This window comes from Narcine bancroftii, chromosome 5 (assembly GCF_036971445.1).
Source record: "Narcine bancroftii isolate sNarBan1 chromosome 5, sNarBan1.hap1, whole genome shotgun sequence".
NCBI classification, from domain to species: Eukaryota; Metazoa; Chordata; class Chondrichthyes; order Torpediniformes; family Narcinidae; genus Narcine; species Narcine bancroftii.
In genome coordinates, this window is record NC_091473.1 from 182,277,724 (window position 1) to 182,349,812 (window position 72,089).

The window sequence follows — 72,089 nt, forward strand, 5'->3', positions numbered from 1 at the left end:
CTGTATCAGACCCCACACTGATCCCACTACCCCGTTCTCTCCCCACAGCTCTGCGTCAGTCCCCACACGGATCCCACAGCCTAGTATCAGTCCCCACACTGATCCCACAGCCTTGTATCAGTCCCCACACTGATCCCACAGCCCTGTATCAGTCCCCACACTGATCCCACTACCCCGCTCTCTCCGCACAGCCCTGCATCAGTCCCCACACTGACCCCACAGCCCTCTATCAGTCCCCCCACTGATCCCACTGCCCAGCTCTCTCCCCACAGCCTAGTATCAGTCCCCTCACAGATCCCACAGCCCTGTATCAGTCCCCACACTGATCCCACTGCCCAGCTCTCTCCCCACAGCCTTGTATCAGTCCGCTCACTGATCCAGCAGCCCTGTATCAGTCCCCACAATGATCCCACTGCCCAGCTCTTTCCCCACAGCCTGGTATCAGTCCCCCCATTGATTCCACTGCGCCGCTCTCTCCCTACAGCCTTGTATCAGTCCCCACACTGATCCCACAGCCCTGTATCAGTCCCCACACTGATCCCACAGCCCTGTATCAGTCCCCACAGTGATCCTACAGCCCTGTATCAGTCCCCACACTGATCCCACAGCCCTGTATCAGTTCCCACACTGATCCCACAGCCCTGTATCAGTACCCACAATGATCCCACTGCCCCGCTCTCTCACCACATCCCTGTATCAGTCCCCACACTGATCCCACAGCCATGTATCAGTCCCCACACTGATCCCACAGCCCTGTATCAGTCCCCACACTGATCCCACTGCCCTGTATCAGTCCCCACACTGATTCCACCACCATGTATCAGTCCCCACACTGATCCCACAGCCATGCATTAATCCCCACACTGATCCCACAGCCCTGTACCAGTCCCCACACTGATCCCACTGCCCTGCTCTTTCCCCACACTGATTCCACCTCCCTGTATCAGTCCTCACACTGATCCAACAGCCCCGCTCTCTCCCCACAGCCCTGTATCAGTCCCCACACTGATCTCACAGCCCTATATCAGTCCCCACACTGATCCCACAGCCCTGTATCAGTCCTCACACTGATCCCACAGCCCAGCTCTCTCCCCACAGCCTTGTATCAGTCCGCACACTGATCCCACAGCCCTGTAACAGTCCCCACAATGATCCCACAGCCTTGTATCAATCCCCACATAAATCCCACAGCCCTGTATCAGTCCCCACACTGATCCCACTACCCCGCTCTCTCCGCACAGCCCTGCATCGGTCCCCACACTGACCCCACAGCCCTCTATCAGTCCCCCCACTGATCCCACTGCCCAGCTCTCTCCCCTCAGCCTAGTATCAGTCCCCACACTGATCCCACAGCCCTGTATCAGTCCCCACACTGATCCCACTGCCCAGCTCTCTCCCCACAGCCTTGTATCAGTACCCACACTGATCCCACACGCCTCTATCAGTCCCCCGACTGATCCCACTGCCCCGCTCTCTCCCCACAGCCTTGTATCAGTCCGCTCACTGATCTCGCAGCCCTGTATCAGTCCCCACACTGATCCCACTACCCAGCTCTCTCCCTACAGCCCTGTATCAGTCCCCACACTGATCCCACAGCCCTGTATCAGTCCCCACAGTGATCCCACAGCCCTGTATCAGTCCCCACACTGATCCCACAGCCCTGTATCAGTTCCCACACTGATCCCACAGCCCTGTATCAGTACCCACAATGATCCCACTGCCCCACTCTCTCACCACATCCCTGTATCAGTCCCCACACTGATCCCACAGCCCTGTATCAGTCCCCACACTGATCCCACAGCCCTGTATCAGTCCCCACACTGATCCCACTGCCCTGCTCTCTCCCGACAGCCTTTTTTCAGTCCCCACACTGATCCCACAGCCTTGTATCAGTCCCCACACTGATCCCACAGCCCTATATCAGTCCCCACAATGATCCCACTGCCCCGCTCCCTCCCCGCAGCATTGTATCAGTCCCCACACTGGTCCCGCAGCCCTGTATCAGTCCCCACAGTGATCCCAAAGCCCTGTATCAGTCCCCACACTGATCCCACTGCCCATCTCTCTCCACACAGCACTGTATCAGTCCCAACACTGATCCCACAGCCCTGTATCAGTACCCAAAATGATCACACTGCCGCGCTCTCTCACCACAGCCCTGTATCAGTCCCCACACTGATGCCACAGCCCTGTATCAGTCCCCACACTGATCCCACAGCCCTGTATTAGTCCCCACACTGTTCCCACAGCCCCGCTCTCTCCCTACAGCCCTGTATCAATCCCCACACTGATCCCACCGCCCTGCTCTCTCCCCACACTGATTCCACCTCCCTGTATCAGTCCTCACACTGATCCCACAGCCCCGCTCTCTCACCACATCCCGGTATCAGTCCCCACACTGATCCCACTACCCTGTATGAGTCCCCACACTAACCCCACAGCCCTGTATCAGTCCCCCCACTGATCTCACTGCGCCGCTCTCTCCCTACAGCCTTGTATCAGTCCCCACACTGATCCCACAGCCCTGTATCAGTCCCCACACTGATCCCACTGCCCAGCTCTCTATCCACAGCCCTGCATCAGTCGCCACACTGATCCCACAGCCCTGTATCAGTTCCCACACAGATCCCACAGCCCTGTATCAGTCCCCAAACTAATCCCACAGCCCCGCTCTCTCCCCACTGCCCTGTATCAGTCCCCACACTGATCCCACAGCCCTGTATCAGTTCCCGCACTGATCCCACAGCCCTGTATCAGACACCACACTGATCCCACTACCCCGCTCTCTCCCCACAGCTCTGCGTCAATCCCCACACGGATCCCACAGCCTAGTATCAGTCCCCACACTGATCCCACAGCCTTGTATCTATCCCCACACTGATCCCACAGCCCTGTATCAGTCCCCACACTGATCCCACTACCCCGCTCTCTCCGCACAGCCCTGCATCAGTCCCCACACTGACCCCACAGCCCTCTATCAGTCCCCCCACTGATCCCACTGCCCAGCTCTCTCCCCACAGCCAAGTATCAGTCCCCACACTGATCCCACAGCCTTGTATCAGTCCCCACACTGATCCCACAGCCCTGTATCAGTCCCCACACTGATCCCACTGCCCAGCTCTCTCCCCACAGCCTTGTATCAGTACCCACACTGATCCCACAGCCCTCTATCAGTCCCCCGACTGATCCCACTGCCCCGCTCTCTCCCCACAGCCTTGTATCAGTCCGCTCACTGATCTCGCAGCCCTGTATCAGTCCCCACACTGATCCCACAGCCCTGTATCAGTACCCACAATGACCCCACTGCCCCGCTCTCTCACCACATCCCTGTATCAGTCCCCACACTGATCCCACAGCCCTGTATCAGTCCCCACACTGATCCCACAGCCCTGTATCAGTCCCCACACTGATCCCACTGCCCCGCTCTCTCCCGACAGCCTTTTATCAGTCCCCACACTGATCCCACAGCCCTGTATCAGTCCCCACACTGATCCCACAGCCCTGTATCAGTCCCCACAATGATCCCACTGCCCCGCTCCCTCCCCACAGCATTGTATCAGTCCCCACACTGGTCCCGCAGCCCTGTATCAGTCCCCACAGTGATCCCAAAGCCCTGTATCAGTCCCCACACTGATCCCACTGCCCATCTCTCTCCACACAGCACTGTATCAGTCCCAACACTGATCCCACAGCCCTGTATCAGTACGCAAAATGATCACACTGCCGCGCTCTCTCACCACAGCCCTGTATCAGTCCCCACACTGATGCCACAGCCCTGTATCAGTCCCCACACTGATCCCACAGCCCTGTATTAGTCCCCACACTGTTCCCACAGCCCCGCTCTCTCCCTACAGCCCTGTATCAATCCCCACACTGATCCCACCGCCCTGCTCTCTCCCCACACTGATTCCACCTCCCTGTATCAGTCCTCACACTGATCCCACAGCCCCGCTCTCTCACCTCATCCCTGTATCAGTCGCCACACTGATCCCACTACCCTGTATGAGTCCCCACACTAATCCCACAGCCCTGTCTCAGTCCCCACACTGATCCCACTGCCCAGCTCTCTATCCACAGCCCTGCATCAGTCACCACACTGATCCCACAGCCCTGTATCAGTTCCCACACAGATCCCACAGTCCTGTATCAGTCCCCAAACTAATCCCACAGCCCCGCTCTCTCCCCACTGCCCTGTATCAGTCCCCACACTGATCCCACCAACCTGTATCAGTCCCCACACTGATCCCACAGCCCTGCATTAGTCCCCACACTGATCCCACAGCCCTGTATCAGTCCCCACACTGATCCCACTGCCCTGCTCTCTCCCCACACTGATTCCACCTCCCTGTATCAGTTCTCACACTGATCCCACAGCCCTGCTCTCTCCCCACATCCCTGTATCAGTCCCCACACTGATCCCACAGCCCTGTATCAGTCCCCACACTGATCCCACAGCCCTGTATCAGTCCCCACAGTGATCCCACTGCCCTGCTCTCTCCCCACACTGATTCCACCTCCCTGTATCAGTTCTCACACTGATCCCACAGCCCTGCTCTCTCCCCACATCCCTGTATCAGTCCCCACACTGATTCCACAGCCCTGTATCAGTCCCCACACTGATCCCACAGCCCTGTATCAGTCCTCACACTGATCCCACTGCCCAGCTCTCTCCCCACAGCCTTTGATCAGTCCGCACACTGATCCCACAGCCCTGTATCAGTCCCCACAATGATCCCACTACCCCGCACTCTCACCACAGCCCTGTATCAGTCCCCACACTGATCCCACAGTCCTGTATCAGTCCCCACAATGATCCCACTACACCGCTCTCTCCCCACAGCCCTGTATCAGTCCCCACACTGATCCCACAGCCCTGTATCAGTCCCCCCACTGATCCCACTGCGCCGCTCTCTCCCTACAGCCTTGTATCAGTCCCCACACTGATCCCACAGCCCTGTATCAGTCCCCACACTGAACCTACAGCCCTGTATCAATCCCCACACTGATCCCACTACCCTGTATCAGTCCCCACACTGATCCCACAGCCCCGCTCTCTCCCCTCAGCCCTGTATTAGTCCCCACACTGATCCCACCTCCCTGTATCAGTCCCCACACTGATCCCCCAGCCGCGCTCTCTCCCTACAGCCCTGTATCAGTCCCCACACTGATCCCACAGCCCTGTATCAGTCCCCACACTGATCCCACAGCCCTGTATCAGTCCCCACAATGATTCCACTACCTCGCTCTCTCCCCACAGCCCTGTATCAGTCCCCATACTGATCCCACAGCCCTGTATCAGTCCCCCCACTGATCCCACGGCGCCGCTCTCTCCCTACAGACTTGTATCAGTCCCCACACTGATCCCACAGCCCTGTATCAGTCCCCACACTGATCCCACTGCCCAGCTCTCTCCCCACAGCCCTGCATCAGTCCCCACACTGATCCCACAGCCCTGTATCCGTTCCCACACTGATCCCACAGCCCTGTTTCAGTCCCCACACTGATCCCACCGCCCCGCTCTCACCCCAGAGCCCTATATCGGTCCCCACACTGATTCCACAGCCCTGTATCAGTCCCCACACTGATCCCACTACCCTGTATCAGTCCCCACACTGATCCCACAGCCCCGCTCTCTCCCCACAGCCCTGTATTAGTCCCCACACTTATCCCACTCCCTGTATCAGTCCCCACAGTGATCCCACAGCCCCGCTCTCTCCCTACAGCCCTGTATCAGTCCCCACACTGATCCTACAGCCCTGTATCAGTCCCCACAATGATCCCACTTCCCCGCTCTCTCACCACAGCCTTGTATCAGTCCGCACACTGATCCCACAGCCCTGTATCAGTCCCCCCACTGATCCCACTGCGCCGCTCTCTCCCTACAGCCTTGTATCAGGCCACACACTGATCCCACAGCCCTGTATCAGTCCCCACAATGATCCCACTACCCCGCTCTCTCACCACAGCCCTGTATCAGTCCCCACACTGATCCCACAGCCCTGTATCCGTTCCCACACTGATCCCACAGCCCTGTTTCAGTCCCCACACTGATCCCACCGTCCCGCTCTCAGCCCACAGCCCTGTATCAGTCCCCACACTGATTTCTCAGCCCTGTATCAGTCCCCACACTGATCCCACTACCCTGTATCAGTCCCCACACTGATCCCACAGCCCCGCTCTCTCCCGACAGCCCTGTATTTGTCCCCACACTGATCCCACCTCCCTGTATCAGTCCCCACACTGATCCCACAGCCCCGTTCTCTCCCTACAGCCCTGTATCAGTCCCCACACTGATCCCACAGCCCTGTTTCAGTCCCCACACTGATCCCACCGTCCCGCTCTCAGCCCACAGCCCTGTATCAGTCCCCACACTGATTTCTCAGCCCTGTATCAGTCCCCACACTGATCCAACTACCCTGTATCAGTCCCCACACTGATCCCACAGCCCCGCTCTCTCCCGACAGCCCTGTATTAGTCCCCACACTGATCCCACCTCCCTGTATCAGTCCTCACACTGATCCCACAGCCCCGCTCTCTCCCTATAGCCCTGTATCAGTCCCCACACTGATCCCACAGCCCTGTATCAGTCCCCACACTGATCCCACAGCCCTGTATCAGTCCCCACACTGATCCCACAGTCCCGTTCTCTCCCTACAGCCATGTATCAGTCCCCACACTGATCCCACTGCCCTGTATCAGTCCCCACACTGATCCCACAGCCCCGTTCTCTCCCTACAGCCATGTATCAGTCCCCACACTGATCCCACAGCCATGTATCAGTCCCCACACTGATCCCACAGCCCCATTCTCTCCCTACAGCCATGTATCAGTCCCCACACTGATCCCACTTCCCTTTATCAGTCCCCACACTGATCCCACAGCCCTGTATCAGTCCCCACACTGATCCCACTGCCCCGCTCTCTCCCCACACTGATCCCACAGCCCTGTATCAGTCCCCACACTGATCCCACAGCCCTGTATCAGTCCCCACACTGATCCCACTTCCCTGTATCAGTCCCCACACTGATCCCACTGCCTCTCTTTCTCCACACAGCACTGTATCAGTCCCCACACTGATCCCACTTCCCTGTATCAGTCCCCACACTGATCCCACAGCCCTGTATCAGTCCCCACACTGATCCCACTTCCCTGTATCAGTCCCCACACTGATCCCACTGCCCTGCTCTCTCCCCAGTACTCTATATCAATCTTAGATTTTTATCGCATAGTTCAGGATCTTCTGCCCACCATATTGTGTTTGCCCAACCTCACAGCATCCTTTTTTTTAAATAACTGTCCCAATTTTACCAACTTCACCACCATCCTTGGTAACACATTCCAGGCACACCTACCACTCTGTGGAAAGAAAAGCTACCTTTGACATCTTCCCTAACGTTTCTCCACTCGCTTCAAACAGCTGGTGATTGTCACCAAATTTCAGGCTATTTTATCAGTCCCAAGGTAATCTCACTGCCCGTCGCTCTCCACTTTCAAATTGACATGGTAAATTGGAACAGCAAGTTTGCAGATGACACTAAGATTGGAGGCGTTGTTGTCGACGAGGAAGGTTTTGAAAGATTGCAGAGAGATCTAGACCAGATGGAAAAATGGGCTGAAAAACGGCCAATGGAGTTTAATGCAGACAAGTGGGAGGTGTTGCATTTTGGACAAACCAATAAAGGATGTACATGGTGAACGGTCGGTCACTGAGGAGTGTGGTAGAACAGAGGGATCTGGGAATACAGTCTCAGAATTCCCTGAAAGTGGTGTCATAGGTGGACAGGGTTGTAACGAGAGCTTTTGGCACATTGTCCTTCATAAATCAAAGTATTGAGTCCAGGAGATGGGATATTCTGGTGAAGTTGTATAAGACATTGGTGAAGTCAAATTTGGAGAATTGTGTGGAGTTTTGGTCACTGAACTACAGGAAAGATCTCAATACGATAGAAAGAGGGTAGAGAAGATTTACTGGGATGTTGCCCAGACTTCTGGAACTGAGTTACAGGGAAAGGTTAAATGGGTCAGGACTTTATTCTCTGGAGCGGAGAAGAATGATGGGAGATTTGATCGAGGTGTTTAAAATGATGAGGGAGAGAGACAGAGTAAATGTAGGTCGGCTTTTTCCACTGAGGATGGGTGAGATACAAACCAGAGGATATGGGTTAAGGGTGAAAGGGGAGAAGTTTAAAGGGAACTTCTTCACACAGAGAGAGGTGGGAATGTGGAACGAGCTGAAGCAGTGAATCCGGGTTTGATTTTAACATTTAAGTGGAAATTTGAAAGGCACGTGGATGGGAGGGATATGGACTGGGTGCAGGTCAGTGGAACTGGGTAGAAAAATAGTTTGGCACAGACTAGAAGGGCCAAAGGGGCTTGTTTCATGCGGGTTCTATCTCCCTTCTACAGTTGATAATGTTGTGGATGCCAGCCCACACTGTAATAGAATAAACAGCAGAACTGATTAAGTGTACAACAGTTTCTTCGTTCGGCCTTGGTAACGCTAGTAGGAGTGAGGGGCACAAAGAAAGGAGTTCAGTAACTCGTTCTCTACACTGAGCCCCAGTCAAAGCATACAGAGTGTTATACACCTTCAAGTTTCACCCGAGTTTTGCACTGCTGGATATTCCTGTTTGTACAATGCCTTGTTTGCACAATGCCTTTGCAGGAAAGCTGGCAAAAAACAAGATTCACTGACTTCTCCTTTTATTTAGTCTTGCTACATTCTTAGTGGAGATAGTACTATCTCACAACAGCACAGGGAAGGTCATGTTTAGAAGGCAGCCACATTCACACCCATGATACACGGTGTAGCACAATACCAGTAACCACAGAGACTAGGCTGATGGAATGATAGGCTTTAATATACAGAAGAACCTTGCTGGCCCAGATCCAGGTATAGGAATGGAGGGAAGGGAGAGATGGCTCGCCCAGGTCCACAGGGGAGGAGTCATAGGGTATGTCATCAGCGGGCAGGCCAGCAGTCAACAATAACTATGTACAATGGAGGAAACATATCACAACACAGCAACTATATTCTCACCCAATTCATTAACCCTTCATGGAACTTGTTCTTTCCCAATGTAACTGAAGTTAAGAACTGTTTTGTGGAAATAAAGGATTGATGTGGTGTCGAGAGTTTTTCCCCCAGGATATAAATAATTGTTTTAAGCAATTTTATACAAAATTATATAAATCAGGGTTTATGCAGGATGATAATAAAATTGATCGATTTTTCACTCAAGTCTGGAAGAACAGAAAATGTTAGAAACTTCTTTTACTGTTGGAGAGGTCGCAAGAGTCGTGGCTTCTTTCCAAAATAATAAATCCCCTGGTGAAGATGGACTTACATCAGAATTTTATAAAGAATTTAAAGTTGCGCTGATTCCTGTATTTATGAAAGTTTTAACCCGACTGAAAGAAACTGGAAATTCACCTGATTTTTAAAGACAGTAATTATAATGGTAATTTCAAAAAAGGGTAAAGATCCATTAATGCCATCGTCTTATAGACCAATATCTTTATTGAATGTGGATTACAAGATAGTGGCTAAATTATTGGCAAATAGGCTGGAATTTTTTTTAACCAAAACTAATTAACAAGGACCAAGTAGGATTTATATAAAAAAAAGAAAATGTAACTAGGTCGATTAGTTTAATTCACCTGGTTCAAAAGAAAGAAAGGCAGGGGCTTTAGATGCAGAAAGGAGATAGAGTAGAGTGGGACTTTTTAAGACATTTGCTAAATTTGGTTTAAGAGAGTTTTACGGTACAGAGGCTTTGAGTGGGTGGTGGGTGGTGGGGCAGAGTGATGTGACCAGAACTGGGGCGATGTCCTCCTTGGTGAATTTTAACATTTTAGACTTACAGCACAGTAACAGGCCCACAAGCCCATGACGCCCAATTGCACCCAACTGACCCGGTACATTTTGAAAGGTGGGAGGAAACCCAGATCTCCTGGAGGAAACCCAGGCAGACACAAGGAGAACATGCAAACACCTTACAGAGAGCGCGGGACTTGAACCCGGGTTGCTGGCACCGAAACACTAATCACTGTGCCACCCTAAATGCCCCGAATGCCTAGCCTGGCTTTGATGGAGTACGGCTGGCGGCCGGAGGCTGAGGGATGGGGATGAGGGGAATGGGGACCTGCTGAGTTGAGTGACATGTCAGATGAGCCTTCATCCCTCCACCACTTCCCTCCCCCACCATCTCTGCCTGTCTGTGGCTATCAGGCCGCCCGCCTCCCATGGGAGCGGGTAAAGCAGGAAAGTCTGTGGACACTGTGATGGTACTTTAGTGCACAAAGATAATGGAGGAACTCAGCAGGTCTCGCAGCATCCACAGGAGAACGACGTTTCGGGCCTGAGCCCTTCATCGAGATGCGAGCAAAAGGAAGGCGGGCACCTGAATAAAAAGGCCAGGGGAGGAGGGAATAAGGGGCCGGGGGATGAGAACAGAGCAAGGGGCTGCAGGTGGGCATGGATGGGATGACAGGAGAGGAAAGGTGAGGATTGATCGGGGAGATGGGGTTGGCTCTGTGAATGTGGAGATGGAGGAAGGAGACAGAGAGAAAGGGAATGGGAAAGAGAGAGAATTGGCTAGTGGAAAGGACACCTGGGGTAAGGGAGGAGGGGAGGGGAGACAGGAGAGGGGAAATGGAAGATGAGAGAAGGAAGATGAGATAGGAGAGAGGGGAGGGGACAGGAGGTGAGATGGGAGATGAGAGGGGGAGATGGGAGAGGGGACTTGAATAAGACAACTGCAAGGGATCAAGTGGAGGGTTTCTTTAGGGCAGTGAGTCACCTGTAGGAGGAGCCGGTGAGGGGGATGGGGAGCTGTGATACAACGAGTCACCTGTAGGGGGAGGAAGAGAGGGGGGATGGGGAGCAGTTATACAGTGAGTCCCCTGTAGGGGGAAGCAGAGAGCAGTGTAACTGCGGGGATTCTGACACTCCCTCTTTAGTCTCTCCCCTCTCCCCTTCCCTCCCCTCTCCTCCCTCTCTCCCATCCCTTCCCTCCCTCACCTCCTCACTCCTTTCCCATCCCTCCCCCTTCCCTCTCTTCTCTCCTCCTGCTCTGCCCCCTCTCCTCTCCACTCTCTCCCTTTCTCCCCCCTCCTCTCCCCTCATCTTTCCTCTCCCCTCTCCCCTCCACTTTCCCACCCTTCCTTCCCCTCTCCTCCCTCCCCTTCCCTTTTCCTCACTCCCTTTCCTCCTTTCCCTCTTTTTCTCTGTCCCCTCTCTCCCCCCTTCTCCCCCTTCCCTCCCTTCCCCTCTCTTCCCTTCCCTTGCTCCCCTTTCTCTCTGTCCCCTCTCTCCCCTTTATCTCTGTCCCCTCTCTCCCCTTCTCCTCCCCTTCCCCTCTCTCCCCTCTGTCTGTCCCCTCTCTCCCCTTCCCTCTATCCTCCCTTTTCCCCTCCCCTTCCTTCTGCTCTTTCCCTTTCCTCACCCCTCCCTCCCCTCTCCCTTCTGCCTCTTTTCCATTCCCTCCCCTACATTCCCCTCCTCTCCTCTCCCTTTCTCCTCTCTACCCTCTCTTCTCACCTCTCTCCTCTCTACCCTCATCTTTCCTCTCCCCTCTCCTCTCTTCCCCCTTTCCCCACTCTCCTCCTCCTTTCCCCTCTTCCTTCCCCTCTCTCCCCTCTCCTCCCTCCCCTTCCCTCACTCACTCCCTTACCCTCTTCCCTCCCTCCACCTCTCTCCTCTCCCCACCCCTCTTTCCCTCTCTCCTTCCCCTCTCCCCTTTCTCCCCTTCCCCTTGCCCCTCTCTCCCCATCCCCTCTCTACACTTCCCCTCTCCCCTCTTACCCTTCCCCCTCCCATCCTTCTCCTCCCCTTTCTCTGTTCGGTGATGGTTCCTGTTGGTTTGGTTGTGAAGACCTGGGCCAGTGGAGAGTGGGCCCAGGTCAGAGCCAGTCCTCTCCCGCCTCACACTGGTATCAGGTCTGTGCCATGGTTCTCCCCCCCTCCCGCTACCTCTGTCCCTCCTCTTGTTCCCTCACCACTCTTCTCACCCTCTCTCTATCTTCCCTCTTCTGTCCTGTAATCCCTTCATCTTCCCCTTCTCCTCTCATACCCTTCTTCCCTTTCTTTCCCTCTCACTTTCTCTCTCCCTTTCTTTCACTCTCTTCCTTACCCTCGCTTTCTCACTCTGCCTTTTTACCTCTCAACTTTTCTTTTTCTCTCTCACTCTCTTTCTTTTTCTATCTCTCTCTTTTCCTTTCTCTCTCTCTCTCTCTCTCTGCCTCTTTCTCCCTCAAAAGAATATCTCAGATTTACATGGAATGTAGAAATGCCAGTAGAACTGGAAATGAATCATTGTTTAAAATATACTTGACGTCATCAGAACTATTTGTCACGTTTCACCAAAGCCACACACCTTTTAGTTGATGGATCGAATGAACAGGAAGTCTGTGCAGCTGCAGGAGCACTGGAGGCGGATCCATGGACCCTCAGGATCTCTGGGATGACGACGACGACGACGATTCTCTTTTGCTTCTCCTTTTCCTATTGTTAGGGGCGTCGGGCAATTCTCATGGTGTCTCTTATAACAGGAAAAAGAATTACATTTGTAAATTCAATTTTGTTTTAATGTAGACATACAGTGCAGTAACAGGCCCTTTCGACCCATGGGACTGTGCCACCCAATTATGCCCAATTGATCTTCAACCCCCCATTACGTTCTGGTGGGTGGGAGGAAACTGGAGCCCCCAGAGAAAACCCTTACAGACACAGGGAGAATATACAAACTCCTCACAGACAGCGTGGGATTTGAACCCCAGTCCCAATCGCTGGCACTGCGAACACCCATATGTAATGTACTGTTATGGAGTCCAGAGAACCCCAAAACCCAGCAGCAATAGATATGCACCACAACACAGGGTTACTTAAACAAAAGTAGTTTTTAATTATAATTGAACAAGAAAACAGAATTAAACTTTAACTTATTACTTAACCTACCTAACTACTTAATACTAAGTGCAGGTGTGTGTAATGTATATTTAAGATTAGAAAAGTTCTTTGGATCACAGTCCAATCTCACTGGTTGCAAGCAATTCTTGTACTGTGCACAGAAGTTAGCATTAACAAAGTTCACCAGGCTTTGGTGCTTAACAGGCAAATGGTTACCACTCATAGGAACATAGGAAGTAGGAACAGGAGTAGGCCAAAAATGGCCCATCGAGCCTGCTCCGCCATTCAATTCGATCATGGCTGATCTAATTTATGACCTAACTCCACCTACCTGCCTTCTCCCCATATCCCCTAATTCCTCTATCATGTAAAAATTTATCTAACTGAATTTTAAATATGTTTAATGAGGCAGCCTCAACCACTTCCCTGGTTAGAGAATTCCAAACATTCACTACTCTCTGGGAAAAACTATTTTTCCTCATCTCTGTCCTAAATCTACTCCCCCGAATCTTGAGACTGTGTCCTCTCGTTTTAGTTTCCCCGGCCAGCTCAAAAAACCTTCCTACATCTATCCTATCCATACCCTTCATAATCCTATATGTTTCTATAAGATCTCCTCTCATTCTTCTGAACTCGAGCGAATACAATCCTAGACGATTTAATCTTTCATCATAAGTCAACCCCTTCATCCCAGGGATCAACCTAGTAAACTCCTCTGGACCGTCTCCAAAGCCAGTATATCCTTCCTCAAATATGGAGACCAGAACTGGACACAGTACTCCAGGTGCAGTCTCACCAGTACCTTATACAGTTGTAACATCACCTCCCTACCCCTGAATTCAATTCCTCTAGCGATGAAGGCCAACATTCCATTTGCCTTCTTAATAACCTGCTGCACCTGCAACCTAACTTTTTGCGATTCTGCACCTGCAACCTAACTTTTTGCGATTCAGGAGGGTTCTTGCTGGTTTTCAGAAAGAAATTCCTTTTCCAGAACATCCACAACTGATTCCTTCTCAATCAGTCTTGCTGACAAAACTTTTCCCCTTCAGGGTTCTCCAGATGATCCTCTTTCTTTCAGGTCACCTTTCACAATGCCAGCCTTCTCCTTTGACCAGGCAGCCTTCCAAAGTTTGCCAGCTTTGGAATGGATTTCTGTCTCTCTCCTCTCTGTTTCACACCCTCCCTCTCTGAGACCAAAACTGTTTCCCTCTGCCTGCAAAGATCACATGCTCTCCCAGGCAAGCTGCTGTCAATACTTTGTTGCCTCCCGCAAAAAGCATTCTGCATAAGTCCTGCAAATATTCTGTGTTTTAAAATGTGTGTGTGCAAGCTGCTCTAACAGTTCCTCCCAGACCACCTCTAAATACTCTGTCATAGAACAATGACGTGAAAATAAAAAGGAACCTTTGGAAACCTCTGGGCTGTGTGCTCGGCCTGCTCCTGTTCACGTTACTGACCCTTATGGTATCATCAGATCCAGCTCCAACAGGGCCATCAACTTTCCAGATAACCCGACAGTGATGAGTCGCCTTGCAAAGAGGGGGAAAATCTCATGAACTGGTGCAAGAGGAACAATCTGAATCTCAACATGGACGTCCGGAGGAGCAGGAATGACCACCTTCCGCTACACATCAACATCTCTGGGGTGGAGAGAGTGGAGACACCAAGTTCCCTGGAGTTCACTTGATGAGCGACCTACGAGACTCACATTCATGAAACCATTTATTTGTGTCGAGGAAACACTTGTCCTGAATGTGTATTGTGTGTCTGTATGTGTGTTGTGTCTGATTGTGTGTCTCTGCATGTTTTGGACCGAGGACTGGAGAATGCTGTTTCGTTGAGTTGGACATGTGCAATCAGATGACAATAAACTTGATTTGGTTTTGCTGAAACACTGTCCACTTGCATTGTGAGGGCAACTTCCAAGAGGTCAACCCCCCCCCCCCCCCCCCCCAACTTAAGGGGAAGGAGGTGGAGACGGTTTACATCTGGGAGTCCACATATCGGAGGATCTCTCCTGAAGCCAGCACATCGAGATAACCGTGAAAAAGGCACACCACCATGCTTTCTCGAATTCGATGGTTCAAATCCCGCACTGTCTGGAAGGAGTTTCTACACTCCATATGACCATATAACAATGACAGTTCGGAAACAGGCCTTCTCGGCCCCTCTAGTCTGCACTGATTGAAATGATCTCCTCTAGTCACATCTACCCGCTCCCTGCCCATAACCCTCCAACCCCCTCACATCCATGCACTCATCCAACCTTCTCTTAAAGGACAAAATTGACCCTGTTACAACCACCTCTTCTGGAAGGTCATTCCACTCAGCCACCGCTCTCTGAGTGAAGTTTCCCCTCGTGTTACTTCTAAAGATTTGCCCCCTAACCTTTAACATATGACCCCTCGTTCCAATCTCCCCTACCCTCAAGGGGAAGAGCCTATTCACATCTATTCTGTCTATTCCTCTCATAATTTTAAACACCTCTATCAAATCCCCCCTCAACTTTCTACGCTCCAATGAATAAAGACCCAGTCTACTCAATCTTTCTCCGTACTGCAATCCAGGCAACATTTTAGTAAATCTTCTCTGCATCCTCTCTACCCTATTGATATCCTTCCTATAATTTGGGGCCCAGAACGGCACACAGGATTCCAAACTTGGCCTTACCAATGCCTTGAACAGTCTCAACAATGTTCTCCCCATGTCTGCGTGGATCAGACCCCTCTGGTTTTTCCTTCCTGAAGTCAACAATCAGCTCCTTGGTTTTGGTGACATTGAATGCAAGGGCTCTCATACCTTGATGAATGGCTCAATCCCAAAATGTCAGTTCTGTATTTTGATCTTTTCAATATAAGGGACACTGTTTGACCAGCTGAGTTTCTCCAGCTTTGTTTTTACTTCAAACACAATGTTCTGCAGATTTTTGTGTTTTACTTCTTACCTTTGAGTGCGAGGTTGTTGTTGGTGACACTGTTCAGCCAAGTTTTCAATCTCCCTCCTGTACGGTGACCCATCCCCTTCCTTTATACAGCCCACTGCTGTGCGATCCTTGGCAAATTTGTAGATGCTGTTATTGTCGTACCGAGCCCCATGGTCGCAGGTGTACAGTGAGTAGAGCAGGGGGCTAAGGACACAGCCCTGTGGTGCTCCAGAACTGAAGGATATTGGGGAGGAGAAGTTCTTCACTGATTGTGGTCCGGAGGTGAGGAAATCAAGGATCCAGTTACAAAGAGGGGTGTTGAGTCCCAAGTCTTAGAGTTTACTGATCAGTTTTGAGGGGATGACGGGGTTAAATACTGAACTGTAGTCGATAAAGAACATCCTGACGACTGCATCTTTGCTGTTCCAGGGCTTTGTGTAGAGCCAGGGAGATCTGTTACGTCTTAGGTGAACTGGAATGGATCCCTGTCACTGCTCAGACAGGAGCTGATAAGCTTAATTACCAGCCATATGTATCTCTATTTACATTTCTGTCTTGTGCATATATACCTTTTATCTTGATTACAGATAAAGTTTCAAGATTCTTATTATCATGTATAAAACAAGTGTAATATTACATGAAACTGTCTTTAGTTTACCTTAACGCTATGATTCACCATCTGCAGGAATTTCCCGGCACCCTTTCCAGTCAGAGAAAGAGAAGCAAAAGAGGGTCCCTTCAGAATCACTGAGTGTCCAGGGATTCACCTCCAGTGCTCCTGCAGCCTCTTCAGCCGGTCTCTAGCAGTCCACAGCCACTCCCTTGACCGCAGCCTGTGTGGGTTAGTGGCAGAGCCCCATCGCTGGTCCGCCACTGTAGCCACCGACCCGTGGGCCGTCTCCTCTCAAACGGGGAAGTCTTCTGGTACCCTGCGCTGGTCTGGTGTTCCTCTGGAGCCTGCGACCCTTCGAGGCCTTGTGCCCACAGAGTCTGCGACCCCTCGAGGCCTCAGGCCCAGTTACCGACAACTAGAAATTCTGCCTGGGCAGCAGGTAAAAGAATCTCAGGGTTGTATGTGATGCCATGTATATTCTCTGGAAATAAATTTGAACTGGTTCTGGTAGCTCAATGGTTGGAGCACTGGTCTTGTAAACCAGGGGTCGAGAGTTCATTTCTTGCTGGGCCCTCATTTCTGTGAGGGGCGCGGGACAATGTGGTGACTCTCTGTTTGGCTTACAGTAGACAAGGTTAAAGAATTTCTTGCATGTTACCTGCTAAATGTAGGTTTACATGAGAATAATGGAAACACTACCTTTTGAACATCTGTGACTATGGAGTCTCCCTCCTTCCCCTCTCCCATCAATGTGATCTGGGATCGTTGTCTGAAGAGGGTGCGCAAAATCATCGAGGACCCCCTTCCACCCCACACATGGCGCCTTTCAACTGCTCCCATTGGGGAAGAGATCAAGGAGGATTGGAGCCAGCACCACCAGGCTGAGGAACAGCTTCTTCCTCAGTGAGAACACTGAACGCTCAAAGGAACAGCTCACGCTGACCCTCTAAGATTCTCCTATTCCCGATACAACATTTATTTGTGTAGATGAAATACTTGTCCGGCATGTGTATTGTTGGTCCCGCGGCGCGGGCTACACACTCTACTGGTCTGGCAAGCCTTCGGATGAACGACGCCTATCTGGTGTAGGCTTCATGGTCAAGAGCTTCATTGCCTCCAAACTCGAAAACCTTCCGACAGGCCTCTCGGACCGAATCATGTCCATGCGACTCCCACTTCAAAACAAGCGTCACATCACCCTCATCAGTGTCTATGCTCCAACCCTCCAGGCGGAACCAGCAGAAAAGAACAAGTTCTACACCGACCTGCGCAACCTCATCCAACGTACCCCTACAGCCGACAAGGTTGTCATCCTGGGCGACTTCAACGCTCGTGTCGGCAAAGACTCAGAAACCTGGCCAGGAATCCTGGGCAAGCATGGCGTCGGCAAGTGCAACGACAATGGGCGCCTCCTGTTGGAGCTCTGCGCAGAACAGCGGCTTGTCATTACAAACACCCTTTTTCAGCAGAGGGACAGCCTTAAGACCACCTGGATGCATCCCCGATCCAAACACTGGCACCTCCTGGACTACATCCTGGTGCGAGAAAGTGACAAACAAGATGTGCTCCACACCAGGGTCATGCCTAGCGCGGAATGCCACACTGACCACCGGCTGGTTCGCTGCAAGCTCAACCTTCACTTCAAGCCAAAGCCCAGGAACAATAAAGCCCCCAGAAAGAGGTTCAATGTTGGAAAACTGCAGTCAGACGAAGCGAGAGGAAACTTCCAGGCAAACCTCAAAGCAAAGCTCGACGTTGCAACCCGCCTCACGGACCCGTCCCCTGAAACCCTCTGGGATCAGTTGAAGGCTACCATACTGCAATCCACTGAAGAGGTACTGGGCTTCTCCTCCAGGAAAAACAAGGACTGGTTTGACGAAAACAGCCAGGAAATCCAGGAGCTGCTGGCAAAGAAGCGAGCTGCCCACCAGGCTCACCTTACAAAGCCGTCCTGTCCAGAGAAGAAACAAGCCTTCCGTCGCGCATGCAGCCATCTTCAGCGCAAACTCCGGGAGATCCAAAATGAGTGGTGGACTAGCCTCGCCAAACGAACACAGCTCAGCGCGGACATTGGCGACTTCAGGGGTTTCTACGAGGCTCTAAAGGCTGTGTACGGCCCCTCACCCCAAGTCCAAAGCCCGCTGCGCAGCTCAGACGGCAAAGTCCTCCTCAGCGACAAGATCTCCATCCTCAACCGATGGTCAGAACACTTCCAATCTCTTTTCAGTACCAACCGCTCAGTCCAAGATTCCGCCCTGCTCCAGCTCCCTCAACAGCCCCTAAGGCTAGAGCTGGATGAGGTTCCCACCCTGGATGAGACATATAAGGCAATCGAACAACTGAAAAGTGGCAAAGCAGCAGGTAAGGATGGAATCCCCCCAGAAGTCTGGAAGGCTGGCGGCAAAACTCTGCATGCCAAACTGCATGAGTTTTTCAAGCTTTGTTGGGACCAAGGTAAACTGCCTCAGGATCTTCGTGATGCCACCATCATCACCCTGTACAAAAACAAAGGCGAGAAATCAGACTGCTCAAACTACAGGGGAATCACGTTGCTCTCCATTGCAGGCAAAATCTTCGCTAGGATTCTACTAAATAGAATAATACCTAGTGTCGCTGAGAATATTCTCCCAGAATCACAGTGCGGCTTTCGCGCAAACAGAGGAACTACTGACATGGTCTTTGCCCTCAGACAGCTCCAAGAAAAGTGCAGAGAACAAAACAAAGGACTCTACATCACCTTTGTTGACCTCACCAAAGCCTTCGACACCGTGAGCAGGAAAGGGCTTTGGCAAATACTAGAGCGCATCGGATGTCCCCCAAAGTTCCTCAACATGATTATCCAACTGCACGAAAACCAACAAGGTCGGGTCAGATACAGCAATGAGCTCTCTGAACCCTTCTCCATTAACAATGGCGTGAAGCAAGGCTGTGTTCTCGCACCAACCCTCTTTTCAATCTTCTTCAGCATGATGCTGAACCAAGCCATGAAAGACCCCAACAATGAAGACGCTGTTTACATCCGGTACCACACGGATGGCAGTCTCTTCAATCTGAGGCGCCTGCAAGCTCACACCAAGACACAAGAGAAACTTGTCCGTGAACTACTCTTTGCAGATGATGCCGCTTTAGTTGCCCATTCAGAGCCAGCTCTTCAGCGCTTGACGTCCTGCTTTGCGGAAACTGCCAAAATGTTTGGCCTGGAAGTCAGCCTGAAGAAAACTGAGGTCCTCCATCAGCCAGCTCCCCACCATGACTACCAGCCCCCCCACATCTCCATCGGGCACACAAAACTCAAAACGGTCAACCAGTTTACCTATCTCGGCTGCACCATTTCATCAGATGCAAGGATCGACAATGAGATAGACAACAGACTCGCCAAGGCAAATAGCGCCTTTGGAAGACTACACAAAAGAGTCTGGAAAAACAACCAACTGAAAAACCTCACAAAGATAAGCGTATACAGAGCCGTTGTCATACCCACACTCCTGTTCGGCTCCGAATCATGGGTCCTCTACCGGCACCACCTACGGCTCCTAGAACGCTTCCACCAGCGTTGTCTCCGCTCCATCCTCAACATCCATTGGAGCGCTCACACCCCTAACGTCGAGGTACTCGAGATGGCAGAGGTCGACAGCATCGAGTCCACGCTGCTGAAGATCCAGCTGCGCTGGATGGGTCACGTCTCCAGAATGGAGGACCATCGCCTTCCCAAGATCGTATTATATGGCGAGCTCTCCACTGGCCACCGTGACAGAGGTGCACCAAAGAAAAGGTACAAGGACTGCCTAAAGAAATCTCTTGGTGCCTGCCACATTGACCACCGCCAGTGGGCTGATAACGCCTCAAACCGTGCATCTTGGCGCCTCACAGTTTGGCGGGCAGCAGCCTCCTTTGAAGAAGACCGCAGAGCCCACCTCACTGACAAAAGGCAAAGGAGGAAAAACCCAACACCCAACCCCAACCAACCAATTTTCCCTTGCAACCGCTGCAATCGTGTCTGCCTGTCCCGCATCGGACTGGTCAGCCACAAACGAGCCTGCAGCTGACGTGGACTTTTTTACCCCCTCCATAAATCTTCGTCCGCGAAGCCAAGCCAAAGAAAGAAAAAAATGTATGTTATGTCTGGTTGTGTGTCTGCGTGTTTTGCACCGAGGACCGGAGAACGCTGTTTTGTTGGGTTGGACAATCAGATGGCGATAAACTTGATGGGAGAGCAGGCCAAGAAGATTGGTTCTTTTCCGGATCCTTTTTCCAGAGGGTTATTCCTAAGAAGGATAGGGACCCATTAAAAGTGGGAATTATAATAGGTAATAATTACGATCATTTATATGAATTGAATTATTTACCTTTATTGACTATTTAAATATGATTTAAATCAGTGGAAAGATTTACCAGTAACGTTAATAGGACGAGTTAATTGCGTAAAAAATGAATGTCATTCCCCACATTCAGTACTTTTTTCAGTCTATTCCATGCAGAATTCCCCAAATATTTTTCAAAGATTTGAATGCTTTGGTGAGGACATTCTTATGGAAAGGTAAAATGGCGAGGGTGTCGCTGCAGGAAAGGACTTGGAAATGTGCTTTAGGAGGATTACAACGTCCTCATTTTCAGCGCAACTGAAATTTATTAATAGAAAGTTTGAAGTGGATCAACCTTTGGTTTGGGCCAAGATTGAACTGTCTCAGATTGACGAGAAGAGGATGGTTCAGTTTATTTATAAATGGAATTCTCAGCTTTTACAGAGCTATAACTTACCAGCGTTGAAACATTTAATGGAGTTATAGATAAGGAAGAATGGAATGAAATCTCGGCTAAAACCCCTTTCTTTCATAATAAGCTTTTTTTCTTTTTCATTAAATAACCGGCTTTTGAAAATGTGGGAACAGAAAGGAATTAAGTTGGTGGAGGATTGTTTTGAAGCTGGGCATTTTATTTCGTTTCAGAGAAATGTGAAATTTCTTCAAATACCCTCTTATCATCAGGTCAGAGCCTTAATGTTGGATAATTTTGGGCGTATGCTGCCATTGCCTGGGCGGTCTAAATTTGAAAGTTTATTTACTGAAGGGATTTATATCTGAGATGTACGCTTTATTACAGAATGAAATGACTAAGATGGAGATTCATAAATCTAAATTAAAATGGGAACAAGATTTGTCTATAACTATTTGTCAAGATGATTGGATGACTGTATGTGAGGACAGTATGACTAAAATTGTAAATGTGGTTCATTATAACTTTATTCACAAGTTAAATATAACTCCTGAGAAGTTAAGGAAATATGTTTATTTCTTTGGAATTATGTTTTAGGTGCCATAAGAAAGTTAGCTTTTTCCTCCACTCTACTTGGTTATGTGAGACCTTTTTGGAATAGAATTAAGAAAGTTTTATTTAAATTTAAAATTTCACTTGATCCTTTGGTATTTTTATTGGGTTATATTAAGAAATTAAAGTTTGGAATTAAAATTAAACCGCGTTCAGGTGCTCGGACACAGATAATGCATCGGCAGATGCGGCTGGGGGGGTGCAGCTGGGATGTTCAGCTGGCCGCAGAGAAGATGCCTTTCTGTCACCTGAACATGCTGGCTGAAGGAGAGCCACATCCGAGCGAACGCAGCTCCTGTGGACTGTAGTCCCACTTCTGCTTTCAGGTGCAACGGGGGTGGGGTGGGGGGGGGGAAATTCTCTGAGCCGGAGAATATACCTACAGGAGGAGGGTGAGGTAAGTGGTCCTCCTGGCCAGGTTCTCCACCCGACAGCCACATTGGGGTAGAATAGGTGGCTTTACAGTCGGGTATTCTGGCCACCTGAAAGCGGCTTTAGATAAGGTCTCACATTGCTTTTCTGAGATTGGCTTTAGCTGTGGCAAGAAAATGTTTGGCAATTACTTGGACTGATTTGAGTATTCAACGGTGGCCCTCGGAAATGAGGTCTTGTATTCCATTGGAAAAGATAAGATAATGTACAATTTATGTAATAATTATCCTTTTTTTGTAAAAGTTTGGAGCCCGGGTATGAGATATATGAGTTTGAAATTGTACTCATTTATTTGTCCCACGGCATTAGGGTGGCACCAAACCATGGCCATGGTTGATGGTTATGATGTAAGTTGATCTATCTTCTATCCTTTTTCCTTTCTTTTCGAGTAGATTAGAGGCGATTGGGGGATGATATGGGAAAAATATTATGTATTCACTTGTATTTTGATTGTATGGCTTATTTTGATTAATAAATAAAATGTAAAAAAAACTTGATGGGAGTCCATTGAAGTGTTTGAGTGTCTTTGTCTCTCTCTCTCTCTCTCTCTCTCTCTATCATCCCCTTTCCCTCCCTCCCCCCTTCACCTTGTTCTCCGTCATCTCTCTTCTCTCTCTCTCTCTCCTTCCATCTTGGCTTTTTAGCACCAGTCCTGATTCTTTCCCTCTTTTCCTTCCCTTCCCACCCCCCCCCCCCCACATATGTCTCCACTGTTCCCAAACCAGGGATAACCTCTCTAGCTTGCAGAGGGCGGATTTTGTCCCGTTGGAGTGGGAACCACATTAATGTAAACAGCATCACCCATTGGGAACACTGCCAAAAGCTGCGGGGCTATGGGTGTAGCTAACTTGTATAAAATCTGGTTGACAGGTGGACAGAGCCTAGAAAATACTGTAGAAACGAGAGAGGGTGACGGAGAAACACAGGGATGCAGTGGTTTGCTGGGATTTTCACTGTTTGTTCTCTCTTTGCTGAAGGTGAGGCTTTGGTTCAATCACCCAACCCTGGCTTAGGTCATGCAGAATGTCAGGAAATCTCAATATCTGACTGGTAAGCTATCTGACACTTGCCGGAGATTTGAGTGTCGAGGCTGTGTCGGGTAGGTTGATGGAGAAGGAAGGGCAAAGGTTTAGAGGGAACCTCTTTATACCAAGAATGGTGGGAGTGTGGAATGTGGTGAAAGTGGGCTCAATTTTAACATTTAAGAAGAATCTGGATGGGTACATGGATGGGAGGGGTATGGAGGGCTATGGACTGGGTGCAGGTTACTGGGACCAGTCAGAAAGAATTGTTCGGCCCTGTTTCTGTGATGTAGTGTTCTATAAAGGATGGGAGGGGAGGAGTTGAGTGGACCCACTTGAATTGCCTGCTGTCTATGTGTGGAGAAGGGGGTCGGGGGAGGTGAGGGAGTTCTGGGGATCGTAGGCCGGTGATGGTGGAGGAATGCGGGCAGATTTTCCAGCTAAGGGGGTGATGGAGGGGAACCTGAAGTTGGTGGTGCTTTCCCTACCCAGCCTCCACTCCCCCCACCGCCCCCCCCCCCATGATGGTTCAGGAGGGGGTTGCTTCATCCTGGGACGTGAGCTCTTCGCTCACTGTGGAAGAATGTTCTGTTGCAATCCTTGCTCGTGCCTTCTGGATGGGATTGGGGTGGGGGAATGTGGTGGATGCAGAGCGCATGTACTAACTCCACCCAGGGGAATAGGGAATGTTCCCCACACTCTGAGCCCTTGCCTTGTCAATGGGGTGTGGGAGGGGAAATGTGGTGGATGTAGCGCATGGACTAACTCCAGCCAGAGACATGGAGAGGGTCCATCACTCTCCTGACACGTGCTGCATTGATGGGGGAGGGCGTGATGTGGTGAATGCAGAGTGCATTTTACTAACTTTATCCAGTGTGGTGGGAAGTGTTTCTTCACATTTCTGACCCCATGCCTTGTCAATACGGAGGGAAATGAGTTGGAAGTAGAGAGCATGGACTATATTAAATACTATATTTAATGGCATATAACACCCACGCACTTACAACCCCCCCCCCCCCCCCAATTTCAGCAAGAATGTATAAAACTTTAGTGTACATGTTTTAGTATATTTACGGGTAAGCAGGTCTCGTGAGACCTGGCCTTGGTGGCTACCATGTTGTATTTGACATTGATTCATTGAGAGCGAATGCTTGGATGAACGGGTATGTGTTCCTTATATGTCCAGGTTAGCGGCTGCATCAGCAGCGGCATTCGGCAGGGGTTGGTGATGTTAGGGTTAGGGGCAGTGGTGCTTGGTGGGGGGCCTTCAAGTGGTGCCCTGGGTCCTAGGTTCCCTTCCTCCCTGATACCAGGCCCTGGCGGCAATACCGTGCTCTCCAAAATGTCACCTTTGCATATAAGTCCCAAGGGTGGGGGGGGGGGGGTTTAGAGAGATTTGTTTAGAAAAAAAGGGCGGGGAGGTCTTATGTGCCTTCAAATACAGTAACTCCACCCAGGGGATCAGGGAGGGTTCCTTCCCCCTCCTGTCTGTGCTTTGTCGATGGGGTAAGGAATGAGGCAGATGAAGAGTCCATGGACTAATTCCACCCAGGGGAGTGTCTTGGAGATGGGGAGAGGTGGACTTATGGAACCAGGAATGGATTTGTGCCCCTGTCCCTCCCAAAAAGATCCCCATCTTCTGAAGTCAGAATCAGAATTTATTGTCATGAACAAGTCACGAAATATGTTGTTTGGCGGCAACATTACAGGGCAAACATTCATATAAACCACCTTGCAACAATCAATACATATAGTATATGAAAAGTGAGACTGTGTCTCTGGTTCATTGTCCATTTAGGAATCTGATGGCGGAGCGGAAGAAGCCATCCTTGTGCTGCTGGGCAGTCATCCTCAGGCTCCTGTATCACCTTCTCGATGGTAGCAGAGTGAAGAGGGCATGGCCTGGGTGGTGGGGGCCCTTGAGGATAGAGGCTGCTTTTTTAAGACTGCCTCATGTAGATATCCTCGATGGAGTGAAGTCTGGTGCCTGTAATGTTGCAGGCTGAATTAACAACCCTCTGGAGATTTTTCTTGCCCTGAGCTTTGGCACCTCCATACCAGGCAGTGATGCAACCAGCCAGGACGCTCTCCATGGTCCACCTGGAGAAGTTTTCGAGAGTCATTGGTGACGAACCGAATCTCCTCAAACACCTCACGAAGTCTAGCCGCTGGCGAGCCTTCTTCGTGATTCCAGCAACATGGAGGGTCCAGGACAGATCCTCGGAGATGTTGACCCCCTGAAATTTGAAGTTCTTGACCCTCTCTGCTGCTGGCCCCTCGATGAGGACTGGGTCGTGTTCTCCCGACTTCTTCCTGAAGTCTACAATCATCTCCTTGGTGGTGTCATCGGGAAATTTGTGGATAGCATTAGAATTGTGCCTGGCCACAGTTGGCTAAGCACCATCCTTGGGGTGCGCCTGTGTTGATCATCAGTGAGGAGTCATTGGGTCAGTGGGGCGTGAAGTCTTTGAACGACCAATTCCATTTAGATGTAGGTCAGGTCCTGGCATTGAACATTGCTTTGATCCAGATGTTGCTAAAATCTTTGTTCTGCTTGCTATCCAGGCAGGTCAATCGATAAACATCACAACGAGGAATAAAACGGGGATAAAAACTGGAATTCAGGACGAAGTGTTTGAGAGAACTTAGTTCAATGGTGCAAGAGGATCAACTTTTAACATGTGAAGGTTGTGTTCAGAATCTGATTAGAAAATAAATTATCCTTGAATCTGAGGTGGCTGTCCTTGAAGTAAAAACACGACACTGGAGAAACTCAGCAGGTCAAACAGTTTCCATTATGTAGCAAAGATAAAGATATAGAATTGACGTTTCGGGTTTGAGCCCTTCATTGAGGTGTGGAAAAATGTTGGCAAGCGTCCGAGCAAAAGAGTAGTGGGGGAAAAGCGAGGTTGCAAAGGCAGGAGGTGATAGGTGGAGAAGAGAGGAGGGGACAGTAGAGATCAAGGGGAGGAGGGATGGCTGGGTGAATAGAGAGGGAGGAGAACTGGAAGGGGGAAGGGGAGAGTAGAACTGGAAGGGAAGAGAGAGTGGGAGAGGAGAACTGGAAGGGGGAAGGGGGAGGAAGGGGGGAGGAGAGGAAAGCAGGTTGGCAGAAACTGGAAAAGTTGACAATAATGCCACATTGCTGGAGAGCGCACAGATGGAAAATCAGGTGTTGTTCCTCCAACCCTCTTTGACGGCTGTATTTGTGGTGAGGTAGTGAAAACTAGATTCAATATTGGCTATGTGGGAGAAGCCAGAGAGTGGTGGTGGATGATTGCTTCTCAGACTGGAGGCCTGTGACTAATGGTGGACCTCAGGGAATCGGTGCTGGGACCATCATTATTTGTAATTTTTTACCTAGGTGGCACAGTTAGAACGGCGTTTAGCATAACGCCTTTACAGCGCCAGCAATCAGGACTAGGGCTCAAATCCTGTGCTGACTGTACAATCTCCTGGGGGCTGCATGGGTTTCCCCAGGGGCTCTGGTTTCCTCTGACCCTTCAAAACATACCAGGGGTGTAAATTTGGCTCCACGGACTCATGGGCTGAAAGGGTCTGTTACCGTGCTGTATGTCTAAATTTAAAAAAATAATAATTTAATTTTAATGTAATGTGATAAACTGGATCAGCAATTTGCAGATGACACGGAGGGGTTGTGGATGGCGAGGTAGTTTTTCAAAGCTTGCAGAGGGGTCTGGACCGGCTGGGAAAATGGGCTGGAAAATGGCCGATGGAGTTTAAAGCAGTCAAGTGTGAGGTGTTGCAGTTTGGAAGGACAAACCAAGAAAGGACGTACACGGTGAACGGTCGGGCACTGAGGAGTGCGGTAGAACAGATGGATCTGGGAACACAGATACAGAATTCCCTGAAAGTGGCATCACAGGTGAACAGGGTTGTAACGAGTTTTTGGCACATTGGCCTTCATAAATCAGAGTATTGAGTCCAGGAGTTGGGATGTGATGGTAAAGTTGTACAAGACATTGGTGAAGCCAGTTTTGGAGAATTGTGTGGGTTAAAAATTTTTTTTAGTCATTCAGCCCACCAGTCGGTGTCACCCAAATACACCCAATTAACCTACAGCTGGTACATTTCAAACGGTGGGAGGAAACTGGAGCCTCTGGGAAAAACCCACAGAGACATGGGGAGAACATACAAACATTTTAGAGACAGCGTGGATTTGAACCCTTGTCCCGAGGCTGGCTCTGTAACAGTGATGCATTGACATTACGATAACCGAGCCGTCCTTTTGGTTACCAAATGACAGGAAAGATATTAGATAGAAAGAGGGCAGAGAAGATTTACTGGGATGTTGCCCGGACTTCAGGAACTGAGTTACAGGGAAAGGTTAAACAGGTTTGCACTTTATTCCCTGGAGTGGAGAAGAACGAGGGGAGATTTGATATTTAAAATGATGAGGAGGGGGTGAGACAGAGTAAATGTAGGTCGGTTTTTCCCACTGAGGGTGGGTGAGATACAAACCAGGGGACGTGGGTTCAAGGTGAAAGGGGAGAAGTTCAGGGATGGTGGACCTGCTGCTCCACCGGGTCCAACTTCCCAGTTCTGATGTCGCCGGCTCCGTAGAGGGCCGTTGACAAAGCAGACGGTGTTTATAAGTAAAACCTGGCTACAGTGGAGGTCTGTTCCCAAGATGGCAGCGCCTGGGCTGGGCAGCTGACCACAAGGGATTGCAGACTCTGGGGGAGCAGTGGACCGGTGCAGGGCACCAGAAACAGGGAGAGCACCTAGCTCCCAGCTCCCAGTTGAGAAGGAGAAGCAAAGGAGGTGACCCCACAGGGATGGTAACTGGGGCGGTGGACCAGCGAGGGGCTCAGAGGCCAAGGGACCCACACAGGCTGCGGGTGACCTGCGGATGGGGGATCCTCATGGTTCATGGGAACCAGGTATCGGATCTGGGATTCGAGAGGGAGCTGAGGGCAAGAAGGGGCTCCCGAAGCTGGCCTTGGGGGCCAAATCGTGTCAGAGGTTCAGATCCAGAGCTCGGGCTGCCGATGGGGTGATCTGATTGGCTGCAGAGGCTATGGGAGGCGAATTCACGGACACGGTGACTCTGAAGGAACTCTCTGTTACTTTTTTTTCTCCTGTACTGTAAGAGGCGGCGGGCAACACTAACAGTGACTCTTCGTCTGCCTTTCAGCGAGTGGAAGGCGATTTTGTGTAATATTACACGTTACGTGACAATAAAGGAATCTTAAATCTTGAATTTACCTGATGGAACCATCAAATCAGCCATCACCTGCATTTGCTTCCATTTCCTGTGCATTTGCCCTGGCTCCCTCCACCCCCACGCACAACAAGAACAGGATTCCCATTGTCCCCACCCACCACCCCACCAGCCTCCACATCCAACGTATTATCCTTCACCACTTCTGCACCTACTGTGTGAACCCACCACCAGGCACAACATTCCCCTCTCCGCATTTTCCCTCCCTCCGCACCAATCGCATCCCCCCCTCCTCGGCACCTTCCTCTGTGGCCGCGGGAGAGGGTCCATGTACCCACAACTCCATTCGGGGCCCCGAACAGGCCTTCCGAGTGAAGCAACACTTCACTTGTGAATCTGCAGGGGTCATCTACAGCATCCAGTGCTCCCGCTGCGGACTCCTCTATGTCGGAGAGAATGTACTGGGAGATTGCTTCGCCGAGCACCTTCTCTCTGTCCGTCACCCATTTCAATTACCCTGCCCCATTTCCTTTCCAACATGTCTGTCCATGGTCTCGTGCTGAAACCACTCGCAAATTGGAGGAACAACACCTCATCTTCCGCCTGGGCGCCCTCCAACTGGATGGCATTAACAGTGACTTCTCTGGCTTCTGCTTGCCCAGTCCCCATTCTTCCTTGCCTTTCCCCCTGTGCCTTCTTTCCTTCAGCTCTCCACTCCCTTCCCTCTCTATTCACAGAGCCACCCCTCTCCCCTGTTTGCTACTGACCCTCCCTCTATACTCCACCTACTGCCTGTAGGACCATGCACCTCCCCCTGCCCCTCCTGTTCACCATTTTGTTTGGGCACCTGCCCTCAATTTGTTCGTACCTTGATGAAGGGCTCAAGCTGGAAATGTCGGTGCTGTATCTTTATCTTTGCTGTATAAAGGACACTGACCTGCTGAGCTTCTCCAGTGTCGAGTTATTAAATCAACCACAGGGTCTGCAGATTTTCGTGTCGAAAACCCGGACCTCTTTTACCCCCCCCCCCACCCCCTCCATTAAATGAGACGGCATTGAATTGGGCCAATGGGGTACCCTTGCTTCATATCCCACCACAGACACTAGGCCCCTTTCAAACTGCTGTGTAAAATGGGGTCAACCGGGCAATTTGCCTGGTTAGTGCCCCAGTTATGCGGCAGTTAGAAAGGGTCCAACCCGGTCAAACCCGTCAGAACCCAACTAAACTTACCCAGGATGCACCAATTTGAACATGAAAATGGCTGACCCACTTATTCCAGGCCACACCAGCGCTTGCGTGCGTATGTCACTGGGCATCCGGCATTACTTCTGGTGAGTGCGTGACATGTCACCGCGGGGAGGGATCCCCCTTAAATCACTGGGTTGGCGATTTAATGGGTCGGCCCCCCCCTCCCTGCGATTTGAAAGGTGCTGCCCCAGTGATCGCATCCCCAGATAAATGCAGCACCATCTCAATATCCTTCTGTAATGTAACCAGGGCTCTGAGAGCAAACCTGTGGTACAACATTTCAAGGATGCCAGATTGCTTCACTGATCCTCTGCTCCACCCATCTGTGATCTCAATAATAAATACCTCTTTACCCTTTGACATAGCTGGTGCTATCCTGTAATGGTCACGTTGAATCGTCTTCAAGACTCCACATTCTTTGAGTGTCATGACTGAAGTATGTGTAGGGGAGAATTTTGGGTCCAGTGATCGTAATTAGTTTCAAGCTAATTATGGAGAAGTAAAACAGGAAAACCCCCAGGCCCCGTGTTTGAAGTGAAAACACCCACAATGCCGGAGTCAGCCTTTATGTAGCAAAGGTAGACACATTACCAATGTTTTGGGCTTGAGCCTGTCATCAAGGTGTGAGAGAATGCAGACAGGCATCAGACCAAAAGGGTAAGGGAGTGGTGGTGTGGTCGCCAAGGCAGGAGGGAGGGAGGGGACGGCAGTGAGCAAGGGGAGAAGGGATGGCTGGGTGAAGGGGAGGGAGGAGAGCTGGAAAGGAGAAAGAGGAGAGCAGTTCAGCAGAAACTGGAGAAGTCGATGTGTGCCCGGATGGGAAAATCAGGTGTGGCTCCTCCAGTTTGCGGGTGGTCTTGGTGGGACAGTGCATGAGGCCATGGACGAACATGTGAGTGCAGGAGTGGGGTGCTGAACTGAAATTAGCGACTGGGAGGTCCCTGTCACTGTTGCGGATGGAGCGAAGGCGCTCAGTGAAGCCATCTTCCATCTGGGTCTGGGCCCCGGGCTGAGATTCCAAATCAGAGAAAAGTCAAATTTGAAGAAATGAGAAAGGGGCAGAAACAGTTGGCATTAACATTGTTACAGCGCTGGCAATCAGGACTGGGGTTCAAATCCCATGCTGTCTGTAAGGAGTTTGTATGCTCTCCCATGTCTGTATGGGCTTTCCCTGGGAACTCCGGTTCCCTCCAACTGTTCGAAATGTACCACAGGTTGTAGGTTAATTGGGTGTAATTGGGCGGCACAGACTCGTGGGCTAAAATGGCCTGTAACCATGTTGTATGTATAAATTAAAAAACTTAATCTAGAATGCGTGGACTGGGATACGTTGTTTTTGGGCAAGGATGTGTTAGGTAAGCGCAAAACTTTCAAAGGTGAGATTCTGAGAGTATAATCCTGTCAGGATTAAAGGCGAGGTTAGCCGGCATAGGGAACCTTGGCTTTCAAGGGATATTGGGGATCTGGTTCAGGAGAGGTGTATAACAGGTACAGGCAACACGGAGCAAATGAGGTACTTGACGAGTCTAAAAAATGCAAGAAAAATCTCAAGGCAGAAATCAGGAAGGTTCAAAGAGTTGTAGACAACCCCTGCAGATTCACAAGCGAAGTGCTGCTTCGGCAGACAATGGGTCCTGAGGGTTTCTACAGGTATATTAAGAACAAAAGGTTAGTAAGGGATAAAATTGGTCCTGATGAAGATCAGTGGTCGACTTTGTATGGAGCCAAAAGAGACGGGGGAGATAGTAATTTTTTTTTCATCAGTTTTCACTCAGCAAATGGGCACAGAGTCGAGGGAAGTGAGGAAAACGAGCAGTGAGGTCATGGAACCGACACAGATTAAAGAGGAGGAAATGTTCACTGTCTTAAAGCAATTAAGGTGGATAAATCTTCAGGGCCTGATGAGATAGTCCCCTGGACCTTGAGGGAGGCTAGTGTAGAAACTGCAGGGCCTCTGTCAGAAATATTTAAAATGTGCTTAGCCATGGGTGAGGTGCCAGAGGGGAGTTCACGTTGATTAAAAATGGCTTCAAAAGTAACCCTGGAAATTACAGGCCAGTAGTGGGTAAATTATTGGATGGTGTTCTCAGAGATCAGATGTACAATTACTTGGATAGTCAGAAACTGATTGGGATAGTCCACATGACTTTGAGCATGGTAGGACATGTTTTACTAACCTTATAGTTTTTCGAGGAGGTTATCAGGAAAATTGATGAAGGAAAGGCTGTGGATGTTGTCCACATGGGATCAGTACTGGGACCATTGTTGTTTGTCATCTGTATCAATGTTCTGGATGATAATTTGGTAAATTGGATCAGCAGGTTTGCTGATCGGAGGCGTTGGGGACGGCAAGGACGGTTTTCAAAGCTTGCAGAGGAATCTGGACCAGCTGGAAAATGGCTGATGGAGTTTAATGTAGACAAGTGTGAGGTGTTTCATTTTGGAAGGACAAACCAAAGAAAGGACGTACTCAGTAAACAGTCGGACACTGAAGAGTGCGGTAGATCTGGGAATACAGATACAGAATTCCCTGAAAGTGGCATTACTGGTGGACAGGTTTGTAATGAGAACTTTTGGCACATTGACCTTCATAAATCAAATATTGAGCCCAGGCGTTGTGATGTTGTGGTAAAGTTGTATAAGACATGGGTGAGGCCAAATTTGGAGTATTGTGTGCAGTTTTGGTCACTGAACTACAGGAAAGATCTCGATAAGATAGAAAGAGTGCAGAGATTTACCAGGATGTTGCCCGGACTTCAGGAACCGAGTTACAGGGAAAGGTTCAACAGGTTCGGACTTTATACAGAATCAGAATTTATTGTCACGAACATTTCCAAGATTTTGTTGCTTTACACAGCAGAATTACAGGGGCAAGTATTGGTATAAACAACATTTTAAAACAAATAGATTAGTGCAAAAATAAGAGAAAGTGAGCCAGTGTCTGGGGTTCATTGTCCGTTCAGGAATCTGATGGCAGAAGGTACGCTCTGGGCGCTGGTCTTCAGGCTCCTGGAACTCCTTTCCCGATTGGAGCAGAGTGAAAAGGCCTGGGGGTGGTGGGGATCCTGGGGGATAGGGGCTGCTTTCTTTTAGACTGCTTCTTGTCGATGTCTTCAATGGGGTGAACACTGATGCCCATGGTGGCGCAGGCTGAGTTAACAACCCTCTGTAGCTTCTTGTCCAGTACAACTCTGTGGATTTGAACGAGACATTAAAATGATGAGGGGGAGAGACAGAGTAAATGTAGGTTGGCTTTTCCCACTGAGGGGAGGTGAGATACAAACCAGGGGACATGCGTTCAGGGCGAAAGGGGAGAAGTTTAGGGGAAGCATCTTCATGCAGCAAGTGGTGGGAGTGTGGAACGAGCTGGAGTGGTGAATGTGGGCTCTTGTTTTATCGTTAAAGAAGAATCTGGGGGGGGGAGTCACGTGATGGAGTAGTGGCCGGTCAAGGAATTCCAGCCCTCTCCCGAAAAGTTAAAAAAAAACACACAAAGCACAAAGGTACAAGATTAAAATTTATAATAAAGTAAAAATAAAGGTGAGAAGAAAATGGCAGCGAAGAGAGAAAAGTCAAAAACAACGGGAAGAAAAGAGGAAGAAAGAATGTCGGAAGAAGAAGGTGAAGGCCTTACCTGTCCGAAGAGGCCTGCCGCGGAGAGAGAAGCCCGCTCCCACAGGTCAGTGGAAGTCCCGGGCTCGGGACTACAAAAATGGCTTGCAGAGCTGAGTAAAAGTGCGCAACCGCGCATGCGCATGAAAAAAACCACACTGACGGGAGGGGGGAACAGTTGCGGAGTCGATCTCCACAGCTGAGAGAGACACCTGCATCACAGCAGCAGGTGCAGAACACGGACAATAACGACAACAAGAAAGAAGAGGGTAAAAAGAAAACAAGGAAACAACAGATGGTCAATCCAGAGGAAGAAGAAGAAGAAGAACAGAAAGAAATGGAAGAAGAAGAGAAAAGCAAGACAATGGATGTATCTTTTTTTAAAGAATATATGGAATCAGTGAAAGAATGGCAATTACAAGAATTTGATGAGATAAAAAGAAGAATTAAGAATGCAGAAGAAAGAATGAATAAAATGGAAGTGGCCATATCAGAATTGGCAAAAAGAGTGGAAAATATGGAAAAACGAGAAACATTTGTAGATATGGAAGTAAAAGACTTAAAAGAGAAATTGGAAGAATCTAATAAAAAAGATAAAGAAGCACAGGAGCTGTTAGCTCAGAAGATAGATATGATAGAAAACTATAATAGAAGAAATAATATAAAGATAGTGGGCCTTAAGGAAGATGAAGAAGGCAAGAATATGAGAGAATTTATAAAAGATTGGATCCCCAGGGTCCTAGGAAGACCAGAATTACAGGAAGAAATGGAAATAGAGAGGGCACATAGAACATTAGCCCCTAAACCACAACCGCAACAAAAACCAAGATCCATTTTAGTAAAATTCTTAAGATATACAACAAGAGAAAATATATTGGAGAAAGCAATGAAGAAAGTAAGAGAGGACAAAAAGCCACTGGAATATAAAGGTCAAAAAATTTTTTTCTATCCAGACATAAGTTTTGAACTCCTGAAGAAGAGGAAGGAGTTCAATACAGCAAAAACGATCTTATGGAAAAAAGGATATAAATTTATGTTAAAGTACCCAGCGGTACTTAAAATAGTTATTCCAGGGCAACAAAACAGACTATTCTCGGATCCAGAGGAAGCAAGGAAATTTGCAGAACAACTACAAAACAAGCAGAGAGATGAAGACATGTAATGAGAGTAAAAATGACCACGAACTATATGTATGTGTGTAAAGGGGTATATGTGTGTATACATATAGTGTGTATACATGAATGTATCTGTATTTAGATGAAAATATACAGAGTATAGACAAGAATTAATAAGGGAGGGAAAGGGAATAGAGGGAATAAGGAGGGAATTAAAAGAGTGACCTTTGGGGGGAGTCACGTGATGGAGTAGTGGCCGGACGGTGAACTCCAGCCTTCTCCAGAAAAGTCAGAAAAAACAAAGGAAAACACAAAGGCACAGAAATAAAAGTTAAAGAAAAGTGAGTATAAAGGTGGAAAGAAGATGGCGACAAAAAAAGAAAAATCGAAATCAACGGTAAGAAGAGAGGAAGAGAAGACAACGGAGGAAGAAGGAGAAGGCCTTACCTGTTCGAAGAGGCCCGCGGTGGAGAGAGAAACCCGCTCCCTCAGGTCGGTAGAAAGTGGACTACAAAAATGGCTCGCTGAGCCGAGTAAAAGTGCGCAACCGCGCATGAAAAAAAACACACCGACGGGAGGGGTGACCAGCTGGGGAGTCGATCTCCACAGCCGGCAACGACAGCTGCAGAACACCTGCAGCAAGAGAACACAGAAGACAATGAAAACAAGAAAGAAGAGAAGAAAAGGGCAACAAAGAAACAACAGATGGCCAACCCAGAGGAAGAAGAAGAGGAAGAGGAAGAGTACAGTGAAATAGAAGAAGGGAAAGGCAAGATAAAGGATATACTTTCTCTTATTAAAGAATACATGGAGTCATTTAAAGAGTGGCAAGCGCAAGAATTTAATGATTTAAGAAGAAGAATAAACAATACAGAAGAGAAAATGAATAAAATAGATATGACCTTAACAGAAATGGGAAAGAAAATGGACAAGATGGAAGAGCGGGAAGCAGCAGTAGAAATGGAGGTAGAGGACTTAAAAAAAAAATTAGAGGAATCTAATAAAAAAGTTAAAGAGACACAAGAACTGTTAGCTCAGAAAATAGATATAATGGAAAACTATAACAGAAGAAATAACATAAAGATAGTGGGCCTTAAGGAAGATGAAGAAAGCAAGAATATGAGAGAGTTTATAAAAGATTGGATCCCTAGGATCCTAGGATGTCCAGAACTACAGCAAGAAATGGAAATAGAAAGGGCACATAGAGCACTGGCCTTTAAACCACAACCACAACAAAAAGCAAGATCTATTTTAGTAAAATTCCTAAGATATACTACAAGAGAAAAGGTACTGGAGAAGACAATGGAAAAAGTAAGAGAGGGCAACAAGCCACTGGAGTACAAAGGGCAAAAAATCTTCATTTATCCAGATATTAAGTTTTGAACTCCTAAAGAAGAGAAAGGAGTTCAATACAGCAAAGGCGATTTTATGGAAGAAAGGGTATAAATTTATACTAAAGCATCCAGCGTATTGAAAATATTTATTCCAGGACAACAAAACAGACTATTCTCGGATCCAGAGGAAGCACGAAAATTTGCAGAACAATTACAAAATAGACTGAGGGATGAAGACGTGTAATGAGAGTAAAAATGACCACAATTTATATGTATGTGGGTAAAAAGGTATAAGAGTGTATATGTATAATGTGCATACGTGAATGTATCCGTATTTAGAGGAAAATATAGATAGTATAGACAAGAATTAATAAGGGAAGGAAATGGAATAGAGGGAATAAGGAGGGAACTAAAAGAGTGACCTTTGTTACATATGAAAAGTGAAATCTTTTCTGGGGGGGCTGGGTGGGGAGGAGTTGCGGTCACTGCAAAATCAGCTGACGCTTGCGAGTGAATTCGCAAACCCAAATGGAGAGGGGAGATGTGGTTGTCCGACAAGGGATAAAGGACAACTCAGGAGGGGAAGGGGAGATTGGGGCTAAAGAAGTTTTAAATAGGAGAATAAGGAAAATGTTTGATGTTTTAGGAATGCTGTCTTATAAAGGGTTTAAAATAAGGAAACAGAAATGGAAAAGGAGGAAAGGTAATGATGGAAAAACGGAAAGGGAAGATAAACAAAGTATAAAATGGCTACGTTGAACTATATGACTTTAAATATTAATGGAATACATAACCAAATTAAAAGGAAGAAAATGCTAAATTTACTGAAAATAGAAAAAATTGATATAGCATTTGTGCAAGAAACACACTTAACTGAATTGGAGCACAAGAAATTAAAGAGAGATTGGGTAGGACATGTAACAGCAGCGTCATAAAATTCAAAAGCAAGAGGAGTGGCTATATTAATTAGTAAAAATGTGCCATTTAAAATAGAAGAGGAAATAATAGATCCAGCAGGGAGATATATAATGATAAAATGTCAGATATATTCGGAGTTTTGGAATCTACTCAATGTATATTCACCTAACAAAGAAGATCAAAAGTTTATGCAAGATATCTTTTTGAAGATAGCAGATATGCAAGGGAACATATTAATAGGAGGGGATTTCAACCTGAATTTGGATTCAAATATGGATAAAACTGGGAAAAAAATTAACAGAAAGAACAAAGTAACCAAATTTATAATTAAATCAATGGAAGAAATGCAACTTTTGGATATAAGGAGGAAACAACACCCAAAAGAAAAGGAATATTCATATTACTCGGCTAGACATAAAACATACTCAAGAATAGACCTATTTTTGTTATCAGCTAGTATGCAAGATAGAGTAAGAAAAACAGAATATAAAGCTAGAATATTATCGGACCATTCACCCTTAATATTGACAGTAAAGCTAGAGGACATCCCTCCAAGAATGTATCGATGGAGATTAAACCCCATGTTAGTTAAAAGGCAGGATTTTAGAGAATTTATTGAAAAACAAATAAAAATGTATTTTGAAATAAATACGGAATCAGTAGAAGATAAGTTTATACTATGGGATGCAATGAAAGCATTCATTAGAGGGCAAATAATAAGTTATGTAACCAAGATGAAGAAGGACTATAATCAGGAAACAGAGCAGTTGGAAAGGGAAATAGTAAATATCGAAAAAAAATTAGCAATGAAGGAAGATACAACTAAAAGAAGAGAATTGGCGGATTAAAAAATAAAATATGAAACACTACAAACATATAAGGTGGAGAAGAATATAATGAAGACAAAACAGAAATATTATGAACTGGGTGAAAAAACGCACAAAATCCTAGCATGGCAGCTTAAGACAGAACAAGCTAAGAAAATGGTATTGGCATCAAGGAAAAAAGACAAACAAATTACATATAATCCAAAAGAAATTAAGGAAAACTTTAGAGAATTCTATGAACAATTATACCGAACTGAAAACGAAGGGAAAGAAGGGAAAATAGATGAATTTCTGACTAAAATTGAACTACCAAAACTACAAATAGAGGAACAAAGTAAATTGACAGAACCATTTGGAATAGTAGAAATACAAGAGATAATAAAAAAATTACCAAATAATAAGACACCAGGAGAGGATGGATTCCCAATAGAATTCTACAAAACATTTAAAGACTTATTAATTCCGCCCCTCCTGGATGTAATCAATCAGATTGATGAAACACAAAGCTTACCAGATTCATGTAAAACAGCAATAATTACAGTAATACTAAAGCAAGGGAAAGATCCACTCTCACCAGCGTCATATAGACCAATATCTTTACTAAACACAGATTATAAGATAATAGCTAAACAATTAGCAAACAGATTAGCAGAGTATGTACCGAAAATGGTAAATTTAGACCAAACTGGATTTATCAAAAAAAGACGCACAACAGACAATATTTGTAAATTCATTAACTTAATTCATGCAGTAGAAGGAAATAAAGCACCCACAGTAGCAGTTGCTTTAGATGCAGAGAAGGCCTTTGACAGAGTAGAATGGAATTATTTGTTCAAAGTATTGCAAAAATTCAATTTACCGGAGAAGTATATTAATTGGATTAAAGCATTATATAAGGGATCTTTAGCGAAAGAGACAGTAAATGGACATGTATCAAAGCAATTTAACTTAAGCAGGTCAATGCGGCAGGGATGCCCACTATCACCTTTATTGTTTGCATTAGCTATAGAACCACTAGCAGAATTGATAAGAATAGATAATAATATAAAGGAATAAAAATAAAAGACAAGGAATATAAAATCAGTCTATTTGCGGATGATGTTATAGTGTACTTAACAGAACCAGAACTATCAATAAAAGAATTATATAAGAAATTGAAGGAATATGGAGAAGTGTAGGGTTACGAGATAAACGTAAATAAAAGTGAAGCAATGCCTATGAATAATGCGGATTTCTCAAAATTTAAGAAGGAATCTCCATTTAGATGGCAAATGCAGGCAATAAGATACCTAGGTGTACAAATAAACAAAAATCTCGGCCAACTATATAAACTCAATTATTATCCACTAATGAAAAAATTACAGGACGATTTAGAGCATTGGAAAGATTTACCACTAACACTAATAGGAAGGATAAACTGTATTAAAATGAACATTTTTCCAAGGATATTATACTTATTTCAGGCATTGCCAATACAACTGACAGAAAAATTCTTCAAGGAGTTAAAGAAAATAATAAGGAAATTTTTATGGAGAGGGGGGAAACCGAGGATAGCACTAGATAAATTAACAGAATGGTATAAACAAGGAGGCTTACAACTGCCAAACTTTAAAAATTATTATAGAGCCGCACAATTAAGATACATATCAGATTTTTATCAAACAAGGGAAAAACCAGAATGGACGAGATTAGAATTAGATAAAATAGTGGAAAAGATACCTGAACACATATTATATAAATGGGATGAAAAATTGGTACAACGTAGGAGTTCTCCAGTATTACATCATCTACTCAATATTTGGAAGAAGATTCATGTAGAAAGAAATAAAACAAATTATCAATTACCAAAACTAATATTGACGCAAAACAAGTTACTCCCTTTTACAATAGATAACCTTTCCTTTAGAGAATGGGGAAAAAAAGCGATTAAAAGAATAGAAAATTGTTTTTCAGGAAATAGATTCTTATCCTTTGAAAAAATGAGAGATAAGTACAATATAACTGGAGATACAGCGCTGGAATATTACCAATTGAGATCCTACTTGAAGGATAAATTAGGAAGCAGTTTGAGTTTGCCAGAGGGAAGTAACCTTGAATATGTGATTACAGATATAATGTTAATCAAAAGATTTATAACAAATATGTATATTAAACTGCAAGAAAAGGAGAATGAGGAAACAAATGGTAAAACTAAACAAAAATGGGAACAAGATTTAAATATAAAGATAAAAAAGGAAACATGGGAGAAATTATGTTCTGGAACGATGAGAAATACAATAAATACGAGGCTACGTATGATACAATATAACTGGATACACAGGCTATACATTACACCTCAAAAGTTAAATAAATGGGACCCAACAGTATCTGATAGATGTTTTCGATGTAAAAAAGAAATGGGAACAACAATTCATGCAATCTGGACATGTGAGAAAGTAGAAAAATTTTGGGAAGATCTCAATCAGATATTAAATAAAATAACAGAAAACAATATACCAAAGAATCCAGAGATCTTTCTCCTAAGTAACATAAAAAACAAAGAATGTGGAATTGATTTGGAGGATGCACAAAAAAGATTTGTTAAGATAGCTCTAGCCGTTGCAAAAAAATGTATTATGACAACCTGGAAATTGGAAGATAATCTGAAAGTACAACAATGGTATATAGAAATGAATAAATATATTCCATTAGAAAAAATAACATATAATTTAAGAAATAATATTGAAATATTCGAACAAATATGGGAGCCTTATATTAAATACAATAGCGAAAACCTACCGGGGACAATCATTACCTAAGTTGATGGAAGGAGAAGGAAAGAAAAGAATGGACTCAGTAGAATTTCCAGTTGAGTGACAACATTGTCTGACTGGTTTAATGTATCCTAGATTGTATACCTTAAATGGATGGGAGGGGGTGGGTGGGGGGGTGGGTTGGGAGGAGGGGGGGGGGGAGAAAATGTCACTGTATATGTGTGAAAAGGAAAAAGTGTGTATCATGGCTAATGTGATTTATGGTGTGAAAAATAAAAAATTAAAAATTAAAAAAAAAGAGTGACCTTTGTTACATATGAACATTGAAATCTTTTCTGGGGGGTGCTGGGTGGGTGGGAGTTATGGTCACTACAAAATCAGTTGACATTTGCGAGTGAATTTGCAAATCCAAATGGAGAGGGGAGATGTGGTTGCCCGACAAGGGATAAAGGGCATCTCAGGCGGGGGAGGGGAGAATGGGGTTAAAGAAGTTTTAAATAGGAGAATAAGGAAAATGTTTGATGTTTTAGAAATGTTGTCTTATAAAGTGTTCAAAACAAGAAAGCAGAAATGGATAGGAAGGAAAGGTGATGATGGAGAAACGGAAAGGGAAGATAAACAAAGTATGAAATGGCTACGCTGAAATATATGACTTTAAATATTAATGGAATACATAACCAAATTAAAAGGAAGAAACTGCTAAATTTACTGAAAAAATAAAAAGTTGATATAGCATTTGTGCAAGAAACACATTTAACTGAATTGGAGCACAAGAAATTAAAGAGAGATTGGCTAGGACATGTAACAGCAGCGTCATATAATTCAAAAGCAAGAGGAGTAGCTATATTAATTAGTAAAAATGTGCCAATTAAAATAGAAGAGGAAATAATAGATCCAGCAGGGAGGTATGTAATGATAAAATGTCAGATATATTCGGAGTTTTGGAATCTACTCAATGTATATTCACCTAACGAAGAAGATCAAAAGTTTATGCAAGATATTTTTTTGAAGATAGCAGATACGCAAGGGAACATATTAATAGGAGGGGATTTCAACCTGAATTTGGATTCAAATATGGACAAAACTGGGAAAAAAATTAACAGAAAGAACAAAGTAACCAAATTTATAATTAAATCGATGTAAGAAATGCAACTTTTGGATATATGGAGGAAACAACACCCAAAGGAAAAGGAATATTCATATTACTCGGCTAGACATAAAACATACTCAAAAATAGACCTATTTTTGTTATCAGCTCGTATGCAAGATAGAGTAAGAAAAACAGAATATAAAGCTAGAATATTATCGGACCATTCACCCCTGATATTGACAGTAAAGCTAGAGGACATCCCTCCAAGAATGTATAGATGGAGATTAAACTCCATGCTACTTAAAAGGCAGGATTTTAGAGAATTCATTGAAAGACAAATTCAAATGTATTTTGAAATAAATACGGAATCAGTGAAAGATAAGTTTATACTATGGGATGCAATGAGGGCAAATAATAAGTTAAGTAACCAAGATGAAGAAGGACTATAATCAGGAAACAGAGCAGTTGGAAAGGGAAATAGTAAATATAGAAAAAGAATTAGCAATGAAGGAAGATACAACTAAGAGAATTGGAAGATAAAAAAATAAAATATGAAACACTACAAACATATAAGTTGGAGAAGAACATAATGAAGACAAAACAGAGATATTATGAACTAGGGGAAAAAACGCACAAAATTCTAGCATGGCAGCTTAAGACAGAACAAGCTAAGAAAATGGTATTGGCATCAAGGAAAAAAGACAAACAAATCACAAATAATTCAATGGAGATCAATGAAACCTTTAGAGAATTCTATGAACAATTATACCAAACTGAAAACGAAGGGAAAGAAGGGAAAATAGATGAAATTTTTAACTAAAATTGAACTACCAAAATTACAAATAGAGGAACAAAATAAATTAACAGAACCATTTGAAATAGTAGAAATACAAGAGATAATAAAAAAATTACCAAATAATAAAACACCAGGAGAGGATGGATTCCTAATAGAATTCTATAAAACATTTAAAGATTTATTAATTCCTCCCCTCCTGGAATTAATCAACCAGATTGATAAAACAGAAAGCTTACCAGATTCATGTAAAACAGCAATAATTACAGTAATACTAAAGCAAGGGAAAGATCCACTCGCACCAGCGTCATATAGACCAATATCTTTACTTAACACAGATTATAAAATAATAGCTAAACTATTAGCAAACAGATTAGCAGAGTATGTACCTAAAATGGTAAATCTAAACCAAACTGGATTTATTTAAAAAAAGACACACAACAGACAATATTTGTAAATTTATTAACTTAATTCATGCAGTAGAAGGGAGTAAAGTGCCAACAGTAGCAGTTGACACAGAGAAGGCCTTTGACAGAGTAGAATGGAATTATTTATTCAAATTATTGCAAAAATTCAGTTTACCAGAGAAGTATATTAATTGGATTAAAGCATTATATAAGAGGCCATTGGCGAAAGTGACAGTAAATGGATATATATCAAAGCAATTTAACTTAAGCAGGTCAACACGGCAGGAATGCCCATTATCACCCTTATTGTTCGCGTTAGCTATAAAGCCACTAGCAGAATTGATAAGAACAGAAAATAATATAAAAGGGATAAAAATAAAAGACAAGGAATATAAAATCAGTTTATTTGGGGATGATGTTATAGTATACTTAACAGAACCAGAACTATCAATAAAAGAATTATATAAGAAATTGAAGGAATATGGAGAAGTGTCGGGTTACAAGATTAACGCAAATAAAAGTGAAGCAATGCCTATGAATGATGCGGATTTCTCACAATTTAAGAAGGAATCACCATTCAGATGGAAAATGTAAGCAATAAGATATCTAGGTATACAAATAAATAAAAATCTCGGCCATCTATATAAACTAAAATCATGGGTCCTCTACCGGCATCACCTACGGCTCCTAGAACGCTTCCACCAGCGTTGTCTCCGCTCCATCCTCAACATCCATTGGAGCGCTTTCATCCCTAACGTCGAAGTACTCGAGTTGGCAGAGGTCGACTGCATTGAGTCCACGCTGCTGAAGATCCAGCTGCGCTGGGTGTGTCACGTCTCCAGAATGGAGGACCATCGCCTTCCCAAGATCGTGTTATATGGCGAGCTCTCCACTGGCCACCGTGACAGAGGTGCACCAAAGAAAAGGTACAAGGACTGCCTAAAGAAATCTCTTGGTGCCTGCCACATTGACCACCGCCAGTGGGCTGATATCGCCTCAAACCGTGCATCTTGGCGCCTCACAGTTTGGCGGGCAGCAACCTCCTTTGAAGAAGACCGCAGAGCCCACCTCACTGACAAAAGGCAAAGGAGGAAAAACCCAACACCCAACCCCAACCAACCAATTTTCCCCTGCAGCCGCTGCAACCGTGTCTGCCTGTCCCGCATCGGACTTGTCAGCCACAAACGAGCCTGCAGCTGACGTGGACTTTTACCCCCTCCATAAATCTTCGTCCGTGAAGCCAAGCCAAAGAATATAAACTCAATTATTATCCACTAATGAAAAAATTACAGGATGATTTAGAGCATTGGAAAGATTTACCATTAACACTAATAGGAAGGATAAACTGTATTACAATGGACATTTTCCCAAGGTTACAATACCTATTTCAGGCATTGCCAATACACTTGATGGAGAAATTCTTCAAGGAGTTAAAGAAAATAATAAGGAAATTTTTATGGAAAGGGGGGAAACCGAGGATAGCACTAGATAAATTAACAGAATGGTATAAACAAGGAGGCTTACAACTGCCAAACTTTAAAAATTATTATAGAGCTGCACAATTAAGATACCTATCAGATTTTTATCAAACAAGGGAAAAGCCAGATTGGACTAGATTAGAATTAGATAAAATAGGGGAAAAGATACCTGAACACATATTATATAAATGGGATGAAAAATTGGTACAAAGTAGGAGTTCTCCAGTATTACATCATCTACTCAATATTTGGAAAAAAGATTCATGTACAAAGGAATAAAATAAATTACCAATTACCAAAACTAATATTGACGCAAAATAAGGTACTCCCTTTTACAATAGATAATCTTTCCTTTAGAGAATGGGAGAAAAAAAGGGATCAAAAGAATAGAAAATTGTTTTTCAGGAAATAGATTATTATCCTTTGAACAAATGAAAGATAAATACAATATAACTCAAGATACAGTGCTGGCATATTACCAATTGAGATCCTACTTGAAGGACAAATTAGGAAGCAGTCTGAGGTTCCCAGAGGGAAGTAACTTTGAATATGTGATTACAGATACAATGACAATCAAAAGATTTATAACAAATATGTATATTAAACTGCAAGAAAAGGAGAATGAGGAAACAAATGGTAAAACTAAACAAAAATGGGAACAAGATTTAAATATAAAAATAAAAAAGGAAACATGGGAGAAGTTATGTTCTGGAATGATGAGAAATACAATAAATATGAGGTTACGTATGATACAATATAACTGGATACACAGGCTATACATTACACTTCAAAAGTTAAATAAATGGGACCCAACAGTATCTGACAGATATTTTCGATGTAAAAAAGAAATGGGAACAACAATTCATGCAATATGGACATGTGAGAAAGTAGAAAAATTTTGGGAAGATCTAAACCAAATATTAAATAAAATTACAGAAAACAATATACCAAAAAACCCAGAGATCTTCCTCCTAAGTAACATAAAAAACCAAGAATTTGGAATTGATTTGGAAGATGCACAAAAAAGATTTGTTAAGATAGCTCTAGCCGTAGCAAAAAAATGTATTATGTCAACCTGGAAATTGGAAGATAATTTGAAAATACAACAATGGTATATAGAAATGAATAAATGTATTCCATTAGAAAAAATAACATATAGTTTAAGAAATAATATTGAAATATTTGAACAAATATGGGAGCCTTACATGAAACACAATAGAGAAAACCTACCGGGGACATTCACTACCTAAATTAACGAAAGGAGAAGGAAATGAAAAGAATTGACTCAGTGGAATTTCTTGTTTATTTCTATTGAATGACAACATTGTTTGACTGGTTTAATGTATCTTAGATTTTGTACTTTAAATGGATGGTGGGGGGGAGGTAGGGAGGGTGGGATGGGAGGAGGGAGAGAAAATGGCACTGTATATATTTGAAAAGGAAAATGTATGTATCATGGTCAATGTGGTTTATGGTGTAAAAAATTAAAAAAGAATCTGGACAGGTACTTGGATGGGAGGGGTCTGGGGGGCTATGATCCAGGGGCAGGTCAGTGGGACGAGGCCAAATAATAGGTCTGCACAGATGAGAAGGACTGAATAGCCTGTTTTCTGTCCAGTTGTGATCTGTGCTGCATCTGGTCTGTGGATCGATGGCACCGGGTGGGTCCAGTCATCCCTATCACAGTGGTGCAGTCAGGCAAGAGTTGGTTGACCACCCTCCTCCCCTGATGGCCGATGCTTGTATCTCCACAGGCTTGAGTCTGAAATGCTTCAGGTGCATGGATACTGTGAGAGACTGCACTCAGGACGGAACCATCTGCAACTCCCAGGCCAACGAGTTGTGCACCAGCACCCTTATCACGCATTCATTCGGTGAGGGACAAGATACAGACGATCCAGGGAAAGGCCTCCAGAGAGCATGCCAGCACAGTACAGGCCCTTCGGCCCAGGATTTATTCCTATTCCATTATCTAACGCTTGCCTCCCTCACACCCAGAATACTTTCTTTTTCTCACATCCATGTTCCTAAGATTCTTTTAAAGGTCCTAATGTTCCAATCTCCACCACCACCCCAGGTAATACATTCCCCACCACTCTCTGTTTATAAAACCTACCACCGATGTCTCCCCTAAACATTCATCGCCTTGAACAGACATCTTCTGGTACATCCTCTGGTACAGATAGACCCTGACTTACGATGGTCCAACTTATGATTTTTCAAAGTTACGATGGTTCGAATCAGAACTGTACTTTGAATTTTAAGCATCTCCCAACAATCCCCACTGATCCCACTGCCTCTCTCCCCACAGCCCTGTATCAGTCCCCACACTCATCCCACTGCCTCTCTCCCCACACTCTTGTAATCAGTCCCCACACTCATCCCACTGCCACACTCTCCCCAAACCCTTGTATCAGTCCGTACACTGATCCCACTGCCCCGCTCTCTCCCATCCCCCTGTATCAGTCCCCACACTGATCCCACTGCCCCTCTCTCTGCCCACAGCCCTGATCAGTCCCCACACTGATCCCACTGCCCCACTCTCCCCACAGCCTGTGTGTCCCCACGTTGATCGCACTGACCCTCTCTGCCCACAGCCCTGAGCAGTCCCCACAATGATCCCACTGACCTGTATCAGTAGCCACACTGATCCCACTGCCCCACTCTCCCCACAGCCCTGTATCAGTCCCCACACTGATCCCACTGCCCTGTATCTGTCCCTATACTGATCCCACTGCCTCTCTCCCCTCAGCCCTGTATCAGTCCCCACACTGATCCCACTGCCCCGCTCTCTCCCCACAGCCCTGTATCTGTCCCTATACTGATCCCACTGCCTCTCTCCCCACAGCCCTGTATCAGTCCCTATACTGATCCCACTGCCTCTCTCCCCTCAGCCCTGTATCAGTCCCTATACTGATCCCACTGCCTCTCTCCCCTCAGCCCTGTATCAGTACCCACACTGATCCCACTGCCTCTCCCCTCAGCCCTGTATCAGTCCCCACACTGATCCCACTGCCCCGCTCTCTCCCCACAGCCCTGTATCTGTCCCTATACTGATCCCACTGCCTCTCTCCCCACAGCCCTGTACTGATCCCACTGTCTCTCTCCCCTCAGCCCTGTATCAGTCCGCACACTGATCCCACTGACCTGCTCTCTCCCATCCCCCTGTATCAATCCCACTGATTCCACTGTCCCTCTTCACAGCCTGTGTCTGTCCCACACTGAACCCACAGCCCTGTGTCAATCCATACACTGAACCCACAGCCCTGTGTCATTTCACACTAATCCCACAGCCCCACTGTCTCCCCACAGCCCTGTATCAGTCCCCACACTGATCCCACTGCCCCGCTCTCTCCCCACAGCCCTGTATCTGTCTGTATACTGATCCCACTGCCTCTCTCTCCCCTCAGCCCTGTATCATTACCCAAACTGATCCCATGGCTCCGTAATCTCCCCACAGTCCTAAGTCAGTCACTACACTGATCCCCAGTCCTGTGTCAATCCCACCACGATTCCACAGCCCTGTATCAGTCCCCACACTGATCCCACTGCCCCTCTTCACAGCCTGTGTCTGTCCCACACTGAACCCACAGCCCTGTGTCAATCCATACACTGAACCCACAGCCCTGTGTCATTTCACACTAATCCCACAGCCCCACTGTCTCCCCACAGCCCTGTATCAGTCCCCACACTGATCCCACTGCCCCGCTCTCTCCCCACAGCCCTGTATCTGTCTGTATACTGATCCCACTGCCTCTCTCTCCCCTCAGCCCTGTATCATTACCCAAACTGATCCCATGGCTCCGTAATCTCCCCACAGTCCTAAGTCAGTCACTACACTGATCCCCAGTCCTGTGTCAATCCCACCACGATTCCACAGCCCTGTATCAGTCCCCACACTGATCCCACTGCCGCATTCTCTCCCCACAGCCCTGACAGTACCCACACTGATCCCACAGCCTGTGTCAGTCCACAGACCAATCCCACAGCCCTGTGTCAATACCCACACTGATCCCACAGCCGTGTCAGTCCACACACTGATCCCACTGCCACATTCTCTCCCCACAGCCCTGTCAGTCCACACACTGATCCCACTGCCGCATTCTCTCCCCACAGCCCTGTCAGTCCACACACTGATCCCACAGCCCTGTGTCAGTACCCACACTGATCCCACAGCCCTGTGTCAGTGCATAGACTGATCCCACAGCCCTGTATCAGTCCCCACACTGATCCCACAGCCCTATGTCATTCCACACACGGATCCACGGCGATGCTGTCTCTCCACAGCCCTGTATCAGTCCCCACACTGATCCCATGGCCCCACTCTTTCTCCAAACCCTTGTATCAGACCACACACTGATCCCACTGCCTCGCTCTCTCCCATCCCCATGTATCAGTCTCCACACTGATCCCACTGCCCCTCTCTGCCCACAGCCCTTATCAGTCTCCACACTGATCCCACTGCCCCTCTCTGCCCACAGCCCTTATCAGTCCCCACACTGATCCCCCTACCGTGTCAGTGTCAGTCTCCACACTGATCCCACAGCCCTGTGTCATTCTACACACTGATCCCACAGCCCTGTGTCAATCCACACACTGATCCCACAGCCCTGTCTCAGTCCCCACACTGATCCCACAGCCCTGTGTCAATCCACACACTGATCCCACAGCCCTGTCAGTCCACAGACTGATCCCACAGCCCTGTGTCAGTACCCACACACTAATCCCACAGCCCTGTCAGTCCACACACTGATCCCACAGCCCTGTGTCAGTCCCCACACTGATCCCACAGCCCTGTCAATCCACATATTGATCCCACAGCCCTGTGTCAGTCCACAGACTGATCCCACAGCCCTGTGTCAGTACCCACACACTAATCCCACAGCCCTGTGTCAGTACCCACACACTAATCCCACAGCCCTGTGTCAGTACCCACACTGATCCCACTGCCCTTTCTCGACATCCAATAGGAGTGATGGAACGTGACCCCATTGTAAGTTGAGGACTACCTATATTCGCTACTCCTGCCCTGGTAAACAGGTGCTGCTGTTCACCCTATCTATTCCTCTCAGAATCTTGTTGACCTCTATTAAATCTCCTCTCATCTTACACTCCAAAAAGAAAATCCCCCAGCTCTGCAAACCTTGCTTCTTGAGACCCGTTCTCCAATTCAACCAATATCCTGGTGAATCTCCTCTGCACCATCTCCACAGCTTCCTTCCTGTAACGAGGCAACCAGAACTGAACACAATACTCCAAGTGGAGAGTTAAATGTGGGGGATGGAGCGAGGACAGAGAAGGGGTGGGAACCATGGAGAGAGGGAGAGGAAGAGGGTATGATTGTGTGAGGGGGAGAGGGTCTGATGGAGGGAGACAGAGGGAGAGAGAATGAGGGGTGGGTTGAGGAAGGGGAGGGAGAGAGAAATGGAAGGGGAATGGAAGAGAGAAAAAGGGGAGGCAGCAAGGGAAGGATAGAGGGTGAGGAGGAATAATGGAGGGAGAGAGGTAGGGTGGAGGGAGAGTGAGATGGAAAGAGGGGAAGAGGAGAGAGAGCAGGGAAGGGGTAAGAGGGGGAAGGGGAGAGAGTGGAAGAGGGGGAGAGGGAGTTAGGGTGGGGAGATGGAGCAAAGGACATTGGGAGGGATGGGGTGAGAGGGGAGGGGGGATAGAGAGAGCAAGGAACAGAGCGAGATAGCAGGTTGGGACCCCGTCTGGACCAACTATCCTCCCCTCCCCCACTGAGAACTGACCGCCCCCCACCTCCTGCCCTTCCCCAGGCCTGAAGAAGTCAAGCACCCTGGTGAGGAGCTGCGGGGTCTGCAGAGAAGCTGCGTCCTTCAACTCCGGAATCTTCCGCCGCTCCTTGAGGAGCCGATGCTGCTCCAGCCACCTCTGCAACGACCGGAGGCACCATGGTAAGGGTGTGTGGCTGCAGATCGCGAATGCTGCCGCGGTGGGGAATGCTCCGGGGAAACCCTTAACACCCATGTGTCCACCTTCCAGTCGCTGACGTCTCAGTTCCCAATGGCCTCCATTGCATCGGCTGCTTCAACCATTCATCGGAGAGCTGCGCAGAGAGCGAATCCGTCGTGATGTGTCTCGGAACTGAATACTACTGTCTGTATGACCACAGCACGGAAATCAGGAGTACGTTGTTAACTTATCCACAAGCGTCACTGACAGGGGGGATCCATCATCCTGGGTCTTACCAAAGGGTCAGTGGTGAGCGGAGTCCTCCAGGGGTCAGGGCCGAGACCACATCCGGAAAGTCGTAAGGCATGGGCTAAGGGAATTCAGGATCAGTTTGCCTGGAGAAAACAGAGGGTAGTAGTGGACAGAATGTATTCAAGATTCCTTTATTATCATGAAATAGAGACAGTGCGATATCACACTGAATTCGTTTTCAACTGCCGTCAGGTAGGCAGACTCACCACTGGCAGGAATTCCCCAAAGCACCTCTTACAGTCAGAGAAAGAGAAGCAAAAGAGAGTCTCCCCCCCCATCCTCCCCCTGAGTGCGTGTGGATTCACCCCCTGCACTGACACTGATCATTAGAAATTGTAGGGAAATAGGCCATTCAGCCCATCAAATTTTCCCTGCCGTTCAATTATGAGCTGATCCAGTCTCCCACTCAGCCCCATTGCCCGGCCTTCTCCCCATAACACTAGATGCCCCGGCTGATCAAGAACCTGTCAATCTCTGACTTAAATAGACCAAATGACCCGGCCTCCACAACAAATTCCACAGGTTCACCACTCCCCCGGCTGAAGGAATTCCTCCACATCTCTGTTCTGAGCGGACGCCCTTCAATCCTGTTGTGACCTGTCTCTGCCTTTCAACGTTCAAAATGTTTCAATGAGATTCCCCCCACCCCCATTCTCCTAAATTCCAACGAGTACAGTCCAAGAGTTGATGTTTTTCATATGATAACCCTTTAATTCTCGGAATTGTCCATGTGAACCTCCTCTGAACCTTCTCCAAGGTCAGCACATCCTTTCTTAAATGAGCCCCAAACTGCTCCCAATACTACATGTGAGGTCTCACCAGGGCCTTATAAACCCCAACATCACATCCCTGCTCTTATATTCTATTCCTCTTGAAACGAACGTCAGCGTTGCATTTGCCTTCTTCACCACCGACTCAACTTGCAACCTTCAGGTGATCCTGCACGAGGACTCCCAGCATCTGGGGATTGTCAATTTTCTCCCCATTTAGAAATCAGTTGGCCCGGTTATTTCTTCTACTGAAGCATACGACCATTCACTTTCCGACACTGCATTTCATTTCCCACCTCTCTGCCCGTTCTCCTGACCTGTCCACGTCCTTCTGCAGCCTCCTCAACGCTACCAGCTCCTTCAAATCGTCTGCAAACTTGACCACAAAGACGTTCATTCCATCATTTAATATACAACGTAAAAAGAAGCGGCCACTAGCAACTGGCCCCCAACCAGAATATGATCCCCATATTCCGACTCTCTGCTTCCAGCCAATGCTCTCCCCATGCTGTTTCCTGTTAAACCGCAGGCTCTTTCTCACGTGTGGCACCTTGTCAAATCCACATACATGACATCCACTATATCTCCCTTATCCAGCCGGCTGGTCAATTCTTCAAAGCAGGTGATGGACAGTGAAACAAGCAAGTCTCCGGAGGCTGGGGTCAAGTGCAAGACATGTTGGAGAAACTCAGCAGGTCACTACAGCATGTTGAGGTGTTGTAAATGAGATATTGGCTCTTCATTGGTGGAAGGATTGAATTTCAGAACAGGGAGGTTCTTCTGCAAGTGTACAGGAAACTGGGGAGGTGACACCTGTGGGCAGTTCTGGTCTCCTGACTTGAGAAAGGACGTACTGTATGTACTTGTGTAATGGTCGAGCTTTTTGAAACAATTTTTTGGTCAAATATGGGGGGCGGGTGACTTTTACATGGGTCACACTTTTGACTGTGGTGAGTACATGCATTGTTTAAGGCATGGACAGGCAAGATGCCAGGGTCTAGGAGATAGTCTGTGGCCGGGACATCAGGAGCTTGGAGGGCTGGGTGACAAGGGTCTACTAAAGAGTCAGTGGTTGGGGCATCGGGAGCTCAGATGGGCAGGTGGCCGGGGTCTAAAAGAGAGTCTGGGGTCGGGACATTGAGAGTTTGGATGGACGGGCAGCCGGGGGTCTACTAGAGAGCTTGTGGCTGGGCATCGGGTGCTCAGATGGGCGGGCAGCTGAGGTCTATCAGAGAGCTTGTGGCCGGGCATTGGGAGCTCAGATGGGTAGATGGCCAGGGCGAAGGTCTGTAGGATGTTGGGAGCTCGGATAGCCAGCCCGCCGAGGCAAAGGTCCGCAGCCGGGGCCAAATATTGGGGGCGAGGGGTCAACTTTTACACGGGTCATGCGGAAAACACAAGATTTCTGAACCAAAAAAATGGGGAGTTGATGATTACATGGGATCCTCTATTACACAAGTACTTACTGGTTATGGGAGTGTTGTCAAGGAGGTTCTGGAAAAGATGTTCTGGTGAAGTTGTATAAGACATTGGTGAGGTCATATTTGGAGAATTGTGTGCAGTTTTGGTCACTGAACTACAGGAAAGATCTCAATAAGATAGAAAGAGGGCAGAGAAGATTTACTGGATGTTGCCCGGACTCCAGGAACTGAGTTGCAGGGAAAGGTTAAACAGGTTTGGACTTTATTCCCTGAAGCGTAGAACATAGAGGGGGAGATTTAAAATGATGAGGGGGAAGAGACAGAGTAAAATGTAGATCGGCTTTTTCCACTGAGGGTCGATGAGAAACAAACCAGAGGTTAAGGTGAAAGGGGAGGTGTTTAGGAAGCACTTCTTCACACAGAGAGTGGTGGAGGTGTGGAATGAGGCGCCAGCTGAAGTGGTGAATGTGGGCTCAATTTTGAAGAGAAATTTGATGGACACCTATGGGAGGGGGATGGTGCGGGACCAGGTTTATGGGATGGGTGTGGGTGGGGGAAATAATAGTTCAGCACAAACTAGGCCGGTTTCTACACTGTCGGGTTCTGTGTTCACACCCCTCACTCCAACCCTCTTCACCCCCCGCAGCTGGTGCGATGGTTGTGACCAAAGGCTGTGCATCATGGAACATGTGCCAGTTGCCAAGGGCGTCAATCTATGGTGTGCAGACCACGTCAGACTCAGTGTGCTGCCAGGGAGAGCTCTGCAACAACGGCAACAAAATGCCAGGTAGGGAAAGGGGAGGTAGTGAGGCACTCCCGGGGGACTCGAGGAGTGCAGTAGAACAGAGGGGGCCTAGACCAACTGGGAAAATATGCTGCAAAATGGCAGATGGAATTTAACGCAGACAAGTGTAAGGTGCTGCATTTTGGAAGGACAAACCAAGGTAGGACGTGCAGCAAAACCTCTGGATTCCAGAAATGGCAGCCTCAAGCAAATGGCAAAAAAGAAAATTGAGAAAAATCAATAAATTTTTTTCAAAATAAACAGGAATAAAACAATAGGTTAAAAAATTACCTAATGTTTAAAATTGTAAAAGTGACACACATAACCCTTTGGTGAAGATGGGAGCAAATATCTGGCCAGCGGAGGGAGCCTTGGTCAGGCTTTGCTTGTAGAAGCTGTTTTATTCAAGTTGGGTGAAACAGCGATGGCGTCACCCAGGATAAAGAGCTGGTCGATGCCAGTCGCCGTTGGAATGACTCTCTTAAAGTGGCTCCTCATCCCTGCTTAGTTAATGAAGCCAAATTTGGAGAATTGTACACAGTTTTGGTCACCGAACTACAGGAAAGATATCAATGAGATAGAAAGAGAGCAGAGAAGATTTACTGGGATGTTGCCTGGACTTCAGGAACTGAGTTACAGGGAAAGGTTAAACAGGTTCAGACTTTATTCCCTGGAGTGTAGAAGAATGAGGGGAGATTTGGTGGAGATTTACAAAATTATGAAGGGGACAGAGTAAATGTGAGAAGGCTTTTTCCACTGCTGGTAGGTGAGATACCAACATGGGTTAACGGGGAACAATGAGAGAGAATTTCATCACACAGAGAATGTGGAATGAGTTGAAGTGGTGAATGTGGGCTCAATTTTTACATTTAAGAAGAATTTGGACAGGTACCTGGATGGGAGGGGCATGGACTGGGTGCAGGTCAATGAGACTAGGCAGAATAATAGTTTGGTACAGAGTTAAAGAGTATGTGCTGTAAGGTTCCATGTCAGATGATCCAGGCTAACCCTCTGTTACTTCTCAGGTCTGAAGTGCCATTCCCAATCGCAATTCCCCAAACGCTTGGATATTTATTGCGCCTCCCAGAGCTGCAAGTCCCTCCACATTTTAATCACCACCGGTATGTTACATCGGTTGGATACCAGGAACATCCCTCTCGCTCAGGACGGGAGCCTGTCTTCTGTACTTGGGGGTTGGGAGAAAGAGGTCTGAACTCCAAAAGTGGCAAACCCGTCGTTGGGTTCATCCAAAGAGACAGAAAGAGGTTGTGGGATAGCACGAGGGGGGGGGGGGATACATGAGAACAGGATTCAGTGAATGGATGGGGTGTAGGGTTTTGGGACTAAATGGCCTCCTCCAGTTACTGTTATCCATGGTTCTGGTTGGAGTCAAAAGTTACTGTAGCATCTCTACTCAAGGGAAGGTCACAAAAGGAGTTTGAAAGAGGAGAGACAGATGTAGAAAGGGTGAGGCAGATGGAGTCAACAGGAATGGGGGGGGGTTGTCGCACATGTGGGAAGGGGCAGGGTGCACAAGGCAGGGCAGTCATGGTGGGAAGTTCTGTAGCAGTGGAGCAAGGTGGAGGAGTTACACAGGGACAGCGAGGGAGGGAGGATTGTCTTATATCTGGGTCTGGCCAGATGAAGGCATAGCCGGGAAAGGTAGGAAATGGGGGACAGGGGCTGCATAGATAGGGAGTGGTGTTGGGGCATGGAGGGAGTTAGACACAGGGAGGACAGTTGGGGTCCAGAGGGGGTTACAGAGACAGGGAGGGGTGTGGGAGACCAAAGGGGGTAACAGAGATAAGGAGAGGTGGAGAGAACAAGACAGGGAGGGGTGTAGGGGACAGGAGGGGGGGGGTACAGAGACAGGGAGGGGTGCAGGGGATCTGAGCATGTAAAGGAGACAGGAAGGGGTGTAGGGGACCAGAGGAGGTTACAGAAATGGAGGGTGTAGGGAACCAGAGGGGTTGCAAGATACAGAGTGGTGTAGGGGACCTGAGTGGGTTAAGGAGACAGGAAGGGGAAGAAGGTACAGCCAACACGAGTTGGCTGGTGGCATGACTCTTCCAAGTACGTGTGGGTCAGTGAGAAGCGAGTTAACATGAACCCTCAGTAGGGGAGAGCCGGGCTGCAGGGTAGTTTAGCCTCCCTGGTGTCAAGGGAGAACAGGTAGGCGAGGAGTAGGAACGGCCGCGCCTGTGCAGGGGGAGCCGTGCAGTTCGGATCCTGGCAGTGTGGAGCACCGCTAACGCCCCTGTTTGTCCTGAAATAGACAAGGGATCGGAGGAATTGTTCTTCAGTGGATGTGGCACCTGCAAAGGACCACAGTCCTTCAGCTCAGGGACATTCTCTCTCCTCATCACGGACTTCTGCTGCCACGTGGCGCTGTGTAACGACCAGAGTATTGCAGGTACATTATAGCAGAGATCAAATTTTTTCAAAAGGTTTTCTTTCTGGGGAGAATGAAGATTTTGCTTCCTGAACAGTGTGTGCATTTTATGGATTTTGGGCTACTGATCACAGAAATTCATTTCCTAGATGCAACCTATTGTGATATTCTGCCATATTTTAAGTCTACCAGTATATTGCCCACCAGGCTGGTTTGGTCAGTCCAAGTATGCCTGGGCATGTTTAGTCAGGATAGATGGAGATTCTAAAAGCAGCTCACACATCCAGATGCTATGCACTACATTGAGATAAGACTGAACGCGTGTGGATTGAATGCTTCGAACATACAAAGCCACAAAGTGCCACATACTAGTGAGAATTAATTTCCCGCGTCTGCACGTGGATGTCTTCCCAGCTGGTCTTTGTGTGGTCGGTGACGAACACAGCGATAGGTTTCACCGGGACATTGCAACCGTGGAGAGGAATTGGAATCCATCAACGCCGGCCAGTTGAACTCTGAGAGGAGAGGCATCAGATGCAGAGTACAAATGAAATTCAGCAGCAAAACATTTTTAGGTCAGTTGAACGGATGCAACGTGTCAGCACCGTGAGGCGATTAAGCAGGCTAAATTCAATAAAAGTTCATTTAATGTTTCTCCAACTTCCTACATGATACAGCAAATCTGAAATTATCTTTGCGTTCAACTTGAAGTCGTCTATCAGAATCCCTAATGTGTTTTCAGGAAGCAAAGCGTTTGGAGAAAAAGTATGTTGCCAGTGTTGTGACAGATATATCTAAATGATGGTACATGATGAAAAATGTGGAAGTGATTTTCATAATCAGCACCCAACATCCATAAAATGCACCCAATGGTGTTCAGGAAACAAAATCATTACCAAGCCTTTCGACCCACAATGTTGGCTGGCCCATGTAAACCTTTTACACAACAAATCTAATTTTTCTTGCACTTGGGATGTGATGCTGAAGCTTTATTGTGATACACTTGGAATATTATGAAGTTTTACGACCATAAGAGGAGAAATAGGCCATTCAGCCCATCGAGTCTGCCCTGTCATTCAATCATGATCCATTCTCCCACTCAAACCTCACTGCCCAGCCTTCTTCCCATAACCTTTTAGGCCCTGGCCCAATCTAGAACCTGTCGATTTCTGCTCTAAATGACCCACAACCGCCTGTGGCAACAAATTCCACAGACTCACTGCCCTCTGGCTGAAGACGTTTCTCCGAATCTCTGTCCTGAGCGGATGCCCTCAATCCTGAAGTTGTGTCCTCTTGTCCTGGACTCTCCCACCGTGGGGAAACAACCTTTCTATGACGACTATGTCCACGCTGTTCATCATTCGGGAATGAAAAGGGATAGTAAATCAGGCCATGGAATGGTGGGGCAGACTCACTGGGCTGAATGGCCTAATTCCAATCTTATGTTATATGGTCTTCCCAACCTCACACCCATAACCCTCTACTTTTCTTGCATCCGTGTGCCTGTCTAAAAGTGTATTAAATGCCCCTATTGTTGCAGCCTCCACCACCACCCCTAGCAATGCATTCAAGGCCCCCACAACTCTCTGTGTAAAAGATTTACTGCAAACATCTACCCTAAACAGTGGTTTGATAATTCTGCTCCCACTACCCTAACTCTACCCATTGACTAGAGAGATTTCTAGTACGAAATAAAATGGTGGCAGTGCCAGAGCTGTTGTAATGATAGTGCTGGAGTGCACCCAGGAGGGCGGAGAGTGGCGAGACAGATGTGCTCCGCAGGGTCCAACTGTCCGGTGCGCATGCCGATGGCTCCGTACAGGGTTTAACCAACCTGATTCAGGAGCAGAATTTTTTTTAATATATGTTAAATCCTGCCGCCGTGGGGGGGGGGTCTGTGCCCAAGATGTTGGCGTCTGTGTTGGGCAGCGGACCATGAGGGGTTTGCGGACTCAGAGCGGAGCCGTGGGGCTTCTTCTCCAGTAACGAGAAGAAGCAGAGGACACAGCCCTACAACGACGGTGACTGTGGACCAGTGAGGGTGGGCCTCAGCGGCTGAGGGACGCACACGGGCTGCAGGCAACTTGCGGTGGGGTGACCCACACGAGCTGCTGGAGACCAGCTCATGGGGAGCCAGGTTACGGGCCGGGATTCAAGAAGGGGCTCCCGAAGGATGCTGAAGGGCTTGCTGATCGTCCCTGAGGTTCAGATCTCGGGCTGCCAATGGATCTTACAGGAGCCCGTGTGGCAACAGAGGCTGCAGGAGCGCTGGCAGCGAATCCATGGATACTCGGTGACTCTGAAAGAGCTTCTCTTTTGCTTCCCTTTCTCTTGTACTGTAAGGATCACCGGGCGACACAAATGAATCTTCAAGACAATTAGAAAGATGAACGACTGTGATCAAGGGAAGAAAAAGGGAGGAAAGTTTCATGCAAAATGATAATGATTTCATTGTCATTTAGATTTAGGGCCTTCTTTGTGGGGGATATGGGGCAGGTGTTGGGGCTCCAGGACAGATCCTCCAGGACACCAAGGGAACTTGAAGCTCTTGACCCTCTCCACCACTGAGCCCTCGATGAGGACTGGGTTACATTACCCTGACTCCCTCCTGAAGCCCACAATCAGCTCCTTGCTTTTGCTAGCGTAGAGTGCAAGGCTGCTGGTGTGACCCAACTCAACGAGCCAATCGATCTCCCTCCTCTTTGCAGTTTGTGTCTTGGAGTCTGAAGGTGAGCACCCAGCTGCCCAAGGGCAGCTTCTTCCCCTCGGATTTCTGAACGGACAACGAACCACGGACACTACCTCACGTTCTCTCTTCCTCTTTTGCAGGAGTTATTTACTTTTAAAATATATTTATGGAATTACGATTTGTAGTAATTTTACATCTCATTCTATATAATACTACTGGCACAAAACAACACATTTCATGACGCATTAATGACTCTAAACCTGATTCTGTTAATCCTTTCCACCACACCCACGTCTAACTCTCATAATGAAACGATTCCCTCCTGCCTCTTGTGAATTTCCTCAGCTGGGCTGTGGGAATGGGTGGGCGGGCGGGTTGGGTGGGGAAGATTTGAGGAACGCTGCTGTATCATCTGACCACACTGTGTATTGTCAGGAGAGCCAAACAACACCCTAAATGGGCTGGAGTGCTACGGGTGCAGGGGGAACACGGTGGAATCCTGCGAGGGGTCCATGGAAACTGTGAAATGTATGGGGGAGCAGCACTGGTGCCTGTCTGCGTCAGGCAGAAGTAAGTCCAAGATCTTGCTGTGTCAGCCAAGCACTAACACCACCAGCACAGGCCCCACTGTAACCGTGATAATGACTGATCTGTCACTGACACAAGTCACACTGTAACGATGCCGTAACCATCACTGGTGCACACCCCACCGTAACAACGGCGTAACCGTCACTGGTGCAGACCACACTGTAACTGTGACAATGGTGAACCATTGCCGACAGAAGCATCCCTGTAACCGTGATAATGGTGTACCCATCACCAATAGTCTCACCGCGTACCAAACCATACTTGCCCCGTAGCCTGCCTGAACTTGCCCTGTAGCAGCCCCCTCACTCGCCCGAATCCCCACACTCTTGCCCCGTATAATCCCCCTGCAGTCCCCTGTATCCCCCGCACATTCCCTAGTATCCCCCTGCATTCGCCCAATACCCCCCACTCTCCCTAGTAACCCCCTTGTACTCGCCCCGCATCCCTGCTCCACATAATCCGCATTTGCCCCGTACCCCCCACACCCGCCCCGTAACCCCGCAATCACACGTATCCCCCGCACTTGCCCGTATTCCCCCACGTATCCCCCGCACCCGCCCCATATCCCCCCACACTCGCCCCGCACCCGCCCTGTATCCCCCCCCCCCCCCACCGCCTCTGTATCGCCCTACACCCGTATACCCCCACACCGGCCCCGTATCCCCCCTCCCATATCCCCCCCACCCCCACGTATCTCCCGCATTCACCCTGTATACCCAACCCCACAAATCACCCCACACCCCGTATCACCCACTCTCGCCCCGTATCCCCACCCACTCCCCTGTATCCACCCTCACTCCCCCGTATCGCCCCTCACTCCCCGTATTCCGGCTCCTCCCCCCACGTTCACCCTAACCGAGCCCATTTCCTTTGCAGCCGACGCCGATCAGCCGCTCGCCCTGAGGGGTTGCGCCTCGGCCGCCTTCTGCAGCAGCCCCGAGCAAATGCGCATGCTCGCCTTCCACCCGGGCCCCGACTTCCACTGTTGCCAGAGCAACCACTGCAACCGCCGCCTTCACGAGACCCGCGGGAACTACACGGCCTGGCCGCTGACCGATTCGCCGACGGCGGGGCGGCGCACGTCGGACGGGCCAATCGGATCGCAGACTATCGGGAGTGATCTGTGGACGGGACCAATCGGAGCGCAGACTGCGGATCAGGACCAAAGTGAAGGACCAATCGAAGGGAAGTTAGCCGGGCGGGAGCAGGCCGAGGAACCAATTGGTGTGCAGATGGCGGATCAGGACCAAAGTGAAGGACCAATCGAAGGGAAGGTGAACGGGCGGGAGCAGGCCGAAGAACCAATCGAAGCGCAGACGGTGGGGCAGGACCAAGCCGAGGGACCAATCAGAGCGCAGACGGTGGGGCGGGATCTGACCGAGCGGCCAATTGCGGATCCGACGGAGGGGCGGGACACAGGTCAGCAGCGGCCGACAACGACGGGTCCCGGGCCAGGTGTGAACACGGCGGGCAGTGGCAGTTACCTTATCCGGGCCTCGCTCTTTCCCGTCTGCCTGCTGTTCTCCTTAGGGCACTGGCTGGTCTGAGAAGGGCCGTCTTCCCCCTTAACCCTAACCCTAATCTCTCGGACCTCTCCCCCCCCCCCCATCCATCCATCCATCCCCTCGGACCTCCCCCCATCACCCCTTCGGACCCCCCCATCAGCCCCTCGGAACCCCCCATCAGCCCCTCAGAACCCCCCCATCCAGCCCCTCGGACTTCTCCCCCCATCTAGCCCCTCGGGCCTCTCCCCCATCCAGCCCCTCGGACCTCTCCCCCCATCTAGCCCCTCGGGCCTCTCCCCCATCCAGCCCCTCAGACCCAGCCCCTCAGACCCCCCCCCATTCTGCCCCTCAGAACCCCCCATCCAACCTCCCCATCCAGCCCCTCGGACCTCTCCCCCCATCTAGCCCCTCGGACCTCTTCCCCCATCTAGCCCCTCGGACCCTCCCTTCATTTAGCCCCTCAGACCTCTCCCCCCATCCAGCCCCTCAGACCCCCCCATCAGCCCCCTCAAACCCCCCCATCAGACCTTCTCGGACCCCCCAATCCAGCCCCTCAGAACCCCCCTCAAACTCCATCCCGGACACTCTGACACTTTCAAGACCCTCAGACAGCCCCCCCAATCCTCAGACCACCTCCAGGACCTTTAGACACCCCCTTGGACTCTCACCCCGAATCCGGACTCCTCTACTTAGTATTTTGGTTTACAAGACCCTAAAACAGAGGAGCAGAAATGGGCCATTGAGCCCATCAAGTCTGCCCTCTTCAATCATGAGCTGATCCACTCTCCCCCTCATCCCCCATGCCGGACCTTCGAAGCCCTGGCTAATCAAGAACCCAGTGACCCAGCCTCCACCACCACTCATGGCAACAAATCTCCCAGACTCACTGCCCTCCGGCTGAAGAAATTCCCTCGCGTCTCTGTTCTTACCAGATTCCCTTCAATCCAGAAGTTGTGCCCTCTTGTCCTGGACTCTCCCACGGTGGGGAAACAACCCACACTGACTCTGTCCGTGCCTTTCAACATCCAAAGTGTTTCAATGAGATTCCCCCTCAATCTCCTAAATTCCAAAGAGTTCAGGCCAAGAGCTGTCAAATGCTCCTCGTATGATAACCCTTTTATTCCCAGAATCATCCTTGTGAACCTCCTCTGAACCTTCTCCAAGGTCAGCACATCCTTTCTTAAATAAGGAGCCCAAAGTTGTCTCACCAGGGTCTTACAAAGCCTACACATCACATCACTGCTCCTATATTCGATTCCTTTTGAAATGAACGCCAACGTTGCATTTGCCTTCTTCACCCCCAACTCAACCTACAAGTTTACCTTCAGGCCATCCTGCACGAGGACTCCCAGGACCCCTTTGCATCTGGAAACTTGCAAATTTCTCCCCATTTAGAAAAGGGTCTGCCCGTTTACGTTTTTCTACCAAAGCGCACCACCACTTTCCGATGTGGTACTTCATTTGCCACTTGTCCGCCCATTCTCATGATCTACGTCCTGCTGCAGCCTCCCGGTTCCCTCTAGACCACCTGCTCCTCCACTGACCTTCGTATCGTCTGCAGACTTGCCCTCAAAGCCGTTCATTCCACAATCCAAATCATTGCCCATCGATTCTGCACACCCCCGGCCTTCCCTCCCGTAACCCTTGTTGCCCTTGTTAGAAACAGAAGTACCTTCACAGAAATTGCTCGAGACAAAAATTGAGAACAAAGAACATTTATTATACAACAATGCAAAGTTGGGTGCTTCCCCTTACCCTGGGAATACACACATACACTGGGGCTCACCCAACTTTTATACAGTTTGTTTCAGTATAGGAATACCCTCCCCCTTACATTCTTCTGCCTCCTGGATAGGTTTGGGATTAGGCAATCCTGCCTGCCTACGTGCTGTTTCTGTGAGCTTGGAGGACCAGGGGGGTATCCTGTCGGTGTCTCATCATGTCATTATCCTCATTGTCCTTATTCACAAACCTGTCTTTGTTCTAATTTACACCTTCCCAACTCTCAGGGCTACAACCTCTTCTATGTAGAACTTGCTAATACTGTCTAGGGCTAGAAGACCCTTATCTTACTCAGACTGACTGCTTCCTACATTCTAATATCCATTTCTTATCCTGTTCATACTGGCTTTATTCATTTACCCATATATCTATATTAGTTTCCTCATCTTCATATTTTTATATCAGTTTTACTCATCTCTCACACCCTGATTCATCAAATGCCTGCCTTAAATGCCCCCAGCAACCTCGCTTCCACAAATTCCACAGATCCTCTGGCTAAAGAAATCTCTCCATGTCTCTGTGTTAAATCGACGCCCTTTTATCCTCAACTCCCCTACCACGGGAAACGTCCTTGCCTCATTGATTCTGTCCAGGCCTTTCAGAGTTGGAATGCACAACATAATAAGAAGCGATCCCCAACTCCGAACACCACTTCTATCAAAATGCATGGCCGCACACTTTGCCTGAAGACCGGACCACAGCAAGCCATCCACCGACCCTCTCGTTCCACCCCATTTCTCCCAAGTGGATTGGATCTGAGCTTTGCTATCCTTTCACCGTTCCCGCTCAACCTCTCAGTGCGGTAAATCAAAATCCCCTTACTGTCGCATAATCACATAGAATGTCATATTGCACGAAATCGCCTTAAAGCAAAGGGCCCCCACAGAACGAGAGAAAGAGAAGCGAGAGCCCCCTTCAGAGTCACTAAGTATCCTTGGATTTGCCTCCCCGCGGCCTCTGCAGCCGCACAGACCCCTGCTCGATTCGTTGGCTGCCCAAGCTCCACATCCAGAGCCCCGACTCAATCAGGAAGCCTCTCAGCGCCCGAGGCCCCTTCGGGAGCCCCCTTCCCACCCTCTCGCATCCCCGTTCCGATATCTGACTCCCTGTGGAATCTCCTCCTTAACTACAGGTTGGCGTAGAGGTCAGCGCGACACAGGTATGGAGCTGGCAAACCCAGCACTGCCTGTAAGGAGTTTGCATATTCTCCCCGTGTCTGCCCGGGCCCTTCCCCCCTCCGGGGGGTTGGCGGGGATGGAGGAGCAGACGAGGGAGTGGAACCACGCGGAAGGCGGAGGGGGGGAGGAGATGGTGCCTAGTGGCGGGATATCCAGTATTAGAACCACTTAACGGGTGGGCACGACACAAGGCTGAAGGGCCTGTATTGTGCTGTAGATATCCATGTTTCATGAAACTAGAGTGCACCTCCCTTGGAATCCTGTGTTAGTTTGACCGTACTTGGCAGCATCAGGGGGAAGGGAGAGGGCGGTGCTGTCAGAGGCCAGCCCGAAATGAGAGGAGTGTGGTGGAATCAGAGTCTCCTTCCCATGGTCTTTGTCTCTCTGATCTGTTGTGGTTACAAGCAACCTGCGTGATTACCACACACTAATCAGGGAATCTCCCCTCAACAGACCTCCAATCATTCGCCCCCACCCCCCCCCACCCCCCCCCCCCCCCCCAACATCAGTCCTTGCATTGCAGAATCACTGCTGACTGATTCAAGACTTAGGATTACTTTATCGTCTCGTAATAGTGCGGAGTGTGTAATATTACACAAAACTGCCTCCCAGCTGCTGTAAGGCAGACAGAGTCACCCCCCTTCCAGTACGAGAGAAAGAGAGTCCCCCCAGGGTGACTGAGTGTCCAGGATTTGCCTCCAGCGGCTGTACAGACTCCCGTTGGTTCCATTGGCAACCCAACCCCAGATCCAAACGCTTGACTATGATCATGAAGCTTCCATGTGAAAAATTATTGCTGACTAAAATGCCCCCACTTGAACAATGTTGATGCATTTATTTCTGTGGAGGAGGGCACGTCTAACTGTGTCTCGTATAAATACCGGTAGCTACAGTACACTCAGGGAATGTATTGTTAAAGTTTGTGTATATTATCAATAAAATCTTTCTGTAAATGTTTGATCCCTTTCATTGATTTTTTTATTTTTCACACCATAAACCACATTGATCAAGATACATACATTTTCCTTTTCAAATATATAGTCATTTTCTCCCCCCCCTTCCCATCCCACCCTCCCTACCTCCCCTCCCATTCATTTAAAATATAGAATCTAAGATACATTAAACCAGTCAAACAATGTTGTCACTTGTTGGACTCTGGCTTTAACTTACTCTTAATTTAGTCTATGTGTAGTCTGAGTCCAGCGCGTTCTTTGAATGAAGTGATAGGAGAAGGTATTCGGTTCAACAGTCAATTTATTACACAGCACAAGAATAAAACTTAACAGAGCTCTGGGTCAGTCTGTTAGTTCATAGGTCACCTGCCAGTGAGCTACTCCCCGAGACTGACCCCTATTGTCCAGTTGGCACAGTTTATATAGGTCAATCTTATCACACAGAACAAAAGTTGTTTTCCCTGCTAGATCTTTTTGCATAAGGGTTATCACAAGTCATCTCCTGTTTTGCAGATTTCTGGGGTGTAGCATTCCCATGTTAATCCTCCAGGCCAGACTATCCTGTTTTTTTTTTTTTTTTTTTTTTTTTTTTTTTTTTTTTTTTTAAATTTTTTTTTAAATTTTTTATTTTTCACACCATAAATCACATTAGCCATGATATACACTATTTCTTTTTCACACATATACAGTGACTTTTTCTCCCCCCCCTTTCCTCCCAAACCACCCCCCCACCCCCCCCCCCTCTCATCTATTTTAGGTATACAATCTAGGTTGCATTAAGCCAGTCAGACAATGTTGTCATTCAACAAAATTACACCAGAAATTCTACTGAGTCCATTCTTTTCTTTCCTTCTCCTTCCATCAACTTAGGTAATGTTTGTCCCCAGTAGGTTTTCGCTATTGTATTTAATGTAAGGCTCCTATACTTGTTCGAATATTTCAATATTATTTTTTAACCTATATGTTATTTTTTCTAATGGAATACATTTATTCATTTAAATTTAGTAGTTTCTTCCTTTTAATTTGGTTATGTATTCCATTAATATTTAAAGACATATAGTTCAGCGTAGCCCTTTTATATTTTGTTTATCTTCTCTTTCTGTTTTTCCATCATTACCTTTCCTCCTTTTCCATTTCTGTTTTCTTATTTTCAACTCTTTATAAGACAACATTCCTACAACATCCAACATTTTCCTTATTCTCCTATTTCTATCTTATTTATCCCCAATCTCCCCTCACCTCCTGAGTTGTCCTTTATCCCTTGTCGGACAACCACATCTCCCCTCTCCATTTGGATTTGCGAATCCACTCGCAAGCGTCAACTGATTTTGCAGTGACCGCTATTTCCCCCCTCCCCGCCTCCCCCAGAAAAGATTTCACTTTTCATATGTCACAAAGGTCACTCTTTTAATTCCCTCCTTATTCTCTCTATTCCATTACCTTCCCTTATTAATTCTTATCTATACTATCTATATTTTCCTCTAAGTACAGATACATTCATGTATGCTCATTGTCTCTATTCACTCTTATACCTCTTTACCCGCATACATATCAATCATGATCATTTTTACTCTCGTTACCCGTCTTCATCCCTCAGTCTATTTTTGTCTTTACCCACATACATATCAATCGTGATCATTTTAACTCTCATTACCCGTCTTCCTCCCTCAGTCTATTTTTGTAATTGTTCTGCAAATTTTCGTGCTTCTTCTGGATCCGAGAATAGTCTGTTTTGTTGTCCTGGAATAAATATTTTCAATACCGCTGGATGCTTTAGTATAAATTTATACCCTTTCTTCCATAAAATCGCCTTTGCTGTATTGAACTCTTTTCTCTTCTTTAGGAGTTCAAAACTTATATCTGGATAAATGAAGATTTTTTGCCCTTTATACTCCAGTGGTTTGTTGCCCTCTCTTACTTTTTCCATTGTCTTCTCCAGTACCTTTTCTCTTGTAGTATATCTTAGGAATTTTACTACAATAGATCTTGGTTTTTGTTGTGGTTGTGGTTTAGTGGCCAATACTCTATGTGCCCTTTCTATTTCCATTTCTTGCTGTAGTTCTGGACATCCTAGGGTCTTAGGGATCCACTCTTTTATAAACTCCCTCATATTCTTGCCTTCTTCATCTTCCTTAAGGCCCACTATCTTTATGTTATTTCTTCTGTTATGGTTTTCCATTGTATCTATTTTTTGAGCTAGTAGTTCTTGTGTCTCTTTAGTTTTTTTATTAGATTTCTCCAATTTCTTTTTTAAGTCTTCTACCTCCATTTCTGCTGCTACTGCCCGCTCTTCCATCTTGTCCATTTTCTTTCCCATTTCTGTTAAGGTCATCTCCATTTTATTTATTTTCTCTTCTGTGTTGTTTATTCTTTTTCTTAAATCCTTAAATTCCTGTGTTTGCCATTCTTTAAATGACTCCATGTATCCTTTAATAAGAGCAAGTATATCCTTTACCTTGCCTTTCTTTTCTTCTTCTATTTCCCTGTACTCTTCCTCTTCCTCTTCTTCTTCCTCTGGGTTGACCATCTGTTGTTTCTTTGTTGCCCTTTCCTCCTCTTCTTTCTTGTTTCTATTGTCTTCTGTGGTCTCTTCTTGCTGCAGGTGTTCTGCAGCTGTCGTTGCCGGCTGTGGAGATCGACTCCCCAGCTGGTCCCCCCTCCCGTCGGTGTGTTTATTTTCATTCGCATCGCGCATGCGCGAAGTATCGCGCATGCGCGGTTGCGCACTTTTACTCGGCTCTGCGAGCCATTTTTGTAGTCCATTATTTACCGACCTGAGGGAGCGGGTTTCTCTCTCCGCAGCGGGCCTCTTCAGACAGGTAAGGCCTTCACCTTTTTCCTCCTTTGTCTTCTCTTCCTCTCTTCTTACCGTTGCTTTCGATCTTTCTTTTTTTGTCGCCATCTTCTTTCCACCTTTATACTCACTTTTCTGTAACTTTTATTTCTGTGCCTTTGTGTTTTCTTTTGTTTGTCCCGACTTTTCTCCAGGCCAGACTATCCTGTTGTTTAGATCTGAAATTAATTCATCCCCAGATATTTCTAATCACCATTCGGTCCCTGTCTGGCCAATTTCTGCTGTTCTCTTTAACACCTCCTCGTGCCTTAATCTTCCTCCTAGACTGGTTTTCCATTCCCTTTGATTCTTGCGGGCCATTCTTTGTTCTGATCTGGCCTGTGTCTCCTGTGCTACTTCCCACCTCCTTCAGTTGAGCATTCCTCCTAAATCGTTTTATGCATATCCTCTCCCTGTATCTTGGGAGCAGCCAATTTTGTTCAGCCAACTTTGCTCCATGCTGTGACAGCCACTTAGCCACATTCCTCTTTCCCTGACTCATGCAGTACAAATAAACTTATTGATTAATCATTTATTTCATACTGTTTTAACCCCTAGATTCCAACAGTCCCCCTTTTGGTCTCATGAAAATGAGATAGAGAAACTTATTAGATAGAGAAATCCGGGTTACATGCCAGGGTTGGCATTTCTGATCCCTTGTAATCATTACACTCTTGAGAGGGCAGTAGGGACAAATACATGCCTTGGGGTCTGGGGATGTCTCTCTGTGACAGCGCTCGTTGAATGAGGCACTGGAGGCAGGGAAGGATGCATGGGATCAGAATCAACGCCAAAACCACAAATCCAGCAACTAGCACTATAGTATGTATCCATCCCCAGTCTCCAGAGAACAAATTTCCCCGCCATGCGCTGCCCAAGGGTCGCCAGGTCTGAACCGGGACGTGAGCTAATTTGCGAATACCTGAAGAAATCTCCTTTACTGCTTGCCCATTGTCATCGATTTTTAAACAACAATAGATTCTACCATCAACAGTCCCCGGAGTCCAATATGTTCTTTAAAGGGACCCGTTCAGAAAGTTCTTAGTCCGTAGTTGCTCACAGGTTCTCAGTCGCCGCCGTACGAATCTGTTCCAGTGTCCGTGCTGGTGGGTCCGTGGCTGCACACTGACTCCAATGATACCACGTCTCGCCTTTTCCCTGTAGTCGAACCGCGTGGGACGTCCTCTCCACCCCTCGGTAGGGTCCTGTCCACCTGGGCTCCGACCACTTTCTCTTGATGACCTTTAGCAGAATCCACTCCGCGACTGAAGGTATCGGTGTTTCCCCTTCTCTGTTGGGACTTGTGACCTGTTGTGAAAAATCTGACACCAGAGCCGTTAGTTTATCATAATACAGCTTGCATCCCATTGAACTTACCTCATTCTTCGTAGTCTGACTTCCAGCTCCCGGTCCCGGGAACTGGTGCCCCGTTCGTAGTTCATATGGAGTGAATCCTGTCACAGAACTTACCGAACTCCTTATTGACATTAATGCCAGAGGCAACGCATCCACCCAATTTAGTTTGGTCTGTGCCTGTACTTTCCCGATCTTACCTTTTATTGTTTGGTTCATCCTCTCCACTATTTTCTGCCATGTTAATGCCTTCATGGGTAAACGTAACATTTGGAGCATTCAGGATCTTTTCTAGTCTCGTCTGCCTTAACGAAGTCATTGTAAATGCTGTGGAGCTCACAAATGCTACAATACTATGTGTTGTTAATACTTTCAGGCCATGTCCCATTACTATGTGTGCCACCTTTTGTAGAATCTTTGCTACTCCTGCTGCATGTCTTGTACATGGTGGGTGTCTGTCTTCCGTTGGGTCTAGTGTGATACTCCCATACATGAGCACACATCTTCCACCCCCTTTTTTCTGAAAAAGAACACCATCAATTGTGTGTGCTTTTTCAGAAACATCCAAAAAGAAAGGTAGTTTATAATTTGGAATAGTCAAATCTATAGCTGTTGTAAGAGCTTGCTTTAATAGAATAAAATTCCTCTCAGCCTGTGCAGTCCACTCAAGAGTAGCTCCCAGATTTCTCATCCCCTGCTCATTCACCAAGGTTCGCAGTGGATGTGTTAACTCACCATACGATGGGATAAACTGCCTACTATACCCTGACAAACCCAAAAAGGAAAGCATTTCCTTAACTGTCTTTGGTCGTGGATGATGTAGTATTAGTGTTTGATGTGCCGGGGAAATCCCTGTGCCTTTCGCTGAGACCATTCTGCCTAAAAAAGTGACCACCTGTCTGCAGCATTGCAGCTTCGAGCGAGAGACTTTAAAGCCTGCCTTGAACAGCTGCGCCAGCAGGAGGCAGGTGGCCTCCAAAGAGGAAGTGGGATCAGGTGCAGCTAATAGGATGTCATCTACATACTGGATCAGAACAACCCCACCTGGCAGTGCTAGCCCCCCCAGCTGTTCTTTCAATACCTGATTAAAAATTCCTGGAGATAAGATAAAGCCCTGCGGAAGCCTAGTATACCGCAACTTTCTTCCTCTATACGTGAATGAAAACACATCTCTTAATGGTTCTGCCAGCGGCAAGCAAAAGAAAGCATTCGCTAAATCAATGCAAGAGAACCACTTGTGGTTAGGGGTTAAAGCAGTCATGGCAGTATATGGGTTAGGTACTGAAACTGTGGGTGTTCGCACAATACCATTGATGCGCCTTAAGTCATGGGCCATCCGATATTTGCCCGTGTCTTGTTTAGGAACAGGTAAGATGGGTGTATTCCAACTGGAACCCGAATGTTCCAACACCCCTGCATGTATAAGGCCATCAATGGTACTTGCCAAACCTTCCTCAGCGTCAGGTTTGTGGGGATACTGCCTCTGCCAAATTGGGGTGTAATCTGACAGTTCGAAGGTTATGGGATCAACCTGCTGACAAAAACCCACATCTGCTGATCCCACTGACCACAGGTTCTCAGGGAGAGAGTCTAGCATAGGGGCTGAGTCGGGGTGATCCATTTTCTCCCTACCATGAAATCGTTCAATCTGTCTATGCTCAAGGAGGACTTGATCATATGTAATGGACCAAATTCTGTATGCCTGAGCAGATGAGGAGAACTGCACTGTCGGTATTTGAGTGTCAGACCAGTCACCCAGGGACCTCAAGTTCCGACACATTGGTCCCAAATCTTTTGCCTGGTGCGTAGTGCCAATTGCAAGGGTGACATGAGGAATGGCCTCCCCTGCCATCTCATACCATTCCAGCTGTTCAGATGTCAGTGCCACCGTAGCGGCCACCCCCTCCTTTTCTATCACTATGTAGTCCGAATTAATTTCCCATTGCCTGCCCTCTACCTCTTCATAAAAGGCATGCTGATACATTTCATCCCCATCCCTATCGTAAAAGAGGGTCATATGGGGAGGGTCCGAGGGAGGGGTATACGGGTGTAACGTCTGAATCCACGGCTTCCATTGATTATACAACTTTAGCAGCCCTACCTTCTGTGGGTCCTCTGTTTCCAGCAGCCCCCAGTAAATGTCAGCCCATTGTCCCTCAGACACGGATCCTCCAGCTGCTGCCAACAACATTTGAGAACCGGAATGAAGTGTAGTTACTGAACAGTTCATAGAAAATCCATTTGGAAAGGTGACCTCTATTCCGTCGGGTCCACAAAGGATGGATGCTCCACACTTGAACAACAAGTCTCTGCCCAAAAGATTGGTAGGGCACCTGGCTGACAAAATGTACTGATGTGTAAAAGTCTGTCCTGCCACAGAAGTGACTAGTGGTGTAGAAAACGGCAGATTTTCTGGTGTACCCGAGAACCCTATCAGCTGGACGCTAGAGGATGATGTTTTATCTTGAAACTCAGCGCCAGTGAGTGTTGAAAACCTGGCTCCTGTATCCACTAAAAACGATACTTTCATGTCCATGACTTTCATCTGCAGGAAAGGGTCTGCCAACCTAGCCTGCTCGTGGGTACTCGGGCTCCGTCACTGTGGGCAATATTGCTCCTCCTCTGTCAGCAAAGGGAATTGTCTCCTCGGAGCTAGAGCCGCATAGGGTGCCTGATGTACCGGGGGTGGCACTGACGATTTCTGGGGCTGGACCCAAGGCTCCTGTTGTGGTGGTCCATAGCCCCTTGCCCCCGGGTCCCGAGGCTCCCAAACTAGGGGACAGTCTCTCTTCAAGTGTCCTGGCTGACCGCATCCAAAACATACGGCTGGCTGCCTTCGTGGAGCACTCCGAACTCTCCCTCTTACTCGGAATCCCCCCATTGGACCTCCCATTCTGCCCCCATCGGTGGGACCCGGTGCCCAATATGGGGCCGGGTGCCAATTTGTATCATTCCCTTGTGGTGGCTGCGGTGGCTGCTGAATCATCTGGTTCGCACCCTTTGAGGAAATCTTTTTTTCCTCATTCGCCTTTTGCCTAGCCTCTGCTAATTGAAGCTTAAGGAGTTGCACTTGTGCCGACTCCGTAGTTTGTTTGTCCTCCTTTTGCTTAGCCCTGTAACGTTTCAGGTGATGGGTCAAATGTTTTTCCCATTGCTCATTCGAGCAGCCAGGAATATCAGGGTTATTATCTAACGTCTCCCTCACAACAGCTGGCAGTCCGCTTGTTACTGCCGCCCTAAAGAGAGTAGTCTGCAAGGGATCTGCGGCCGGGTGTACTCCTGCTTTATTGGTCCAATACTCCTTACACTGACTCAAAAAAGTAGAGATCTCCTCATCCTCCTTTATGGAAAAGGTCAGGGACTGCATGACACCGGGGGGAACGGGAAACTTATCCCGCATTGCCCCTCCTATTGCCGTAGCATGGTTGGCAAATGGCTCAGCATCGAGGCACCTAGTGATTCCTGCGATCATTTCTACCTGCTGAATCTCCCACAGCCCAAGCTGTTTCCCCAATAATGCTCTCCAATCCCCTATGGCTATCTTATGTCCCATCGTAAGTTGGCAGAACTTTCCCATCCACGCTCCCCCTCCCTCAGTCGGAGGTGGCATTTTGTCCAAAATACAAT

General features: G+C 47.5%; 2 protein-coding genes across 2 annotated transcripts in view; both read left to right on the forward strand.

The window, feature by feature from the left end:
* The window catches only part of LOC138765379 (soluble scavenger receptor cysteine-rich domain-containing protein SSC5D-like), a 9,390-nt gene extending 1,695 nt beyond the window's left edge, over positions 1–7,695 (forward strand). Inside the window, exons 5-17 of the mRNA XM_069942420.1 lie at positions 111–438; positions 1,485–1,519; positions 2,076–2,222; positions 2,492–2,638; positions 2,747–2,893; positions 3,133–3,285; positions 3,662–3,808; positions 5,177–5,342; positions 5,482–5,597; positions 5,886–6,032; positions 6,272–6,356; positions 6,608–6,773; positions 7,418–7,695. Coding sequence (XP_069798521.1) covers positions 111–438; positions 1,485–1,519; positions 2,076–2,222; positions 2,492–2,638; positions 2,747–2,893; positions 3,133–3,285; positions 3,662–3,808; positions 5,177–5,342; positions 5,482–5,597; positions 5,886–6,032; positions 6,272–6,356; positions 6,608–6,773; positions 7,418–7,695 — 2,062 coding nt within the window. The remainder of the gene's footprint in view (positions 1–110; positions 439–1,484; positions 1,520–2,075; positions 2,223–2,491; positions 2,639–2,746; positions 2,894–3,132; positions 3,286–3,661; positions 3,809–5,176; positions 5,343–5,481; positions 5,598–5,885; positions 6,033–6,271; positions 6,357–6,607; positions 6,774–7,417) is intronic.
* Positions 7,696–23,080: 15,385 nt separating this feature from the next.
* On the forward strand, positions 23,081–60,532 carry LOC138764296 (uncharacterized). The gene is made up of 9 exons (XM_069940027.1): positions 23,081–23,183; positions 45,744–45,863; positions 49,767–49,904; positions 49,993–50,136; positions 53,052–53,192; positions 54,215–54,310; positions 55,465–55,602; positions 58,706–58,840; positions 59,735–60,532. Exons 1-9 carry the CDS (start codon positions 23,135–23,137, stop codon positions 60,403–60,405), a joined length of 1,632 nt encoding a protein of 543 aa, XP_069796128.1. The 5' UTR covers positions 23,081–23,134; the 3' UTR covers positions 60,406–60,532.
* Positions 60,533–72,089: the final 11,557 nt, after the last annotated feature.

Coding starts and splice junctions, on each gene's coding strand:
- LOC138764296 (XM_069940027.1), top strand. CDS start 23,135: ATGCAGTGGTTTGCTGGGATTTTCACTGTTTGTTCTCTCTTTGCTGAA. Junction 50,137..53,051: donor CCACAGCACGGAAATCAGGA/GTACGTTGTTAA, acceptor CACCCCCCGCAG/CTGGTGCGATGGTTGTGACC. Junction 54,311..55,464: donor CCACATTTTAATCACCACCG/GTATGTTACATC, acceptor GTCCTGAAATAG/ACAAGGGATCGGAGGAATTG.